This window comes from Dermochelys coriacea, chromosome 22 (assembly GCF_009764565.3).
Source record: "Dermochelys coriacea isolate rDerCor1 chromosome 22, rDerCor1.pri.v4, whole genome shotgun sequence".
NCBI classification, from domain to species: domain Eukaryota; kingdom Metazoa; phylum Chordata; order Testudines; family Dermochelyidae; genus Dermochelys; species Dermochelys coriacea.
Genome location: NC_050089.1, coordinates 2,089,550 through 2,152,264, shown reverse-complemented (window position 1 = coordinate 2,152,264; position 62,715 = coordinate 2,089,550). Strand labels below are relative to the sequence as shown.

Genomic DNA, 62,715 nt, shown 5'->3' with positions numbered 1-62,715 from the left:
GTTTGTTTCAGTAGCAGTGCCGTGTGTTATACAGGAGCACCTTGAAGGCAGGTGGTAACAAGATGACTCTCAGTCCTGAGCACATAACCTAGCTAATTTTAAGGTGGAGCTTGGTAAATTTAGGAAGAGAACTATGAGTGGGCTGCCTGCAATACATGGGGCTGGACGTGAGGAGCCAGAAGGTCCATTTCAGTCCAATGTTCCTAAGGTGGAGGCTTACACAAAGGGCTCCAACTTTTGCCCATCCCACCTGGAGATGCTGTGCATGCAATTTCTCCTTAGTGACTGACACATAGTGTACGTAGCTCCAAGGTGTGAGCAGCTGTCCTCACACCAGCCTCGCATTCCCACCTCATTTGCAGACACACTGCTTGGAGCTGTGTTCTCAGTCTGACAAGTTTTACTCTAAATTAAAAACAAAACAAAAACAACCCTGAGACTAAACTCAACAGCACAGAGAAGGGGAAACAGCTAAATAGAGCCAGCCAGAACAAAGCTTAGTGCTTCTGCAGTGCCTCCCCGCAGGACCTACGAGCACTTCAGAGTCTGGCACAGCTTCCCCTTAACACTGACCTACTCAGCACACAGGGATCTGCCTCTCTCATAAAACACTACAACTTTAGCACGAAAAAGCAAATCAAGTAACGTCTCCACTGGGGATCAGGGACACCTTCTGCATCTATGGCAACTCCTCCAGCTGCAGCCAAAGCAGAAACATGCCTTGATCCAAAAGTTACAATAGTGATCTCAACTGCATGCAGTGTTGTTGTAGCCATGTTGGTCCCAGGATATTAGAAAGACAAGGTGGAGGAGGTAATAGCTTTTACTGAACCCACTTCTGTTGGTGAGAGAAGTTTTCGAGCTCCACAGAGCTCATCTTCAGGGCTGGAACAGGTACTTCAAACTGCAAGGTGGAACAGATTGTCTTATGACTGCAGAGGTATTAAAAGGCCCCTCTGCCTTGAATGATCCCTTACAAGATGTGCTAACAGCTTATGCTAAATAATCTGTTCCACTCTTAAGAAGAGCTCTGTGTAGTTCAAAAGCTTGTGTCTCTCACCAACAGAAGTTGGTCCAATACAAGATGTTACCTCTCCCACCTTGTCTCCCTAATGAGCTGAACTGGTATGTTCACATACCTCTCCCAGCTATCATAGACTTTCATAGACTTTAAGGTCAGAAGGGACCATTATGATCATCCAGTATGACCTGCACAATGCAGGCCACAGAATCTCACCCACCAAATCCTGTAACAAACCCCTAACTTATGTCTGAGCTACTGAAGTCCTCAAATCGTGATTTAAAGACTTCAAGGTGCAGAGAATCCTCCAACAAGTGACCTGTGCCCCATGCTACAGAGGAAGGCGAAACCCCCCCAGGGCCTCTGCCAATGGAGGAAAATTCCTTCCTGACCCCAAATATGGTGATCAGGTAAACCCTGAGCATGTGGGCAAGACTCACAGCCAGACACCCAGGAAAGAATTCTCTGTAGTAACTCAGATCCCTCCCCATCTAAAATCCCATCACAGGCCATTGGGCATATCTACCGCTAGTAGTTGAAGATCAATTCATTGCCAAAATTAGGCTATCCCATCATATCATCCCCTCCATAAACTTATCAAGCTTTGTTCTGAAGCCAGATATGTCGTTTACCCCCACTGCTTCCCTTGGAAGGCTGTTCCAGAACTTCACGCCTCTGATGGTTAGAAACCTTCGGCTAATTGCAAATCTAAACTTCCTGATGGCCAGTTTATACCCATTTGTTTTTGCATCCACATTGTATCGTTTCAGGCTGCCTCAGACTCCAGCACTGGTTACACTCGATCACACAAGTTACTGTATAGCCACACGAGGATTAGAAGTGTACTTTTTAAAAATATAAAATGGTAGATTCTATGGCAAGTTCCAGGCTGTGGAATCAAGGACTATGGGAGCTCCAGGTGCAGGCAGGCTTCTTCTCCCACCCACAGGGCATTTTTCTTCATTTCACCAGCAATAGTGAGGAGTGCAGCATAACCCCGCTCATCTTCCAGGTGGTCTCCTTTGGGGCCCAATCCTGCACTTGTAGCCACACAAGCACACTCCATTGATTTCAGTCAGACTCCATACAGGCACAAAGGTTTGCAAGTGTGGATTCAATACCAGAAGCGGGGCCTATCTTTGCATCAGCTGCACAGACTGGACTCAGCGGGCAGAGCTTTGCAGTCAGTGATTCATTTTGCCATGCAAGATGGGGCAGGGGTTATGGTGACAAACACATTCTTGCACCATGCATCCCCTTCTCAGGGATAGAAAGCAGCATCATTGGCAGGAAATCCATCGGCTGGCTCCTCCCAGCAACTGTGTCAGTATCCAGAGTCCTGAAGCCACTTCTGTCGCCCACCCTTCCAAGGACCTCTCTGACTCTGATGGTGATGGGAGTGGTGACCTGTATCCCCTCCACCTCAGGCCTTTGGCTCCCCCATCCCTGGCTTCATGGCAACTCAGCACTCTTCTGTCCAGGGTCCTTGACTGAGACCTTGTCCACACAGGGGGCTTAGTTGGTTGGTGTGCAATACTGTGTGCATGGGGTAGCTGTGCCCTCTTTCAATGCCCATCCATGTGTACTTATGGTTCAGGCTACGTTTTAGTCACGGGTATTTTTAGTAAAAGCCATGGACAGGTCATGGGAAGTAAACAAAAATTCACAACCCCAGTGATCTGCCAATGACTTTTATTATATATCCCTAACAAACTTGGGCTGGGGGGCTGAGGTGCTCTGCGGGAGCGGTCCAGGACCCCCACTGGTGCTGGGAGGGAGGGATGGTGGGGCTGACAGGCTCCCTATCTGGCTCCAACTGGTATGTCCCTGCAGCTCCTGGCGGAAGGGGCAGCCGGGGGGCTCCGCATGCTGCTCCCGCCACAAGCGCCTGCTTCATGGCTCCCATTGGTCAGGAACGCAGCCCATGGGAGCTGTGGGGGCAACGCCTTTGGTCATGGGCAGCGTGCAGAGACCCCTAGGAGCAGCAGGGACATGCCGATGGGAGCCAGAGAGCCCCCCCCCAGGTAAGCACTGCCCCGCACCCCAACCTCTTTCCCTGAGCCCCCTCCCATACGCAAACTGTGGCTGCCCCACGGGCTGGCTGACTTGGGCAGCCCAAATCAGCTGCTGCAGAAGTCACGGAGGTCAGGGGAAGTCACGGAATGTGTAACTTCCATGACAGACACGCAGCCTTATTCATGCTAAACACAGCACCCTAAGGAATTACATTGTGTGCACACAGGCATTTTCACACCGACTAACTAGAGTTAGTGCGGACAATGCCCCTGGGTAGACAAGCCCTGAAATGGACAGAGGGTGTAGCTTACAAAGACTCTCCGCCTTTCAGCACCTCTCCTAAAGGCTGCAGGGTTCTCTTCTCCTTGGGGATGTCTGTGCAAAGTTATCCAGACAAAAGAAATCTTAACAAAAACAAGAGCTATTACAAACAGACAATGGAATTAAAAAAAAGAGAAGAAACCATTTGCTTAATGTACCCAAGACAACAGGGGATTGAACCTGGGACCTTTGGATCGCCAAGTGTGAATTTCTGCTGCCTGAGCAGAGACCCAGCTCGTGTGGCTCACACCCACTCACAGGCTGAGTGTTTGAGCCATGGGACGGGGGAGCGTGCCACACTGTGGAAGCCTGGGTTATATTAACATGTGTAGATTTACGCACCTCGGACTAAACTAGAGAAGGCGCTCTCCGTTGAGCTACAGAGGAAAAAGGATACATTTCTCTGACTGCTCTGGGAGTCTCCCTCGCTGTCTAGATACCGACTGCCCCAAGCCACGTTTTGCCAAGAAATATGACTGGTGGGCAGGACCCCCAGATCCCACCCCCATCACCGTTGGGGTTTAACACCCACATCCAGAGCACATGTGCTAGCTCGAGATGAGCAAACATCCATCTGTGCCCAGGGCTAGCAAAAGGCCTAGACACGGATGGGTGAATTTCACCCCATGTGAACTGGTCTAGGGAGCTCTCTGAAGTAATCGCTTTGCAGCTTCCCTACCACTAGGACAATGAATATGCCCCAAATAATTACTAGTTAGGAAAATAAACCTCCAGATGAACATGGGCAATGTTAGCTTGATGCTTAATCAGATTAGAACTGCAGAGTAACAACTTTAACATGTTCTTAAATCAAATCAGGACTTAACCAAAGCCCTAAATATGAACAAACCGATTAGATTTGTGTGGGGGCCCCAGCAGTAGATTAATCTATTTTATACCTGCAGAGAAATCTATTTCTATCCTCCTGCACCCATCCATGTCTCTGGCCCCAGTTAGCCAGAGATCATTCCAGCTGAACCAGAGAACCCAGGGGAAGGTGGAGTCAGACAGCCCACCTTGGTCTGGGCGATTTCAGGTCACGCCCCCACCCCGTTTCTGCACAGCCAAGTAACTCAGCAAACTCACTGCAGCTTTATGCCAGACATCATGGGCACTGCCTGCCTTGCAGCCTTCATGGCCCTGGGCCTTCCTTCAGCAGGAGGCACGATGCTCCCCCATCAGTTCCTGGATCGGTCTGATAAATGCCGGGGCAATAGAAGAAACCAGGTAATCGAGTGTTCTAGCGAGATGGGGTGTTTGGGCACACCCTGGAAGGGACCCCACCCCAGCACTGTCCACAGGAAGTGGCTCCACCAAGCCAGCCAGTGGCCTGGGTTTTGGAGGGTTTTCATCTGGAACTCAGGGAAGCACTGCCAGTTGGGAGGGATTTAGTGCAGCTGAGGGTATTTAGGAGCCAACACCCTGAAGAAGGGTGCCCCGCCAAGGGAGCTGTACTCCCCAGGGCTGGAGCATCAAGGCACTGGAGCAGCTACTCTGCGGGGAGTTGTATGGAGAGGACAGGCTGCTGCTGGGACAGACATGTGCACGCATGCAGGCGCAGGGATAGGGGATGGGACATGGGAACCAACTTCCTTAGAGCCATAGGCCTTTCCCCAACTGGTGTGATTTACACCCGCACAGACAAACCAGAGCCTCTGCTGACCTCATTCCACACTGGCTCTGTGATAACTAGGTACAAAACACCAGATGAACAAGTTGTCCTGGAATATCTGAAACAGACAAAATTCCCACTCCATTCGGTGCTAGGACATGAGAACTAGGTGCAGCGCTAGCTGGATACTGCTCCATGGTGCTTGAATTAAAGTGTGTTTTTTAGTGGTTGCCAGCCATCTCACTAAAGTGCATAACTTGTGCAGTGCCCCCCATGCTGCTGGCCTCCAGTTGATGAGCTGCACAGGCTGGAGTCTAGCCTGGTCCACGGATGTGAATCCAGATTAACTCCTGAAGTCAATGGATTTATTCTGGTGCAGCTGAGACCAGGCTCTGGCCCAACATAAGCCTGTAGCACAGCTGGGTGCTTGTTTAAACCTGAACGAGATACGGCACTGGCTCCCCTAGGCTTTGTGAGCGGCAGAGACAGGTCATTCTTTGCAGCCGGGCTCCCTCTGCTGGAGTCAGCACAAATCAAGCAGGATCCAGTCTGGCTACCTACACCTTCCATTGAGCTCAGCAGGAGTGGAGGTTGCCAGGCAGAGGCCCCAAGCACCTCCGAGGCCCAGTAGAAAACCTTGTATAGTGATGAGCTGGAAGAGCCGGTGAGTTTAAAGCTGGGTGGGGACTACTTGAACATCAGCTCCTATCAGCTGTTTTTCCTTGCTACACTCATCTCTTCTGACTCCTATGGTTGGATGGAATTCTCTGGCCTGTGTGGTGCAGGTCAGACTAAATGATCAGTGTGATCGTTTCTGGCCTTAAAATCTAGATTTATGGCTTAGGTGGTCAGAAGAGACCATTAGGATCATCTAGTCTGATCTCCTCTAAAACAGAGGCCAAAGGATTTTCCTCAATTGTTTATTTGAGCTAGAACAGATCATTTAGGGGAAAAAAAAACGAGTCTTGATTTTAAAATTGCCCAGGATGGAGAATCCACCCCAGCTCTTGGTGAGTTGTTCCAATGGCTAATTACCCTCACATAAAGATGTGCATCTTATTTGCAGGCTGAATTTGTCTGGCTTCCACCTCCAGCCACCCGATCTTGGTATATCTTTATCTGCTAGTTTGAAGAACCTATTATCAAATATCTGTTCCCCATGTAGATAATTACAGACTGATCAAGTCACCCCTTAACAAAGAGAAGGTTAAGCTAAACAGATTGAGCTCCTTTATTCTAAATGCCTCAAGGGGGAATGTGACTAGACATAAAATCATGCAAATGTATATAAATATATTTCAGAGTTGTGACACTAAGACTCCTGACAAGTTGCCATTTCAACCCTCAGTGTTAAAGTTTTACGCACCACTGCTCTAGGTGGCTTGTCAGGCATGCTGGGATCTTTTGAGTTAAATGGGCTATAGCCATTTTAAATATGAGTGTAATAACTGCAGAATATTAATGAGGCCACACTGGTGAGTGACACATGGAATAGCTGATTTCCAAGCAGCAGCCCATCGATGGAGCAATGACTTGGTCTCAGAATTTTGGGAGTGACTCCTCCCACTGGCTAGTTCCCAAATTGGAGACATTTTCATGATAGAGAAGCAGGAGAATGCGCTCACCCACATCCTGGCTGCATAAACGAGCCAAGCCAGATACGTGTGGAAGGTGCAGGTAGAGGCCGCTGGCTGGAGTGGTGAATCTTGGGGCCCTGAGAGGTCACTCGGTGGCTGCTGTAGCTTTTCTCAAAGCTCATGGAGAGGTTGACTGTAAATCTTGGTGCCTGGGGAGGAGTCACCGATGTGACAGCCTCTTGGTGCACACACAGGAGGTCAGTGTGTATTGCTCGTTGCAAGGTGGACCAGTCGCGTGATGCACACACTGATCCAAGTCTGTGTACACTGAACGCACTGGGTGCACATGGATGAGGCTTGTGTGCTAGGTGGATTCTCAAGGTGCTAGTTTGAACTTCTGTTTACTTTATAATATGGAAACCCCCCATTAAGGTCTCTGCAAACCAAGGGCCCAGTCCTGCTGTCTGTGAAATGAAAATGGGACATTAGAGCAGCTTGATCTTAGATGATTTCTCTCCCCCTCCCTGGTACACATCACCTCTGCATGTGGCCCAGAACATCCACTCCTACACAAACACTAGTGCAGTTCAGAGAAGTAACAGCCTTCTGGCATTCAGTGCCTCTGACTTTGGCAGGGGATGAGGGTGGAGTAAGGGAGGAGCAATGAACTACGAGATGCAGGTTGCATACATTGATAATACAGACAGTACTGTGGGGGGACGATTTAGCCAAAGATACTAGGTCGAACCCTGACCTACAAGAAGCAATACGGCATCTTTTCTGTCCTTAGAGAGCAGACAGGACCTTTCATTTATGATCCCATCCAACAGATGCAGAGAGAGGGTAAACTGCACCGGGTTCAGTGCATCATCTTCAGCAGGACTAAGGTCAGGAGTGAATCTCTGCAGAACTCCAAGCCCTGAGGTATTTCCCCACTTATGAAGCAAATGGTTATTTTGTACAGAACATCATGAGTCTCCTTTCTGCTTGCCTAACTTAAATGCCACTCGCTGAAGGCATGTTCCATTCTTTGTTCTCCTCCAAACACGTCCTGTTCCGATTGCAACAATGGTTAGACACTTCTCCACCCCAATCAGAAGCACTTCTGTGGTACTACGTTATGTAACTGATTAGTTTAAAGAGCAAAGCAAACAATCCAAAAACCCTCGTGAGGACAAGTTGTACAGCAAGCGAGATGTGAACAGACATGGTCCAAACTTCTCCCAAAACAAAACCAGGCCACATTGTGTTGGTAATTGTGACCTGCAAGAGCTTTTCAGAAAGTTGTGCCTTGCTTGGCGTTTTAGTGTCTGGTGCCTGTAACAGATACAATACAGAGAATAAATGCTTTCCCACAGTACCTGTAGAGGACATATCATGGGATGCTGGCCAGAAGACGCGGGCAGTTTTGAGTAACTGGTGGTGATCTTACCCCAGGAGGCTGGAGGAGGAGGGTGCCCTTGGGGAAGCACAGAGGTTTGGGGTCATTCAGCTCATTGCTCGTACAGACACAATGGCCAGAAACACGCTCCCTTGAGAAGATTGATCTTCCATGGGGATACTGGCACCTCCCTGCTCCAAGCTGTCTTCTGCAACAGCAGAGCCTTGGGTTAGCTGGGCAGGGCACGAGGAAACAGCTGGGTGAACACCCTGCAGCTGCCTTTTGGCCTGGCAGGAGCACATGGCACCATTTCTTTGCCCTCATTCCATATCAGATACTGCACCAGTCTCAGGGTGCTTTCAAACCCTAAAGACAAGGGCTGGTGTGAGATAGTTTGTCTCTCCCTCCCCAGGCCAATACGATAGTTGCAACCAGTCGGAACACTGTGGCTGGCAGACCTTAGGCAGAACAAACATTGGGTCTCCAGGTGCAAGAACTTTGCCGAATTGAGCCCTTAAATTCTCAGTGCCTCATTGAAGAGACTGAGGGACTAAGGGCAACACCACAAGTGATTGTGGGGGGAAGGATGAGGAAACGTAAGAACTAAATCAGTGTGGATTGGACATGAGCTAGCCAAGGATGGGGAGGGGAAAGGGCAAAGGCCAAGGAGGAGAGGAAGGGAAAGAGTTTGAACTAGGGTAATGAGAGGCAGAGAAAAGGGACTGTTCAGGTTGGACATTAGGAAAAGCTCAGGGAAAGAATGGGAGCCCAATCACCTGCAACACCGAACATGAGCTGAACAAATTGCTGGTAACTGACAATACTCACATCACTTGTCCTTGCAGAGACGGATAGTGCAAGCGTCTCCGGTACACTCTGCTCTTCTCATCACATCTAGCCAGGCTCCCAGGAGGCCAGATTTTATGCTGTTCTTTATCTACGTCAGATCTCTCAGGTCAGCTTCCCCATCCATGCAGGAGGCGCCGCTTAGGATCACTGACAGTGGCTCCGCTGTTCTGTGACTGCCTCTTCGGTTTGGCTACTTACCACCGCCACCCCTGCCCCCACTTGGGCCTCTCTCTGTCCACCTCTATTCTGGCAAGGTCAGACTAGCTCTTGCAGGGCTGTATAGCTTCACTTTCCCCTTCGGCTCTTAGCTGGCCAAGCTTGTAAGGCCTTATGCACAACTTGTGGCCCGTCTGTCATGCCATCACTTTTCAAACACTTAACTCCATCAATTCCAGAATTTCAGGGAATGTTCTAGGCATCAGTGGGCAGACCCCTATTGATTTGGGAGGAAATCTGAAAATGGAAAGGGGAAAATGGGGTACACGGCACCTCGGCTTCTGTTTAACATGGTCAGAGCTTCAAACAGCTCTGCAATTGTCTATAGATTAAAGAGCAGTTGATGGCACCCTTTACTGCCTTCCAGCATAAAAATTAGCCCCACCCCACCCCACTCTCAGTTCTGTCCAGCCTCCCAAGAGTTATTATACATGGACACGCTGAGTGTCTGATCTCTTAAAGAGAAGGGAGACATGTGCCCTACCCCTGGCAGGCCGGGGGTGGGAGAGAGGAGGAGGGAAGGGGAAATTGAGGGACCCTGGTATGGGTGCACACAGTCTTTGGCACATGGGGGAGGAGAATGGATGACTTATGGGAGGAAGGGGGAATAGGGGGCACACAGAACCCCTGGCAAGGGGCGATTGGGGGACCCTGGCATGTGACAGTGAGAAGAGTGGAGGGCACAGCGAGACTCTGCCATGGCAGGGGAAGGGAGAATGGGGAGACAGCCCCAGGCATGAGGGAGGAAGAGAGAGTCCCTACAGCAGAGGGGGGATGGAGGGTGGGACCCAGGGAGGCAGGAATGGAGGGTTGCGTGCGCATGTCCCCTGGTGGGTGCAATGAGATCAGCCAACACAAGCTGTGATGTGTATGACCCCCTAGTCTTTCTAGTCTTCATTGTCACATTCTTTCTCCTCCACATCAACCTCATCTGCAGTCTCAGCCTGCCTCCCCCTCCCCCCATGCCCTTATCCAATTTGGTTTCTCAGCCTTGTCTCTAAAGCTTTGGCTGTAATTCCAGTGCCTACAACTGGTCCGCAACTAGGACCAGTGCCCTACTATCCATGCTCCAGCCCAGCCTCTGCGTTTTCCTTCAAGGATGTTTCTTCCTGTTGGAACCTGCCAGCATCAAACCACGTGGCTTCCTCAAGAATGTCTGTCTGCAGAATCCACCTAGTAGAGGCTGGAGGACTGAACCTTTCCAGGCTTAAGCATTGAAACTGCAGCTTTCTATTGGTGGACTGTACTAATGAAGACGACAGAGGGATATGAAGTGCTTGGCAAGCTGGGGCAATTCAAACAAATGTATTTTAATACAGCCAAAAGCAAAGTTGTACATCTAGGAACAAGGAACACAGGCCATGCCCACAGAATGGGGGCCGGGGGCGTAACCTAGAAAGCAGCGACTCTGAAAAGGATTTAAGGGACACAGGGGACAAGGAACTCAATGTGAGTGCCCAGTGCAATGCCATGCCACAAAGGGCAGATAAGACCCTTGCACACACAAAGAGGGTGAGTAGCCATATGGAGGCGATTTTCATCTCGGTACATAGTATTGGTGAGAAAGACTGGAACCCTGAGCTCAGTTCTGGTGTCCACATTTTAAAAAAGGACGTTGAAAAACTGGAGAGGGTGCAGCAGAGAGCCACAAAAATGATTTCAGGGCTGGGGAAAATACCTTACAGTGAGACACCAAGGCCTGGTCTACATCAGAAAATTAGGTTAACTACATCACTCAGGGGCTTAAAAAAAATCCACATCCTGGAGCGGCGTAGCTAAGCCAACATAAGACCCTGTGTAGACAGTGCTAGGTCGACGGAAGAATTCTTCCATAAGCTATTGCCTCTCGGGGAGGTGGATTACCTATCATGACAGGAGAACCCCTCCCATTGGCATAGGTAGTGTAAGCTCAAGCTGTTTATCAAAAAAGTTTGAGAGGTGATTTGATTAAATACAGAAACTCCTCACTTAAAGTCATCCCAGTTAACATTGTTTTGTTATTAGATTGCTGATTTATTAGAGAACGTACTCATTTAAAGTCATGCAACGATCTGTTATAAAGTTGTTTGGCTTGCCCCGCTCCACTCATTGCTCCTGCCAGGGAGTAGGGTCAGGGCATGGGGGCTTGTCCCGCTCTGCCCACTGGCATTCCAGCTGGGGAGCGGGCAAGCCCCCAACCCTGCTCCCTGACAAGAGTGCTGGATGGGCAGAGTAGGGCAAGGCCCCGCGCCCCGACCCCACTACACCCCGCATCAACCAAGCTTCACAATCATTGGTGAGTACAGTATTAAATAGTTTGTTTAAAATTTTAAAAACTTATACTGTATATGTATATAATGTTTTCTGTCTGGCGAAAAAAGTTTCCCTGGAACCTAACCCCCCATTTACATCAATTCTTATGGGGAAATTGGATTCACCTAACATCATTTTGCTTAAAGTAGCATTTTTCAGGAACATAACTACAACGTTAAGCAAGGAGTTACTGTACCGGATACTAATGGGCTCTTTAATCTTTCAGAGAAAGGCAGAATAAGAACCAATGGCTGGGAGCTGAAGTCCCAGACAAATGCAAATTAGAAATTAGGCCCATTTTTAACAGCGAGGGTGATTAACTGCTGAACCAAGCTGTTGGTGGTGCCGTCACCATCTCCGGAAGTCTTCAGACAGAGCTTGGCAGCCCTGCTGGAAGAGTCTTTAGCTAAAACACAAGTTATGCAAATTACTGGTCTCAACACAGGGATAACTGGTGAAATTCAGGTTTCAGAGTAGCAGCCGTGTTAGTCTGTATTCACAAAAAGAAAAGGAGTACTTGTGGCACCTTAGAGACTAACAAATTTATTAGAGCATAAGCTTTCGTGAGCTACAGCTCACTTCATCGGATGCATCCGATGAAGTGAGCTGTAGCTCACGAAAGCTTATGCTCTAATAAATTTGTTAGTCTCTAAGGTGCCACAAGTACTCCTTTTCTTTTTGGTGAAATTCAGTGGTCTGTGCTATACAGGGGGCCAACCAGCTGATCTAATAGCACCTACTGACCTTGAAAGCTGTGAGCATAGAACACGGTACATGGATGCTTCTATTCTATCCCCACAAAGCTCCCCTGAAAAGGTGCGCAGATGGCAAGCCTATAACACACATCTTTTAATCCCATATTTAAAATACATTGTATTGTAGTCCCAATGGTTTAGGCCAGTGGTTCCCACAGAGGTCCAGAGAGCTTGCTGGTCACAGGGTGCTAACTCACCTCATTTCCATGTCCTGAAGTGCACTAAAAGGAGCTAAAACCACCATAATTCCCTAACATTACCTTTCCATGTAAGCAAGTGATTTAGTTGCCACAGGGATGTTATTCTGTTGCCTTTGGGGGGTGGAGCTGGGTCTGTACGGTGCTGAGTGGGAGGACAGGTGTCAATGAGACACTCAGAAGTGTGTCACACAAATGATCAAGTCTGGGAACCCTGGTTTAGTGAACTGATTTGTTGTGGCCTGAGAACTTGCTCGTAAATCCAAGGTGCTATGCGCTCACATGCCAACAGCGTGATGGCAGGGATCCCTATGGGTATATTTCCAACTCTGGGCCTCACATGCAGGAATCTACCTCCATAAACTGGAGGAGGGGCATGCAAATGAATTGTTAGGTAGTTCACATTCTTTTCCCCCTTAAGACTTTACCCATTTTCACATTGCACGGCTTTCTACTCATGTGTTTCCTCCCCAATTCCTAGACTAGGGATTGAAGTAAGCAGGTCCAGATGAGCAACTCTCTGCCCCCGTCAACATCCTCAGCTGCCAACGACAACTGCAGCTTTACCACTCCTGCACATGTGGGAGACATATTAGTGGCTGGAAAGCCACGATTGATAAACCTAGTTTGAGGTTTCAAATTTACTGGGGTGTGACTTTGGTTACCTGGTGCTTCAGTGAAGCCTGCTACTGTTATCTGACATCTCTGTGGCATCTGGCACTTTGCAGATTCTTCTGCCAGCTGCAACACCAACCCTGCACTGCGGTAAGATAAGATTTTTTTTTCTTCCGTCAGTCAGATGCAGTGGAAAGGCCCACTCCTAAGAGATGCTCAGCATATGGGCCAAATGCAAGTTTACGTGATTTCCACACGGCTGATGTATACATACCTAAACACACAGGGCAGGAGAATCAGTCAACAAAAAGGTTACTAAAAACAGTTGGTTACAAGCTCTCTAGCTACACAAACATTTCATAGCAAGCGTCATATTATTTTAAAACTAAAATATATTGAATAAATACATTTTGCTTATTGTTCACAAGGGGCAACGCTGGAGGAAGGAGAGGCCATGCAAACACACAACCTCTTGTATTAGCTGGACTGCTGCAACGGGGCTAGGAGGGTTGCAGGCGACAGGGCAGCAAGGTAGGATTTGAGTGGAACTTAAGAGCACCCGAGTACTGCTTAGGGACACTGATTGAAGGGGCCAGGTAGAGAGCTAGGCCTCAGTGCTGCCATTAGCTTTTCTCCAGTCTGCCAGAACAGTCTGAATTGAAGTGATGTGGGCAGAGGCATCTCCAAGATTAGCACTGAGATGGTGCAGTAGCACCAGTACTTGGAATATCTGTGCAATGCTTGATGCACCAAGTGCCGTACAATGTTCCACATGCCTGGACCAGGATGGGGACCACCAATATTCTAATGCAGACAGGGCTTCAGAAGTTGACCAGGCCTCTTACCATACTGTCTGATTTCATCTTAGCTCCTCCAGCATCTGAATTCACACCTCAAACCCCAGTGACCTCAAGATTAATGAAAAATGCACTCAAACTCACAGTAACTGGTGAATGTACTTATTACAGACTCACTATTCGCGTAATAGTGCTGAATAAAATAATCAGCCCTGCTTACCCACACACACTGCTATGTTGTTGCCTTCATGGGCTCTGGCCTACTAGAAGCAAAGTAAATTCCCTCCTACACACACATTTGAAAGAGAACGAGTAGTAATTCTGAATCAAGATCCAGTAGCTAAATGGACCATTATGGTCCAAATTAGATTTAGCAGTTCAACTACACAATTGCAAGTGCCCTGCTGGCGTACACAAGATTTACACATGCCCAGCTTTCTACAGCATCACGTACAGACAGATTTATAATCTGAACTCCTCCTCCCCACAAATAAAATAAAACCAGCACCCAGGATGGAAGGACCGCTCCAGCCCATGGAACGAAGCCCAGATGCAAGTTTCCACAGGTAAGATTTGTAACCTCAAATGAACTAAACATGCACATCTCTACTATAAACCTGTCCAGGGAAATCAGGTTTAGTAAGAGAAACACATTTCTAGAAGTCCATAGGTGTTTGGTTTTTTTTATTAGGACTGACACATTCATTGTATGTCACAACTTCCACTGATCAATGAGTTTTAGAAAAATCAAAATGCCAGCACCAGCCAGCAGGAGGATGGGGCTTATATAGTAACAGTTTTGAAAAAGGCATTAAATGTTTACTCCCCTCCATCCATAACCCTCCCCTCCCCTCATCCCTCCCCTCCCTCCCCAAAAAAATTCTCACAGCTTTGATTGTATTGATAAGCATGGTTTGACAAAATGTTTCCCAGCTGTCAGGTTATTCTCACTGCCACAAAAAGGCTAACTAGAACTCAAAAAGGCCAGGAATTACTTTAATGGTAAAAAAAGAGCTGATATGGCAACACTACTAGTAAAGTGGGATACATCACAGAAACAAAAGTCTTTGCAGGCAACACTGGTTGGAAAGAGTAAAACACTTGATGGGTGAAAAAAGTGAAACTCTAAATTATATACAATAGTAGCTAAGGGTGGCATTGAAAAACAAACAGTCTCATTTAATGTGACCCAAGGTTTAACTTGCCATTATCTATTGCTTATTTATTCAGATCGGTAATAACACTTTATATAGAGACAGATGTGTAAAAATGAAACATTGTGGAAAAAACAGCTTTTCATATGAAATGCAAAGTATAAGCTCTGTCCAATGTGGAATGTACCTACAGTCATTTTTACAAGGCTCGCCTTCTTCTCTTTATAAAACCAGTTGACCTGCCAAGCAAGTTAGCTGTACATTTCACTTGCTCAGGACAAGTTGTTTTGAATCATTTGCAAGCATCTTTCACTCTGAAGTTCATTTTCACTCTGAAAGTCTTACTTGCCCCACTGTGAACAGACAGGATCTGTAAGCGTCTGCTAGCAACATGAAAAGGAGGCAGAAGCCCTAATCCTTATGAAGGACGAGATTCAGTTGTTAAACTTCAATGGGTATCCAATGGCTTTTTCCAGGCACTCTACCAAAGAGCCAGCAGAAAGAAAATCCCTCTCCACTTCCACAAATTTGATGTAGATGGATTTAGGTGACACCCCTGGTTCTACGATGCAGTTCTGAGATAAAAACCCATTGATTCCAACCCACTCTTTGCTGAAGGTTTTGGTGTTGGCCTGAAAATGTAAAAACAAGCACTGCTGGAGAGTTCTAACCTCAGCAATGCCAAGGTAACAATAGATAATTCTGGCAGACTCCATCTCCACCCTGAGAGAGGCCTGTGGTGAAGGGACATCTACCTCCCCCTGAGTCTCTTTCCCAGGATCTGAGCCTCTGCGGTCTGCATGAGGTGAGTGGGGTTTCTCCTGGCAATCTTCATAACCAATGGCATACAGGCCAGGGCTTTTGGGAATCCCCCCTGGTAATAAATACTGAACAACATTTCCTCCAGTTGGCTTAGAATGAGCTATAGGTATCCAGTCAACTTCCATATGCAGCTCCAGGCATCTTGCTTCACTAATAGTAATCTCTAGGAATTTATAGTAAACATTTTTCCAGTTCATTTTCTGTACTCGCGTCATGATGATCCTGCCCTCTGGCTTCTCCGAATTGAAATATTCCCTAAGCCGTTTGCCAAGAGGCACCTGGGAACTGATCTCAGCGTAGTGGTAGCGAATATCCTCCTTCCAGCGTGTGTTATAACCAATGCCAAAAATGGCTAGTTTGTTAGAAAGATGTAGCCTGGAGAAATCTGTCCAGCTCTGAAACAGCTCCCATTTTAACTGGACGGATTCCAAGATTTGCACAATGTTCTGCATGACGTCTTGCTTCCTAGAAAAATTAACACAAATGTAAACCATAAGATGGAGCTCAGCTCAGACTGGAGATTTTTTTTTTTTTTAAAGTTTTGCTTAAGTTTGAAAGAGCACATCAACTTTCAAAAAACATTAACCAAAGCAAGAGCATCTATGATCTGAGATACTGGTAGCCAACTGAGAAAAGGTAGCCATCAAAAATGTCATAGTTAGCCATAATTTATAGAATTCATCATTAGCATTTAACTCTTTCAAAATGCTTTAGAAATGTCTTCAAGAGCTTTGTGAAGCAGATAAGTATTATTCCATGTTAATACAAGGACAAGAATGGGCATTTAGTTTCCTAAAATTCAGAAGCCTACAGGAACATTTAACCTACATATATTACACACAACATACGTGTGTTCTAGAATGCTCTTTCATCAGTTAGACACCTAACTCCCATTAAAATCTTCTTCTATAAGATCTGCTCTAGGATTGGTTAGGGATTGGTCCTGCTTTGAGCAGGGGGTTGGACTAGATGACCTCCTGAGGTCCCTTCCAACCCTAATAGTCTATGATTCGATTAATTATTTGGGGGAAGTTCTCTGGCTTGTGTCATACAGGAGCTCAGACTAGATGATCATAAGGGCCCCAGCTGGCTTTGGAATATATGGAAAAAAAAACAAAAAACCCAATCCAATGGGAGATAGGCACCTTTAAAAATGTAGCCCCATGACACATTATATACACATTCTGTGCAAAGAGCCAAGTTAATGTTGCAGTATGAATATTACTTTTGTATCTGTTTAATCTTAACACTGCAGTAATTTTTTTTTCATCATTTAATGCGTCTTTCCTTTCCCCCAAAACACAAACCAAAACACACAAGCCAAGACACCAGTTTTTGTTTTTTGTTTTGTTTTTTTTTGTTTTTTGTTTTTTTAAAGCCAACTAGAGTCTCTGCTGACAAGCATAATTTTCTGCAAAAGCTGAACGATAGTTAAATCGGTAGAGAAAAAAGTGCATTTTTCCCTTACTGATGTATTTCAAGTTCCACTTTTGCGCAAAACTTCATCAATCCCCACCTCCCATCATATTCTCATGATGACAACGCAAATGGGCAGTGCAAGAACAAAACAGTTTAACTTTACTGACTAACAGCGCTTTTGAGCAAACGTTCCTCTGCTGCTATGGACCAGGAGTTATGCACTCAACACTGCAATCTACAAAGATATTACTTATTTGCGCATGCTCAGTTATGTAATTTTAAACAGTAATTTCAAAGGTACAAAGCTTTCCCCAAATTTAGCCTTCTAACTTCTTCACTGAGGTCCATATGTACGGAATTGTGAAGGTTCAACAATTTGACTTCATCTTATAAAAGCAAACAGAACTTTTTCTTAAACCAAAAGATTTTTTTCATGCTCCCATAATTCAAAAGGAACAATGAATTTTGCACAAGTGTTCCAAAGAGCGTTTACTTCTGGGCCAAGACTAAGCATGTGGGACATTTCAGCCAAAATGGAAAGCTTGAGAATATTCCAAACCACCAGAATTAAAGAAAAAAGAAAAAAGAAAAAAGTTTCAAATGCCTGTCTTACCATAAATACACCGCCTTTCCTATTATCTTAGGTTCTTACTTCTCAGTGATTGTACTTTGATATATTTTTCTATTAATCATTTCTAAAAAGAACCAATATCTTTCTACTTCTGCAACTCCCAGTTGGTTTCTTGACTTTGAATGAACTAGTCACTGAACTGAACTAGATGAATAAACTGAAATGAAGAAAATATTTTCTCTGCCCTGTAGAAGAGGCTACTGTTTTGTCAAAAGCTGCTTTAACGCTTCAACAAACTCTGGTTCAGTGGTTTGACTTTCTTAGTACATATTTGCTACCAATTTTCAATTTTTTTTATTGAATATATATGATTTAAATATGAAATCTTCATTTCAGTTTATTCAACTAGTTCAATTCAGTGACTACTTCATTCAGTTAAGAAACCAGTTGGAATCCTTAAAAGCAGGATAGCTAGTTTTCCTCTTCCTCTCCCACATAAAACTTAGATGCAAGAAGATGCTCTACTAGTACTAAAATCTTAAACGACATGGTGACTAGAAGTAATCAGTTAAATTTTGCTACAGATAACTCCTTTGTTTAATTAACATTAGTTTTAAATACAAAACATGTTTTGAAACACTTTTATAAACTTTTTTCTTAGGTTTCCAGCACACTTAAGGTAATTTTATATGCGGTTTCTGTGGATTGTTTTTGAATTTCCAAATAGTCTCTCACAAATTGTAAGTAAAAGAGTAATCTATTAAAGAAATGCATCATTTACCATCCTCTAAAAAATAAAAATTAACCATCTAAATCAATGTAAATTAAATTATATAACTGCTTAAATAAATGTGTATATAGATATACCGTGTCCTCCTTGTTAGTAAAAAGAAACACCAAATTTACCATAAAGACTATATTTAGTTGGAAATCATCATGTTTTAATGGTTATCAACCTTTCTGTAGGAAAAAAAAACCTACAAAATACAAATGCAAAACATGATTAAAATCAATGTTTCCTGCTTACTGATCAAAATCATGGTTACAATTGGTGATTTAAATCAATTTGATTAAAATCAATCCACTCTGTTAGCTAACAATGTCAAATCAAATACCAATAAGAGAATTTGTACTTTTATAACTAATTAGCCAAGTCTATTTGCACACATCTGATGCAAGCGTAAGCAGCTTCACACAGGGTAGGCACTCTATTTGTATCAGCAGTAAAGAACAAGCTAACATATCAGAGCCACAAGCAGGTACTACAGCTCTTTTAGTAATTGAGAAATCCGTCTCAGTCCACTAAATTCCATTTGTAAAACACATGCCATTTTAACTCTTCTCATGCTTTCATCAACTGTAGTGAATTTGTATTTGGTCCCCTACAATTGGGTACAAGCAGGGGAGAGAGTGTTTTGGATCTAGTGGCCATCTCCTTTCTCCACCACCATGGGCAAATTCTCTTCTGAATCTTCAAACATGCAGAGAATAAGTGCTCTTTCTGGAGGGCCCAAGAGTGCTCACCCAGAAGTGCTCTCCCTTCTCCTACAAAGCACGGAATCTCTGCCCCACCTCCTACGGAGAAGAGAGGCACTGCACCAATGCGTTCTGGTGTGCAGGCCTTGCACACGTGTCCCTTAGTTACTACAGAGCTGGGGATAAGGGGAAGGGACCTCTTGGAAACAGGTGCAGAGAAAAGTGAGACAATAAGAAACGAAGGGGAGAAACGAAACAAAGTAGCATTAGAAGGGAAGGAGACAGCAAAGTCTGATAAGAAAAAATCTTAGACCGACTGGCTAAGCAGCAGTTCTGCAGAAAAGGACCTGAGGATTTCAGTGGACGAGAAGCTGGATATGAGTCAGCAGCGTGCCCTCGTTGCCAAGAAGGCCAATGGCATATTGGGCTGTATTAGTAGGAGCATTGCCAGCAGATCGAGGGAAGTGATTATTCCCCTCTATTCGACACTGGTGAGGCCACACCTGGAGTACTGCATCCAGTTTTGATCCCCCCTCACTACAGAAGGGATGTGGACAAATTGGAGAGAGTCTAGCTGAGGGCAACAAAAGTGATTAGGGGGCTAGGGCATGACTTATGAAGAGAGGCTGAGGCAACAGGTTATTTAGTCTGCAGAAGAAGAGAGTGGGGGGAGGGAGGGGGGATACGATAGCAGCCTTCACCTATCTGAAGGGGGTTCCAAAGAGGATGCAGCTGGGCTGTTCTCACTGATGGCAGAGGACAGAACAAGGAGCAGTGGTCTCAAGTTGCAGTGGGAGAGGTCTAGATTGGATATCAGGAAACGCTATTTCACTAGGAGGGTGGTGAAGCACTGGAATGGGTTACCTAGGGAGGTGGTGGAATCTCCATCCTTAGAGGTTTTTAATGCCTGGCTTGACAAAGCCTTGGCTGGAATGATTTAGCTGGGGTTGGTCCTGCTTTGAGCAGGGGGTTGGACTAGATACCTCCTGAGGTCTCTTCCAACCCTGATACTCTATGAAACTATGTCCCTGCATCTGAGAGAAGCAGCACCGACTCTGGAAAAGCCAACCTGGTGCTGTGAAGTGTCATGGAGAGGAATTAGCAAGGGAGACTCTTGAGAAGCCAGTGGCTAGAGCACAAGGCTACACCCTAGCAGCTCTGGGTTCAATTCCCCTGCTGCTACAGATTCCCTGTACCAGCTTGGGTGATGGAGGAGCTATGGTGAAATGAGACAGCCTCAGCTCCATATCTATAAAATGGGGGTAAGAGCATTTCTCTATAAAGACACTGAAAATTGTGGGGCATCCAGATATTACAACAACAGGGCCAAGTAAGTGCCTGAGATAGACAGAGTAAGGGGACATGGGGAGGAAACCTAAATCCTCGCCTTAGGCAGTCCTTTGGACATGCGTTATGCAATTGTATTTTTTCATTTAAAAAAAAATCTGAGAATTTAAACACAAAGAATCTTTTGAATTTAGATAACTCGCTAACCTCTTGATTTTGAATTTCAAACTCAGCGTGTACACCTAGTAACATACTCTGTACTCCGTCCTCACACAGGCTGTCTCTGACTACCGACATTCCCTATTGCATAGACTAACAGGACTAGGATGTGTTTTCTGGCTGCAGATCAATAATGTTTCTATAGCTGAAACTGGTATTTCAGTAGTGGAAAAGGGCTACACTGAGCTCAGGAGAGCTCTCAAAAGGAGACGGCAGAGTCCCTGATCAATCATTTCCTCCAGCAATACATTTTAAAATGTTGCCATTTTCCACATTTGGCCACTAGTTACATAAAAACCAGAAAACTCATTTATTTTGCAGAGATTCTTCCTCGTGTATCCCACAGATTTCAGAATTTAAAGAGCTACTGCTGCCTCCCCGAAAGCTTCATACATATTCTGTTGAAAAAGGAAAATACCATATATGCAGACTGTGACCACCAAAGTAACTGGCATGGAAATTCAGGGTTAGAGTACAGCTGTCAGAAACCACAGCATAGCTCCAGTGAAATCAGTGGTGCTATGCCAATTTACACTAATTGCGGAGCTGGTCCCGGCTCTTTATTCTGAGCCTGGGCCAGCTCCACAATGATTTATTATTTGCTTCTCCAAGATGGAGATCACTCCACTGAAGGCTACACGCCTCAAGATCAGAATCTCGTAAAATCTGTAATTTGGGGCTGTTTCAAGGTTGCTTAGAAGCTGAAATGAAGGCGACAAGCAGCAGCCTGTGTATTAAGTAGGCCGACATGCCAAGAGAGCATCACTCCACAAGCCGCAGACAAGTGCAGCTGGGTGAAACTCAAGGTGGTGCTTCTAACATTTAAAGCCCTACATGGACTGGGCCCAGGTTACTTGAGGCTCCCCTTTTCACCCAATGGCACACTGCCACAGCTGAATCAGCAGTGGTGCTTGACCTATAGCCCGCCTTATACAATCAAGAGGAAGCCAATCTCCATGGAATCTTGCAGCTCTGGAATTCTTCTCTTCTGCACCACCAGAGCCCAGATTTGCCAACGTCTGCCCAAGCTACAGAGGCCATATTTTTCTTCAGACATTTGGGGACAGGATGGATCGCAGACTGAAGGGGTAGCACAATGCCCAAGATGAAGGGTAGTGGGAACCCAATTCACCACTGGCTTACACCTTGTGTCATTTACACAAGTGCAATGCTCGGGTTATACACAGGAAAGACATTATATAACCACTGTTCACTGATTTCATAGTAAGCATTTGTAAATGTGAGCCTTAAAGCTGCACAAGTCAGCCAGGACTCCTTCCACAGTGGATGTAAGCTGGGAATGGGTGCAACAGCTGATGCTGCCACTTGCACTTCTAGAATAGTGAATGGTGCCTGGCCGATAGCCCTGGAGGTCAAGCATTAATTCACACTCTAGTGAATGGGAGTGGCACTTTCCCCACAGTATCCACCCCTGACCTATGGGGGGCCAATTCCAGGTGAGAGGGTAGTGTGTGCCCAGCCTTGGAGCCTTGACAAGACTATGAACAAGGGGGTGATGGTGCAATTTTGGTGGAGGATTTAATGATGCAACAGCTCTATTAAGAGTAGTCAGATCACTCACTTCACAGAGCACTTAATAGCCAGCACAGCAGTGGCTTTAGGTCATTAACATCCAGTGCGTCTCAGCCACACATCAAGAGTAATTATACCATAAACGCACTATGATTTCTGGACAGTTTTTTAAATCAACATTTTACTCAGCTGCACTTAATTACTAGAAAGCCATTGAAAGAACCTGCTGAAAAACCACAGGAGCAGAGTTATGACTCAGCCAGCCATTTGCTAAGAACACTTGTTGTGCTAGAAGCACTGTTAATGGTAGCTTCTTATTTAAACAGTCTGGGGGAGTACCTGGAACTGCTCAGGTTTAGCAGCATGAAACAGGAGGATAAAGATATGCACCTTTACAATATTCCTAAGTATTTATACAAGATACACATTTACATTTACACATGAAAGACTATAGCATACAAGCCTGTACTTTTTCAATGGATAAAGATGGAAAGACAGCCTTCTATATATGGCTTTGCTGTTGGTTCTTCAGATTCCAAGCCTCAGAGATGCTGAGCAGCACTGTGTCACTTACAGCTTGGAATATGCCATCTCAAACTTTCACTTTAGACATTTGGGACTGTAAGTTCATCATCTTCTAGGGACAAGACAGACAAGGTGACATTATAATTGGCTGTCTTATTAAGTACATTGCTGTCTGAGTACAGAGTTATGCTGGCAGCAGCATTTATACATTTATTTGTTAAAAGGCAGCGGACAGCCTCAATTTTCTCTTAGAGAAACACTTCTGTTCAAAACCTGATAAACCAGAACTTATAATTTTCAATTGAACGGTGGAAGAGACAGCTTAGAATAAAGTCTCTTGTAAAATAGTACTACACAAGGTGATTAATAAATTAACTTCAGATGAATTCAAACTGAGACTCCTGGTGAAAAAAACAACAACATCTCTTGTAATAGGCCAGTGCTGGCAGGAAGAGGCGTGACTTCACTTAGGGCAGTGATAGGTAAAGAGGAGCTTTAGAGAAGACGCAAGGATTGCCAAGGACAGAATCACCAACCCAAGCACTCTGAAAGCTACAAGGATGATGGAAACTACTTTGACATCTAAAGTTTGACATCTCCCTGAGGCTCAGATGGTTCAGCAGCGGTTCCTTCTAACTCAGGGTTTCTACGATTATATCCAGCATCTCAGTCTGACTTGAAGTCTTCAAACCAATAGGGAAGTTATAAATAGGGATCATGCAATTTAAAAGGCTGTACTGTACCAACTACCTGTGAATTTCAGATAATGTAATAGTGACCACATGTGCACACAAAACAGAGAAAAGTGTGCTACACTGCAACTGCTTCCCCAACCACTTTATAACCATGAATTAACCCTCCGACAGCCAGTGAGGTAGGCCATTCAGTGACAGATAGGAGTTCAGTAACTTTCCCAAAGGCCACGCAGCAAGTTACCGGTAGAGCTGGAATTCCCAACTGCATGGCTGCAGCTAGGACACTGACCACTGATGGTGGAATGGCTCCCTTTGTCTTGCTGAAATCTTACATGATTCAAATGAGTGGTGATTCAAAGCTTGGTGGGAATTTTAAACCATTTCTGTACAAATCAGACTCCAAGCAGCAGAGGCTAGCAAAACTGTTTCAGTGAAGGAGCCAACATGTTTCAAAGTTCTTTATTTTGTCTCACAAGTGAATAAAAATAGCAGAACAAATTCTTAAATATTTCCCCCCTTCATTTTATTCCGAGACAGTAGCTCATGGAGTTAATAAGTTCCAATTCCTATGATGGTTGGGCCCATATCAACTAAGAAAGGGTCCCACTGCACATCAGACTTTACATACAGGGTTCCAAATAGCACAGCAGAAAGCTAACACTGCACGATCACATGTGCACTTCCTACCCCGTGATCCTGTTGCAGGTACTGCAGAAAAATTTAGGAAGCCAGTCCTAGGCACTATACTGGTCTAGCCAGAGAAGCACAAGCACGCTATGCCATAAATTCAGTACATTTTGGGGTAAAGATATTATAGGCCCAACTGTCAAAGCTAAGTTTGGAAGAGACAGAAAATGACTTAATGACAGAGCAAGGGACTACGGGAGGACTCCTGAATTCTATCACAGATGTTCTTAACTTAGCTGTGTAACCTTGGACAAGCCACTTCACTTCTGTTCCTTACTTCTCACCTCTATAAAAGGGGGAAAATTATAATTACCTATCTCACATAAGAGCTTGGAGGCATTTACTGTTTGACATCCTAACATATCAAAAGATGGTCTAAATTAGCTGCTTCCACTAAAGAAAGATCTTGGAGTAGATAGTTCTCTGAAAACATCCATTCAATGTGCATTGGCAGTCAAAAAAGCAAACAATGTTGGGAATCATTAAGAAAGGGATAGACAATAATACAGAAAATATATTGTCTCTATATAAATCCCTAGTACACCCACATCTTGAATACTGCGTGCAGATGTGGTCATGCCATCTCAAAAGATATTGGAATTGGAAAAGGTTCAGAAAAGGGCAACAAAAATGATGAGGGGTCTGGAACGGCTGTGGAGATTAGTAAAACTGAGACTTTCAGCTTGGAAAAGAGACGACTCAGGGGGGATATGATAGGGGTCTATAAAATCATGACTGATGTGGAGAATGTAAATAAGTGTCATTTACTCCTTCTCATAACACAAGAACTAGGGGTCACCCAATGAAATTAATAGGCAGCAGGTTTAAAATAAATAAAAGAATGCATTTTTTCCATACAACACAGACAACCTGTGGAACACTTTGCCAGAGGATGTTGTCACGGCTGACTATAACAGTTCAAAAAAGAACTAGATAAATTCATGGAGGACCAGGTCCATCAATGGCTATTCGCCAGGATGGGCAGGGATGGTGTCCCTAGCCTTTGTTTGCCAGAAGCTGGGAACGGGTGACAGGGGATGGATCATTTGATCCTGTTCTGTTCATTCCTTCTGGGGCACCTGGTATTGGCACTGTCGACAGACAGGATACTGGGCTAGATGGACCTGTGGTCTGACCCAGTCTGGCCGTTCTTAAGTCAAGAGAGGCAGCAGAGTCAGTGTGATGAGCCATGTATTTACACAAGCGGCTTAGTGGAGAGAGACTATGTATTAAACCTATGCACTGGGTCCCTCTACTGGAACAGTGCCCAAAGTGGAGCTGTTCCATTAATTCACAGAACAGGGTGGAAGCGATGTGCCACTTTCCTTGCTTCTGCAGGTGGTTGATGGGAATGGTTTTCATGTATGTACGTGTGCAGCCACAAAGGCTTAGTCAGAACCACCAGTGTCCAGATAGTGCCATACTAATTCCAATGTATGGTTCAGTGACAAGTCTCTTAGAAAGTTGCCCCTCGCTAGCTGCATTGATTTCCTCCACTTCAAAGGGCCATTGTCAGGGAAAAACCCCCACCACATGTGTTATGGTGTGTCCTTTCACTGTAGGACTGCAGAAGGGGTATAAAGGCCTTAGGACACCACACAAGGTATACCCTGTGGAATTTTCCCCCAAGCTTCCCTAAAGGAGAAGTGCATAGGTATGGCACATCCCTCTAGATCTGCAGAGCAAAGAATCAGCTCCTCCACGCTACTCTTACAGCTGCCTTTGGCCATGGACGTATGCTACTGCTGGATGCCTACCCTGTCCCACCTGTCTCTGATAAAAGCAGCAGTAATAGAATTAACATCTACCTGAAATTCAAGCTCAACCTCCGGGGTCTGCAGGGAAACATCCCCCCAGTCCCACTTTCCTAAAATCAGGGCAATCCCAGAGAAGCGAGTAGACGCAGGTCTTCTCTGAGCTAGGGGGGAAAAGGAGCATACCACACTGGCTTTGCTCCCTTCCTTACCTGAGTACTTTAAGCTGACCTGTGGAATGGAAGAGAGGCTAGGGCCAAGAATTAGGCTCCTAAACATATACTTAGGTACTAAGTAAGTGGCCCAAGGACCCTATTTCACCCATTTTTTTAAAAAAGGTTTGACCTATGCCCTGATTCAGCAAAGTACAGAAGTATGTGCCCATCTTTAAACATGTGATTAAGTCCAATGATTTCAATGGAATTACTCCTGCTTAAATTAGACATGTGCCTAAGTACCTTGCTGACTCAGGGCCCCAATGCTCTATCAACCATACAGCTTAAGAACACTGGCTATTCCTAATACGTGATTAAAAATAACATTCTCTAGTTTTCTATTTATGTCACTTGTTTTGTGCAATCTCATTTTGGACCATGCAAATAAAACGATTAATCTCATTTGTGTTTCTAGTCAGTTTCAAATTCTCATGCATTAGCACTGCATTGCTAACATTGCAGAGAAGTGTTTAACACACTGTACACTTTAATATTATACAAGTTTTTAGATAAGTGTCAGGCATTTCTACATGTTAGGCCAAATTTGCCCAGACTCTGCTCTAACCATTCCAACTGGAAAGCTTATCTTATTGCCTTATTTCCAAAAAGAAAGCAGACACACTGTTTGGTACATAGCAAATACAAAAAAGTGTGAGATATCATGAGAAAGCCATGCAACAGTTACAATGGAAACTGCAGATATGCAATTTAACTTTGTTAGCTAGTAGCTTCACAAGTAGCCAAGCTATCACACAGTTCTGCATTATTTTATATGAAATATGTTTGAACTGCTAATGCTGTAAAATTAGAACATAAGAATGGCCATATCGGGTCCATCTAGCCCAATATCCTTTCTTCTGACAATGCCCAATGCCAGGTGGTTCAGAGGAAATGAACAGAACAGGCAACCAAGTGGATCCATCCCCTGTTGTCCACTCCCAGCTTCGGCAGTCAGAGGCTGAGGCACCCAGAGCATAGGGTTGCATTCCAGACCCTCTTGGCTAATAGCCATTGATGGACCTAGCCTCCATTAATTTATCCAATTCTTTTTTGAACACCAGTGTAATTTGGCCTTCACAACAAGGCAACAAGTTCCACATGTTGGTTTTGCATTGTGTGAAGTACTACCTTATGTTTATTTTAAATCTGCTGTCTATTAATTTCATTGGATACTCTGGTTCATGTGTTATGTGAAGGGATAAACAAACACTTTCTCTTAGTCGTCATTTTCTCCACATCAGTCATGATTTTATAGACCTTTATCATATTCCCTTTAGTTGTCTCTTTTCCAAGCCGAGAAGTCCCAGTCTTAAATCTCCCCTCATACGGAAGCTGTTCTATTCTCTTATTTTTGTTGCCCTTCTATGAACCTTTTCTAATTCTAATATAGCACTAATTAGCCCTCAGGAGAAAAGGAATGTGGAAGTTAAGGATAAATGTACAGTGTATGTTCTGCCCTATTGTGGCTGTGAGCATTATGCTACAGCCTCTAGTTCAGACCCTGTTTTTCTACAACTCTACATACACACCCATTTATGATAATCTCTAGCAATCCAATTACAGCCTACATCATATTCATACGTACAAAGGACAGAGCGAAGGATGTTCATTCAGATTTTGATTGCTTAATGCAATGCTATCAAAATTCTAGCAAAGATTGCAAATCCTGTTACTCTGTATTTAATTAAACCTGTTTTAAATAAAGAATTAAAGCATAATTAAAAGGCTCCTTGGCGAGAGGAAAAAAAACAAAAACTCCCCCACAATCTCAGGAAAAGTCTGGCTACGGAAGATGCTTTACACCTCTCAGTTGTGGAGCTCCTGAAGTGCTTCAGTGCAGGTCTACTTCCTATGCACTTTGCAAAGTGTGCAGGGGTTCAGAGAAAGCTCCTCTGCTTTTTATAAAAAGGTATCTTAAGATATGAAGGATGTAAAGCCACTGTGTAATTTAGCCATGCATCTGTGAACAAATCAAATCTTCCCAGCCTTGTATGAACAGTGTCAAGTATCCTGTAAACAAGCAGAACATGTCCTTCAAAGTCTGAGCATAGTAAAATGAAAGTCCATTTTCTAAGGAATACCCTCGTCCCCTACAGACTTCTTGGGACTATTTAAATATAAATTTTGACCTCCCGCTGTAGAGCGACTCAAAAAGAGGCCACAAATGTTTACATGGGGGAAAATGAAAATTCCTAATTCATGCTCAATCTGCTAAAATGATTTTGATCAGATTTGAAGTTCACTTTGAGGCATAGACCAAGCCTGGAAAATCCCAGCCTGAAAGCTTGAAAAATAGAGACTGAAAACAGGGTAGTAAAATGGAAATCATGGTGCTTACTTTAATAGAAGGGGCACTGACCTCTACAGTTAAGTGTGTAGAGAAATATGTAAGGCAGTTATCACTTAGTCACCGTGCCATTACATAAAAATGCAGCCCCAAAATAAGATTAAACTATTATTCCACACTGGCTCATTCTCCAGCAAAGAATATCCATACATAGCATGTGCGCCCTGCCCCCCAAAATAGGGGCTGGTGGAGAAAGAGATTCATGTGTTTCCCACAAGAGCAAAGACGCATTAAACTCCCCACCATTTGCCAGGTTAAACCAATGCAGCAAAAGATTACAATCTAGCTTTGCAAAATTGCAGAAAAAGTTACCATCTAGGCACAGAGTAAAACTTGCCCATCCCTTATAATGCTAAATGTTTTACTTGCCTGTTCTCAAGTATAAGGCAAGTAAGGCTCACGGCCGACAAATGTACATTGCTCAACTAGCAATACCCCTCTCCTCCTTTTCTTGATTTTTCCATCTCCTTTAAGCTACTTTCTGTATTCTCCAGTGTTATGCCAGTATTAGATAGATGTCTGTGTACTAATTTTAAGCTACTATAGTTATATTCATTAGTGGGAATACCCATACACTTTAATGAATATCTACATTTAAAATAAAAAGAAAAGGAGAACTTGTGGCACCTTAGAGACTAACAAATTTATTTGAGCTTATGCTTAAGATCATAAACTTAATCTTATGCTCAAATAAATTTGTTAGTCTCTAAGGTGTCACAAGTACTCCTTTTCTTTTTGTGAATACAGACTAACACGGCTGCTACTCTGAAACCTACATTTAAAATGCTCCTTTTCCTGCATGCCCAAAGAGACAAAAAAAAACTTTAGGCAGATGGAAACCAAATTACAAATAGATCCAAGAGTCACGATTTTTGCCAGCGCACCCCAAGACCTGCCCACCCACATCCCCAAAGGTTATGATGTGTATTTTACACAGTTTAAATTTTTGCATTCATGTAAAGAGAGTTCTCTTTCATGTGCTGTATAACGGAGCCAAAAGAGACTTGAGTTGTGAAGCTTTCCACATGTTTTGAGGTAACTGGAATGATACAAAAAGCAGATTTTTCAATAGTCTTGCACAACGTATTTATAATTATAGTCAGAAGTTTCAAACATCTCTCTTCCCGCGCAGTACCCCTAGGGAAATGCACTCAATAGTAAAGCATTCATAAGTTACTTACTGTGCTTCTTCTGAAGATTCCTGTTTTATCTTTAATGTTCTCTTTGTGGCAGGCATTTCATCTGAAAAGCAAAGTTCAGACAGAGTTATATATTTAAAACTTTCCTGAAGCTTTTTACTTTGAAAGGTAATAAGTTGTTCACTTCGTGCTTTCCAGTAAAATTCTGATGTCACACTCTGAGGACACTGCTTCAGCTCTTAAAACCAGCTACTATGTAAGCTACATCACCATCACTGAATTTTAGCTACAGGATCAAAACCTGGCTTCACATGTGCAAGATTGTTCAAGGACAAGAGTAATTCCTGCTATTAAATCACAAGTTGATTTCATTGTAAACTACATTCTGAAAAAGGCCATTCTGTTTTCAATAGCACATCTGAAGAGCAAGCACCAGAACAAATGTATCTGTATTCCATTTAGACTGTGCACGCTAAATACTTTTCTCATAACCATTCACTGAACATAAAGAATATTGTGAGCCCCAACTGCATGTAAATGTTGCTGTAATTCTTTTGAAGGATAATGGTGACAAGCCATCAGAACAAAGCCTGAGTCACCAGAACCCCATATGGAATTACAGTCCTCATTTTTGTACATTTTAAAACACATGGTTTATGAAACTCCTTCCCCTCTCTTTTATCTCAAGTAGCTCCCTTTTATGCTTTATTTTCCCCAAGTCCCCCATACATTCTGATCCTCTTAAAATAAACAAACATTCCTAGTTTTCTCATACTTCAGTTATTTTGAGGAGGCTTGCTATTTTCATTTGAAAATACAATTTAATCCATATCTTGGTGAAAGTCAGAATTTACCAGTCCCCTGAATACAGCTACAGATGGAGGTATATTTGTGTGCCTTTCCCCTCGTCCCCCAATTTAACCTACAAATAGGATAGAAAAAGCAAGAACAGTGCCTTTATTCATCTTCCCTTGTAAACGTTGCCTCATTCTTACAATCCCATTGGAATCTTTTAAATTAACTTTGATAAGTTCCATAGACTCAGTCAATACATAAACCTTTTTCCCTCCTATTTATGGTAGGCAAGAATGTACCTCTATACAAAATACTTACTCAGTTAAATGTAAGCATATTTTCAGGAAAGTGGATCTTTCTGTAATATCTATCTACTTGTTAGAATTCACTAGCAGCAAGAACTAGCAGTTAATCAGTTCAGTCCACAATTTATAGTTACACAGAGAAGGTGTTTGACAGCTTTAGGGAGTCCTGCAAATTATGCACCTTAGATTTATACAAGTTATAGGAATTCGTTTCCCCTACTTCCCAATAACAGTTCTGGCTTGTGACAAGTCTTAAGCCTGCAAGTATAAGAAATACACAGAAGTAGGTATAGCAGCATTATGGCATAGGATGGATTAGGATTATGGAGTAGGATTAGCACTAGAGTGGCTACAAGCACAGCCAAAACCAAAACATACAGAAGGATCAATAATCAATTTCTTACCCAATTCCGGGTCTCCTCCCTGGTAGCAGTGAAGATCCTGACTGTGGTTCCCCCAATCCTCCTGTGAATATTCCTCCATAGTGCTGCCATCCGATTCCAGCTCCTGGTACAAGCCGCTACTATTAATGAGTACAGGTTGGCAGGGCTGCGAGTCCCATCCTCCCTGACCAAACACCTGTTCCAATTGTTCAAATGTGTAACTGCTTTTCCTTTTCCCAACACCATGTTCTTTCACTCGACTGTAACACCTGCGAAGGGTCTAAGACACAAAACCTTGTGTTACTCAATTGCTAGCTTTCCAGAATGGCACACACTCACGTGCAGATAGAATAAGAATGCTAGACAATCTGTTTATTTTTTTACTTATACTGCTCAATCTTTGTCACATGTGTTCAAGTACTATAATCCAATCACCAAACTGCCAAATTAACCTTTGTAAGACAGGAAGCATCACAACTTTGATGTTCCTGACACATGATGCTTTAGGTTGAATATCAAATACAAAGAACAAAGTTGTATAGCATCTACAGGTTCACCAGTTTCAAAGTTGGGGATTTTGAGGGCAGGGGAGAGAACACATAAATCTGCTACATATTACAGGAAAACAAACAAATCCCATCCAATATACCAGCCAGCCCGTAGAATGCACACCTTCTACAGGAAGGAGAGAGTACAGCCGTTGTTGTGCCCACAGTTTGGAGAAGGTGGGGGAGGGGGAGAAAGAAAGAAGAGTCCCCAAAAGCAAAGACAGTCCAACCTTCCTTATTCTAGTAAGAAGATACAAGGTAAAAAATGGTTTGCCTAAACTATTTAGCTAGTAAAATTTATTACTTACATATTTTGCATTCCTTACTAACTCACTCTGTCTCTTGGGAAGCTGCTGAAATTTAAAAGAGGTCAAATCAATAATGCTCCAAATTCCCAGACTCAAACATCAAATCAAGAAACAATACTAAGATGGCCACATCTAATAATCAATTACAACAGAGTCCAGTCTAGATTTTGAAGCCTCCAATAAAGACATATCACCAAGCTTAGACCAGGTTTTTTGTAGCTATTTGATTTCTTATTCTAGTGGCTAAGTACTATGCATTATAATAAGATACAGTATGAAATCTAACTCTTCTGCATCTGCTTCCAATTTTCCAAGTCAAGGAGGAGCTGTTTAGAAAGTCTTTATTCATTTCCCTTAATGTTTTTAATTCAAAGTGTGGTTCTACTTTGAAAAGTGACTAAAAATTGCTTTGTAGGACTCCATATTTACTGTGTTTCAAGGACTTCCTATCAGATGTACTCAATTTACAAAACATTTTTCTTGTAACTGCCATCACTTCAAACTGAACCTTGAATAAGAAAATCAAGCTGCGTTCTCTCTCACAAAAGCAACCATTAGGGCTTGAAAGATGCACTCCTGGGCAGAGGACAGGCCCTACTATGTCACCTTCTACAGAACCACCAAGTTTCTAGCACCTTTGGTTGCAAAAACAACCTTCCAAGCCAAGAATATAAACTGATGTCTCTTCCTGATTCTCAAGACAGCTCCAGCATGGCTCTTAGCTTGCTCTAGCTACAGCAGTGGGAAACGGACAACTCTAATCAGTTCCAGGGCTGATATTCAGAAACCTGGAGGGCAGGAGTGCAGCTATCAAAAACTCATGCTAGTTTCATGCTGCTGCTTGGGAAAGCTATAAACAGCACCAACAGCAGGCACACCACTATTCAATGGTGAAGAGTCAAAAAATGAAAACTGGGACAGTGCAGAGTAGCAGAGATCTCATCCCACCCAAGATGCAACAGCCAGGAGACCCAAGAGGAAGAGAAACTCCTTTTCTTCCATAAATGGAAAGAGGTGCTTTAAAGTGTCAGAGCTACAACCCCCCTCTCTCCCAAGCAAGGCTGTAGGACAATATTCTAGTTGAAATACGAGCAAAGGTGGCAGGGGCATTGGGCCTCTCAATGGGGTGTTGATCACAGGGCTACTGTCCCCCTTCCACCTGTGTCTTTCGTATCTAGTACTGGTTACTAGGCAGAGTCCTCCATTTCATAAAGTTTTCAAGTGTTGATCATCACTTTCTACCTGTCCAACAACTCTGTGTTCAATGGGGGTGGATGAGTAATTGTGGGTAGAACTAGACTCTGCATTTGATGCTTAAATCTGTTGATGATCCATGAGAGAACTGCATCCCTCTTTTTTCTTTTCTTTTGAGGGGCAGGGCAGGGTGAGAAGGCACTGCAAGGCTAAAGAAGTAAACACTAAACAGGTAAGTGATTAGACCAAGCAGGTAATACCCAGGTACAAGGAGAATACATGTGAGTAGGAAGTACCAGTTTTAAACAGTCACTTTGCAGAGTAGAAGTACACTTTCAGATAGATGCTTTGTCTCACTCTAGACTAATGTTCCACGTCATTTATTACAGTTTCACAGGGTAAAATGTAAACTACTATATAATTTGTAACTTGAAGAAGAGTTCTGTGTAAGATCAAAAGCTTGTCCTTTTCACCAATAGAAGTTGGTCCAAAAATGGATGTTACCTCACCCACCTTGTCTCTCTAAGATCCTACAACTGACAACTATACCACCACTGCATTTCATTCTTAGAAATCAGTGTATTCAAATTTTAAAACAGTTTTTCTAACAATTTTATGTTCTTACAAGCCTTACAATATTTCCTTATTCAACTGAGCAACAATGTTACAGCTGTCTCAATTTTAAGGCCCAAGAGATTCTAACTTCCAAGCTAAATAAACACAGTGTTGTCTCCAGCAAAGTTAACTGAGAAGCGTCAATATTCTCTGATTAGGTCCTTTGGGAGTCCTCAACATCTGCAAACATTGGCTCAAATGCTTAAAACTCAATTTTATGTTTCAAAAGAGTTCTTCCTTGCACGGATGTTACCAAATTATCCATTTAAGACTTGAGCAGAGGCAATCTTATTAGCAGCCATTTATTTCATTCAGCCCTCAACACTAATGCTATTTTGCTAAGACCATGGCAGAAGTTTACCAGCACCTACTCAGCAGAGACCAATGCAAAAGACAAAGGAGGCAGTGCCCTGGTCAGAACACATCTCCAGATACTTTGGTAGGATGGAAAGCATATGCTGAGATTACTGCCAAAAGGACCTAGGACCTTGCTTGGATGATTCCATCTTTCATATCCACCTCTGGTTAGTAGAGATCTGATAAATTCAAAGCTTTCTACAACCCCCCTAGGTTCTGAAAGAAAAGGTTCCCTCCTCCTGCCAACAACCCATAGCTAAAAACGGTTGGTGGGACGTCTATTTTCTTTCCCTGGAGAAAGGGGTCTTCCACTATTTTCTACTCCACACAGACATTTTCCATTCTCTCCATCATGGATATCTCTATGCCTCTACAGCACACGGCTTTAACAGCACTGAACTAAAACTGGCATATTCTGGTCTGGTTCACTGCTGCCCCACGATTTTGCATGACCACCTTGACGCTAACAAGAGTTATTCATTTCACTCTGCAGGTGTTTGCAGGCTCTAGAAAGCAGCACGGCATCTAGACATTATGCAGATTTTCTGCATAATTATTATAACTAGGAGCGGGGGGGGAGTGGTTGTTTTTGAAAATGAAGCCTTAATTCTCCCTACATCTATAAGAATTCCTGTGTTATCACTGAAGAGTGGCCTTTTCAAGCGTTGTAGTCCCTCTGTCCCTCCCAGAATGCAACTGGACTCCTGCTCAAGGGCATTAACAACGCATCTCCATATAGTGTCCTATCAGCACCTTTATATCATCATAAGTCTTTTCAGAAGGGGAAAAATGTCTATTTTTAATATAACTATTCAATGTGTGATGCTAACCATCAGATGCCTTCTCAAATTTTATTACTAAACAAATACTGGGTGCTCTATGCTCAGAAAATAAAGACCATCTCCGCTCAACATTTATAACTTAAAAGCCATACATATAGAAAATGTGACACTAGGAAATCCAGAGACACTTGCACTACATGCTCAGCCACACTGGAAACAGGTCACTTCTCGCCACTGCAGCAGCATACAGGTACCTCCAGTAGTTTACCCACCAATGCTGGAACCAAGTCTTCCTCAGCAGCTACAGTTTCCAACCAGTCAATATGGGCACTGATGTCCTTATCCCCACCAATCAGTTTCCCACTGCAGCTATGTTTTCTGAAGCTGTATACCTGACTCACCTGATCTAGTTATGAATCACCAGCGTAGCTAAGCAAAAGTAACAAGTTCCATGGAAACGACTGAAAAGGGCTGAGGAGCTGCCACACATGCTCAAAGTGTTAACAGATAAAATCTTGTACAAGTCAGTGATCCTCAGCTTCTTGTTTATTTCTCCAAGAGCAAACAGTTTCCAATTAAAGGGAAAAAATTCAAAGGGAAGGTCTTTTGTAGTGCTTACTAAAAGTCTATGTATGACCAGGTAATGGTCTTACAAATCTTTGCTGTAAAATACTCCAGATCTTGATCAAGAATAGATTTATGACCCTTTGTTTTCAGTTTATTGATTTTTACTGAAAATTTCCCAGATTTTACCAGAGCTATTATTCAGTTTTTACTGATTTTCACCCATATTTTGGAAGTGCCAGAACTCTCTGAACACAGCTTCCCACTTTGGAAGGAGAGATGGTAGCTCGTTAACTGGTCTCTCCTCTTCTGGAGTCAGGAGCCAGTCCAGGCTTTGGGGGAGCCAATTCAGAAGTATCAGAATGACTTGAGCACTGGTGTATGTACTGTTTTCAATCCAATGTCCAGCACATACATGTTACCACTGTTGGAGATAGTTATCCATGCTATCAGCATTCAGAGCAAATGAAATGCTAGTGAACTACTTTTCATGCTAAAATGGATTCAAAATGAAAAGCTATCCAATTACATTTCAGAACATGGAAGTATAAAAAACAAAACTTCAAACAAAAGATACAGGAGAAGAATATTTATCCAGAAAACTCCCTTTAATTTTGTAATAAGACACTAAAATTACCAGGAAGTTTTAAACAAAAAACCCAACTGAAAACAAAGGGCTGTTGATATGTTCTAGCCCAAGCAGAAATTACAGGCTTGATGCAAGAATTTCTGGGTGAAATTCTCTGGCTTCCGTTAAGCAGGTGGTTAGTCTTGATGATCAAAATGGTCCCTTTAGGCCTGAAAAAAATCTACATACTGGATGAAAAACATGGGTGATCTGAATTTTTGTTCTGCTCAGGCGGGTTGTGCAAGCAGGTTTTTATTTATTTATTTTTTTTAATAAAAAAAGACAGTTTGGTTGAAAGAATGAAATTGTATTCTGAGACCAGTAAACTCTCCTTCTGGGATGAAGTTCGGAATGGTGGGTAGAGCCCATCCAATGAATGGTACATTAAACATCTTTATATTACTAAAGTTCCCATCTCAGAAGTCCTCTTGCCATGGTAGCAGATACAAAAAAACCAACACAGAGGGGACTGAAAGGGTTTGGAGTTTAACATCTCTTACTAGAAATGCTTTCAGTAACTAGTGCCTTGAAGAACTTTTAAATGAGAGGATGATTCAAGAGACTGGAATTAGTGTCAGAGTCCAACATGCTTACTCAAAACTGTCACTAGAGCCTATAGGGAGCAAATACCAAAATCCAGTTGAAAACCATCCTGGCAGAACAAGAAGTTGTAACACTGATTCTTCAAATTGTTCATCTAGATCTTCATTCTTGATAGAAGTGTGCGCTCATCTCAGAAGCTTCAAGCAAGCAGTGTCTATTGGGGCTACTTGCCTCCTCCCCATTGCTCTGGAGTTATAAGGCACAAAAGGGACAGAGGTCAAAACCACCATCAGTTCCATCTATTAATTCAGAAATCCTTACTGACCCTTTGAGAGCTAGCCATATGACCCTCTCTTGGCAGATAAATAAGCAGTAGCCAACCTTCTGCAGGCAAGCAGGGCTTAGTTAAGAGTATCCTGAATTTGCCATAAGATAAGACCACCAAGTCCAAGTTATAAAGCTGAGTAAAGGACCAGAGTTCCAAAGTCAGAGCAGCCTTGCATAGTTCAGCAAGGAAGATTTTGAAAAAGCAAGTAACAGAGGCTGCCTTAAACCTATTTGAATGTGATCCAACCCCCAGAGGTGGCTGAACATGTGCCAAGTCGGAACAGTCAAGTATACGCAGACTGTGAAAATAAATCACACTGTGGGTTGAGCAGGACTGACCCTATCTCTTATCCCTATGAGCCAGAGTGACCAGGGATGTTTGGATTGTTTTGGTCTCATTTAAATAGCTAAGAGTCTTCTGTCCACACTAGGGACCCTGATGTGAAAAAACACTTCCCTCGATGCTACTAAGGCTTGGAGAACAAAACCAGCAGGTTGATGTCCAGCACCAGAGATCACTTGAGACAGGAATTTGGGGTGAGGAAACGGGACCACTCTATCCAATGTAACCGTATAAGGGATGTCCGCTATCTACTGCGATAGCTGAGAGGATGCTGTCTTTACAGAGATAGAAGAGAAGGGGAAAGTGACCTCATGAGCTCCATTTGCCTCTGTCCTGAGATCTGAATGCAATCCCTGAGACCTTATGCAGTCCATGGGAACACAACTCAAACCCATCAAAAATTGTCATTTGTATGGTAAGTTAAGACTTACAACCCGCACACAAGAAGATAGAAAGCTGAGACAGCTCTGACTTATTTTGGACCATCTCAGATCCACCACTTCTTGATTTGCTCTTAGGACTTATTTGGTCACCAGCTAGCCCTCAGACATGCTGAACTTTTCTTCCATCCTCAGTTCATTTAACTAAAGCAGTAGTTTGTTAGTGATTCTCATCTGCAATGGCTGAGGCACATGCTTTAGACCCCAAGGAGATCCAATTGGCTTGATTTTTTCCATTAGTGGCAGCAGCAGTAGCCAGAGACGCTGCGGAGTAAAACCATTCCTATCCTCTGAGGGACTTGATATTATTAGTACAGACATTGTCAGCTAAGGAGCAATGAGAAGTCCACAGTAATTCCTGAAAAAAAATTAGAATGACAGGAAGTTTTGAAGTGTCTACTTACTAACCTGTCATATCTGAGATGACAGCTCCGGGGAAGCCAAATTGGAAGCAGCAGAACAGCAGCTAGACCTCATCTCCTTTGAGGATGGAGATCTACAGAGATCTCTGTCTAGTCCATTTCCACAAAAGTTGAGGACCCATGGCTCCATAAGGACGAGGCAGTTCGGAAGATCTCCACAAGTACAGAAGGCTTTAGGGAAAAAAATGGCAAAGATGGGGCAGATGCATATTCAGGGAAGAGACCCTTGCTTGTTATCCAGCCCAGTGGAGCAAGCAGAATAAGTCCCAACTTAGTCAAGGCACCAAGGAAGTCTGGCATGGACTGCTAGTGCCACCCCTCATGGCAACACAACCGTCAGGGTTCCTAGGTGCTAAGGCTCTGGTGGCAAAGCCTGAAGTGGAGTAACAGGGGAAGGATTCCTGCTACAGTTAAAGACAGACAACAGAAAGTCTTACTGGTACTGATGGAGGCATTAATGAGTACAAATGCTTCAAATTTGATATGAGGAACCCATCTAGGCACCAATATCATGGTAACAAGCACTAGACAGATCTAGATCTGAGCATGTGACTGGTAAAAGGAAGGGAAAAAACTAGACTCCATATCAATGAATTACTTGAACTTCAACACAGCTACCATTAAAAGCAGTCCTTCCTTGTGTCAAGATCTCAAGATACAGCTCCTTGAGCAAAAACAAAGCCATGGTGCATTAGCTCATGCATTTGGGGCGAGCTGGAGGGGACAATTATTTTCTTCACCAGATCTTTGCTACCACACTCTCACCTGCTGACCAAGACATTTTGCAGATTACTTTATAACAGTCCTTATTCATTAAAGATCACCATTAGTGCTTTTTAAGAACATCCCAGAGTGGATTTGCTTGCCTTCAAGGAAAACACCCTCCATACTGTTCAAAGGCCATCAAGGATTACTTTTCAGATGCATTCCTCATCCTAGACTGTATTAGGGCTTCCTTTATACCTTCCTATCAAATTCCTTCGGTCTGGTCATGCAGGCAGATTTCAAGGGCAGCTCCCAGTACAGAAGTGACAAAAAGCACTGCTGATAGGTCAAGCGTCTTGGCTAGCAGCAGAATATATGGCAGTAAGGGCCAGCATCATCTAAGAATTGAGAAGTGGTGGATCAAATAGAATCATGAGAGCAGAAGCCACTTTGGCAAAAAGCTGAAATCCTCTGTAGATGTTGCTTCCACCCTTTCCTCTAAGTGCTTCTCCCCGAGATCAGTTGTTTCTGACCTGGGTTGAATCACAGCTGGTTCATCATCCAGATCACAGTCCATGAAGCACTGGAGAGCAAAGAGACTGCTGAGAGCAGGAATGATGGAGAGGTGACATTGTTCAATATTAATGCCTAGATGACACTACATCTTGTTGTGTCTCACTTGTAGCTTCACAGGAAGCCAAAGAGAGCAGATGTGACAGAACCCATGCATTTCATGGCTCTTGGAAATAAGTAGACCAGCATTAACCTCTGAAAGAAGGCCTTACTCCAGCATAAGGCTCTTTCATCCACCCTTAGAAGAACCTAGAATTTAGTCAACACCATCAAGAGCTGCTGACATACTAGGATGAGCACTGACACTTTGACCTTAGGCACCACTAGAGAGATATTAGCCTCCATTGAGAATATATACATCTGAAACCAGATTGTCTGAGATCATGGAAATGTGTGGAATTCAGTTAATGAAAGAAATTACACCAATACCACCTTCTCAATCTTGCCCAAAACCAAAAAGTTAGACAGGAAAAGGTAACAGGCAAGACCATAGTCTTAGTCATCCTTGCTCAAGAAACTAATGTAGATGTACATTTAGCCATATAAACAGAAACCCACAATTCCAGTGCACCGCAGTTAACTTTGCTCTGAATTTATGGGTTTCATTAGTTTCAGGTACATCCAGTAAATTCTGAAACACTTAACAGAATGTAGAAGACGACAAAACAAACATTCAATCATTCAGCAGCAACTATTGCATCTTGGCCATTCAGATTTTTACCTACCAACAAAGTAATCCAGAACATCATTGTCAAAGACAGGAGGCCCAAATAATAGTCTGCCTTAATCAGTTAAGGACACAATTTAAAAAGTGAACTAAGTGCCACTAGACCAACACTTATGGAATTACTCATGTGACTTTTGCCACCTGGGACAGACTATACTATCCACATACTATCCACTATACTATCCACAGTGACTAGTGCAGATTACCTTGTATATTTCAATACTCTTGTAGTTAATTTCCAGAAGAAAGATTCCTCCATTGTATATTTGGGTAAACAGACACAGCTCAGTCACCTTGGAGAAATTTTTACTTTGAAAACCTTAATATTAAGAGTTCTGAAAAACAGGATCTACTCAGTTTGAGGACATACAACAATTATCAGCAATAGCCCACTGCAATCTCCAGGAGCTGCTCCTCCAACATAGTTCAAAAAGATGTCCATAAGGAAGTTCCAAAACTCATCCCTATCATTGCTGTATTTGTCTACTGTAATTTCCCCCCACCTTACAGCTGCCACCAGAAAGAGCTATTCTCATATATTCAGAGATACAGGAGGTTTAGAAATTGGTGATTATTCAGAGGAGAGCTACAAGAACAATCAAGTCCTGGAAAACATGCCTCATACTGAGAGACTTAAGGCATTTAAATCTATTCAGCTTATTGAAGAAAAGGTTAAGAGGTAACTTGAACATGGTCTATTAGTATCAGCCCAGGGAGGATACGATACAGGGCTCTAATCTATCAGACAAAAGGGGTAAGAGCCAGTGACTGGAAGTTGAAGACAGAAAAACAGAAAACAAATTTCAAATTTTTAAAAGTGAATAACTCACCACTGGAACAGCTCAATAGTAGATGTGCAGGATCATGATTTGAAATCTTTAATTTAAAATGGGATGCCCAAGAGATGTGTTCTAGAGTTAGTGTTGGTCACTTTAAGTTAATATTCAAATACAGATTGTTGTTTCCCCCTTACTTTTATCTCTCCGTCATCTAGCAGAAGACTTTCCAATTAGAATCTTCTGGGTGTTTTTTTCTTCTGATTTAAACCACATCTGGAGATTAAATGGATCAATCATAGGAAAACTATTTAAAAGTATTTTATTTTTTAATTGTAAGAAAGTCTGCTGAGAATATCTGAAGACCAGCAGAAATCTACCAAACACTTTTGAGTGAGGGGTATGATTGCTATACACAAGTATTCAGCTAAGATCATGGGAATCATGTGGAAAGATCAGTGGAAGTAGTTACTCTGTAATATAACCTAATCATCACTTGAGTTGTAAGTTCTCTTTCTTCAGATCAGCATTATACAGATAGAGATCAACACTAGGCTGGCCACGTAGGGCTCAGTCACAACAGTGGATATAGCATCAATATTTTATAATTGATTCACATCCTAGCTGAAGCCAAACAGTGTGAAGTAACATCTTATTGGACCAACTTCTGTTGGTGAGAGAGAGAGAGAGAAGTTTTTGAGTTTTCTTCTGACCTGAAGAAGAGCTCTGTGTAGCTCAAAAGCTTGTCTTTCTCACCAACAGAAGTTGGTCCAATAAAAGATGTTACCTCATGTACCATGTCTCTCTAATACAGAGGTAGGCCACATCTGGCCCGCAGGACCATCCTGCCCAGCCCTTGAGCTCCCAGCCAGGGAGACTGTCCTCCTGCCCCTCCCCTGCTATCCCTCCTTCCCTGCAGCCTCAGCTCGCCATGCGCCAGCGCAGGAGTGGGCTGCATTGCGGGGGCAGGGAAGAGCAGGAAGGGAGGCTCACCTGCAGCCACAGGGGAGCAGGCAGGCGGCGCAGGTGGTAGGAGTGCAGCGAACATGGGCGGAGGACTCAGGAGGAGCATCAGGCGGCTGCACAGCCGGCCGGAGAGAAGCGGAGCTTTGAAGGGGAAGCCACCACTTCTCTCCGGCTGCGCAGCTGCCCCTGCTCCTCCCGAGTCCTCCACCCATGTTCGCAGGGCTGCATTCTGAAAGGGGCGGGGGGGGGGTTGGATAGGGAGTGGGATCATGGGAGGCCTGTCAGGGGGCAGGCGTGTGGATAGGGGCTGGGTGAGTCAGGGAGCAGGGGGATTGGATAGGGGACGGGGGTCACAGGAGGGGGTGGTCAGGGGACAAGGAGTAGAGGGGATTGGATGGGTCAGGAGTTCTAAGGGGGGGCAGTCAGGGGGCAGGAAGTGGAAGGGGGTGGATAGGGTTAGGGGAGGCACAGCCTTCCCTACCCAGCCCTCTATACAGTTTTGGAACTCCAATGTGGCCCTGAGGCCAAAAAATTTGCCCACCCTTGCTCTAATATCCAGGACCAACATGGCAACACTGAATACAACAATGGAAGATAAATAGTCCATTTATTAAAAAACTGAGTCAAATTCAAAACACATTACCAGCATCAATACAATGTTAAGTTGCAACTCTGAAGGGTACTGTCCACCTGGAAAGGCACACTAATCTGAAAGATGGTGACAGTTGTCGCTGCAGTAGATACAGATAAACTGACACAAGTTAACATGAAATTTCTGTCTGTGAGTCAAACTTATAAACACAGTGCTGTCAAATGCACAAGATAAACAATTTTTCCTTTGCTGAAGAAGACTGTAAATGTTATTGGAGGAGAAATTGTTTAAAAAGGATTTTAAATTGTATAAGATTACTGCAAAGTATTTTTTTTTAAATGATATAGGTATACTATTTAACAGTACTCTTTTTCCCTTCTAAAAAAGCCTAAAAGCAGAACCTTTGAACATTTCTGCTGTTTTGGCCAGAGGAGATTGACTGATCTAAGATTTCACACACTGTGCCCACTGTCACAGTGCATCTATATGTATTGTTTTCAGTGATGCATTTAAATGTTAGGACTGGGATGAGACCACATAACCTAAGTATTGTAACTAACCCTGAGGAACACCACTTTCACGAACACATCAGCTTTTGATCTTCATATTATTGTACATACATCAGTCTGACAATGCAAAGCACTATATAAAAGCTCAGTTTTTAATGTAGTTAATCTCTGCGCTTTGCGATTCAGGTTAAGAACTAAGCTCTTGTTCACTCTTTAAAGCAGAGAGTGTTTTAGGTGAAGGGAAGATACATTGTCTTAAAAAATAAATTTGTACTTCATGCAGGATGTTGGATGTTTTGTGATAGCTATATTCTGGAGAAAGTTTTTTTTTAAATTCTGAATCAAAGTCAAACAATAGAGACTCTCTCTTCACCTTACTGCACCGGGGTAGCTAGGCCAACGCCATGTAAATCACTTTGCCTGGTTTCTCTACTGAATAATTTTTGTTCACATACAAGTGAAGAGTAACAGCAGTACAGGGCAACAACCACATTTATTTTAGCAAATAGTTCTTCTGTTAACATGAACTATGAGACCAAAGGCAATTTGAATTGAACAATCAGTAGAAAGTATCAATGACCAAGAAATGATAAAATTAAGGATATCATTTAAAATGTATAGAATAAGGAAAATACATGCTCAAAAAAAATCTTTTGGGATATCATTGATCTGGAAACTAAGATCTGAATTTTCTGTGCTTCATGGTTACCAAGCTGATTGGTCCAGAGAATTCCTAGATTGCAGGCCAGATGTGCGTATGTGGAGAAAAGTATATGCAGATGTTAAAAGACAGGCGATTTGAACTGTGATCATGCTTTGCATTTTACCCTAATTCAAACATGATGCATGTATTTGATACAACTGAAAAATGGAAAACACTATTCTTCAGAAGAGTGGGCTAAATGAGTTCGTAGGTGGAGGTGGATCAAGATTCTATAGATTCCATGGAATGTAAGTGTTTGAGGAAAACCAAAATAAAGTTATTGTTTAAAAACACTAAGCATAAATCTTGACTTAAGAAAAGTGGCATTTATGTTTATACACTATAGTTGCAATATCATTAATTTTAGTTTTTTTGTTTAATGCATGTCAAGGGATATCACTCAAAATAGATTATAAAAATCAATGTGGAGGTTCAGCTATAACTTTATTTAATTAAGTAATTTAGGCCAACATTTCCAAAGGAGCCACGCATCCACATCTCACTGAAATTCCATGGGAGTTGGTATTTTAAAGCCAGAAAGTACAATTGTGATAGTCGGGGATCCTAGAAATCCAAATGCCCGGGGGGAGGGGGGCACCACGGACGAAACGTAGACTGCGTGTTTTTACGGAGAATCTTTAGTTTTTACATTTTTGGAAAAAAAAATCCATACAGTAGAACCCTGTCTATCTGAGCCTCCATTATTCAGCTCTCTGTATTAAGCCAAGAGCCCGAGTCCCGTCACCTTGGTCTTAGCTCTCCGTGTTATCCGAATTTTTGATTGTCTGAGGGGGGCCTGGTTCCAATTAGATCAGATAAATGGGGTTCCACCATATCAATAAAACATTATGTTCAACTAATATAGCGTGGCTAGGAAAACTGAAGTTCAGACTGTTTTTTCCATCATAGAATTTTTTTTTAATATTATATCATGGAAAAATAGAATCTCTGTGATCATCTAGCCTGGTGTTGTGCATAAACAGTCCAGAGAATTTCACTCAGTAATTTCTGCATCAAGACCAACACTTGGCTCCTTTGAAAAAAAAAAAAAAAAAAAAGCGCCAGCCATGGCTGATGCTAGATAATTAGTGAGAAAATTCTGGTTTTGAGCACCCCAGCACTATCCTGAATGGTCCTCTGAACAGGTTTTCCATACGATACTCTCATCCTCCCAGATGACTGTACTGAAGAGCATCGTAACAGCAGGGTTCCAGGATATGCAAAAGATTAGGTATCAGCATGAACTCACTGTAACACATTAAGCACCGTTATGGAATGTGTTCAAGATGTAATAAGAATGCACCAAAAAAAGGCAACTTCACTAAGTAAGTGGCAGCAGCTGAGTCACATTATTGGACAGCGCTAACATTTAACTGCTGTTCTTCACCTGTCCATTTTGGCAGCAAGCCTTAGGTTTAGCCTCTCACAGAAAGTGCATCAATGGGAACCATTCACACACAAAAAAAGTAAATCAAATAGTTTTAACAGATACTAAGGGTATGTCTTCACTGCCAACATGAAAGTGCTGCCACGGCAGCTCTTTAAGGTGGCTGTGTAGTCGCGACACCAGCGGTGGGAGAGAGGTTTCCCAGCGCTGTAAAAAAAAAAAAAAAACAACAACCCTCCCACATGAGGGGAGTAGCTCCCAGCGCTGGTGCACTGTCTACACTGCCACTTTATAGAGCTGAAACTTGCCTCACTCAGGGAAGTGTTTTTTCACACCCCTGAGCAAGAAAGTTTCAGTACTGTAAAGTGATACTTTCTAATGCTTAGAATAGCCTACCCAGTTCATTATCAGATTGATTCAGAAGGGTCTGTAGACAAGTATCTGACAAAAATGCTAAGTGATGCTGCTGGAGATATCGCTACATGACAAGTCCAAGCCTGATAACAGAAAACCTTCAGTTTTCCTCAACCGCTTATCATTGTGATACGTAAGCATGAAATAATGTAGTTAATTCATTGACTTTACCAACCTTGATCATTTCAGGCTAGCAAAGTTCTGTTCAAAACTTTCAGTCTAATTGGAAGGGGCTGGGGAGACTCTTCCTAGAAATAAGCTTAGAACAGTCTACGTGAATGGACTTAATCATTAAAACGTTCACTTTGGTATACAGACACTTTTTTTGGGCCAATCTTTTGACTTGTTCAAACCAACAGGCTCACCCAAACCAAGTGCTCCAAATGCCACTAAATGTAACAGCCATCACCACAGAACCTACTATGAAATGCTCTTGGGAAACATTAAATTTACTCCAGAGTGTGTAACAAGTACAGCTGAATTAATCCAACAGTCTTCCGCAGTCACTGCATAAAGGTTCCCTCCACATCCTGTAGCAACCAAGGCCTGGTCTACATTGAAAAATTACATCGACATAGCTATGTCTTGTAGGGATCTGAAAAATCCACACCTCACAGACGTATTTAAGACAATCTAACGCCTGTGTAGACAGTGCTAGGTTGACTGAAGAATTCTTGTTTCGACCTAGCTACTGCCTCTCAAGTAGGTGGACTACCTACAGCAATGGGAGAATCCCTCCCATTGCTATAGGAAGTGTTTACACTTAATGCTACAGCAGCACCGCTGTAGCGTTTTAAGTGTAGACACAGCGGAAGACAGTCATGAAAGAAAACTGGACAAACAATGCAGTCCTAGTGAGGAGTAGTTTTAATTAATTTTTCACCAGGTCTAGTACCTGTAGTAAAACTAGAAATGCACACGTTTCATGGAAGTCCAATTGATTTACACAGCAAATCCTTGGAAGATGCCCAAGAACAAGGGACTCAAAGAAGTTTTACAGTGCATCAAATGACCAAGTAGAAGCATAAAACCAGCACCTGCTTCAAGAATAAGTATTTTGTGCATTTCAAGTGTAAATGGAAATGATTAAGCTGAGCAACAGTGCAGACCTGTGGCCTGCAAAGAGATGGTATGTCAAGAAGCAGGAGAGAGAGACACAACCACTTGGAAGGTAAGACGAGTAACCAAGTCCACATGTAGAGTGGGACAGCACACACAGTACTTTTCTCTCCGAAGATGAAGATTACATTCCTATTAATGCATGGAAATGTAATGTGAGTGAATCTTACCGCTGAGATGCACAAAAAACCCACCCAAAACCCACAGTAGTATGGTACAAACATTCCTGCCTAATCTACAATTAAGTGGACTATAGAAATACAGCAGCTGTTTAAGAAATTATATCCAGGGCCACACCTCACCAGGTTCAAAGCTCAATATCCCAAGAGATGGATACCCATCTGGCTTCTGTTGTGCCCTGCAAAAGGCAACTTTTCAGAGACAAGTCTGTCTTCAGAATCCAGGGTTGAGGGTAAAACAGGAATCTGATTAGCACTGTCTCTCGGCAAAGTATTCCACACAGAAGAATCGCAGCTGAGATGTCTTCTACCAGACTCTCAAAAACTTACTTGGAAATGTTGCAAGGCCAAAATGCCGGGGGTACTTAAGAATACTAGATTTTAGATTACTCAGAAATACTATATTGGGAACACAGAAAACTTCACTGACTGCATAGCAATAAGACATGTGAGCAAGAGGTAATGCCAAGATGTTACTGAAAATGCTGATCAAAGAATGATGATTTAATTGTCAGTATCACGGAATAGAAAAGAAAACATTAAGACTTGGGAAATTTAAACAGATCATTTTGAATGAAACTTTACAAAAGTGAATTATTTTATAAAAACAAAAGCACCTTAGACATTCACATGCATCAATCACTGGAAACCCTGATTTTTTTTTATTTTATTGTGGTCAAAATCCTAGACCATGAGTGCTTGTCTTCCGCTGACCAGCATTAAAACATATCTTAACAAGTTAGAAAATTAACATTTCAAACAATAATTGTCCCTCTCTCCGCCTTTTAAAAACAAACTCACAAAAAAAAGTGTGGAATGGTTAACCTTACAAAGGTTAAAACGTCTGATAAGGAAGACTAAGATTACCCAAATGGTGAATCTGGATTTGGTGAAAAGCTCCACTACCTTCTCAGCATCACATTCTATATACGCGAAGAAAACCTATTTGTCCACTTCTGATAAGCACATCTGCTACACTCAAAGCACCTCAATTAAACAGGCTTTCACTACTCATCTCACGCCCTAGCAAGACAAGGTGAAAGATGTTCTTTCTTGCTGCTCCAGAAGGCATATTCTAACCTGGAACAAAGGAGGAGCAAGCTCATTCAGCTAGTAAGAACTACACCGAATGTTTGCTCCGAAGGCAGACTAAAAATCTGACTGAAGTTTGTGCCCCTCCACACTGCCTGGTTTCCACTGGCACTGGAAGTGGAAACAGCTATTTTCACCATATTTAGGACCTGACAAAGTCTTGCAAGCAAACTGGCTTGCAAGAGGTTTCCCACCCAATGAGAACGGGATGGTTATCTGAAGTTCAGGATGCTCTGAAGCAAGCCACCCAGCCTGCCTCTGGAGTCTCGCTCATCACTACATGCACATGCCCGTTCCCCAATCTGCCCCAGAGTCCCAGACCAGGGGAGAAAAGCCCTGAGGAGGGAACGCTGCCTCCCCGCCAAGCAAAAAAACCATCCATCCATCCATCCATCCATCCGAGGACCATGAACCAGGCACAGCTCCGGTATCCGGCAACGGCCGGTTCGCAGCCCGGCCTAACCCCACTGACCCCAGGGCAGGGCGGATTCGCCGGGGTGCCCAGCCACCCACCCGCGGGAAGCAGCCGTTTGCTGGACGGCGCCGCCTGACTGATCCTCCTCTGAGCGGCCGGCGCTGTCCCCGGGAGCTGTCCACGGGGTCCGGCCGGATGCGCCAGCGAGCCCCGAGGGAGGGCGCGGGTCTCTCTGCCCCAGCGGGCGCGGCCCCCTGCCCCGGCCGGCGGAGCGGGCAGAGGCCTCGCTGCCTAGCCCCGCCCGGCCGCGGGGCGCCCCCCTGCCCGCCCGGCGGGTACCTTGATGCGCTCGCGGCACTGGGACGGGGTCCGCTCGTAGCCCAGCTCGGCCAGGGCCCGGGAGACGCGCTCGTACATGGCGGGCCCGGGGGCCTTGCTGCCGAAGACGGTGCCGGCGCCCTCCAGCTGCTGGTACCGCGCCTCCACCAGCCGCTCGTTGCCCCACACCGCGATCAGCGCGTTGGTCTCGGCCGGCGTCCACGACATGCCCCGGCAAGCGGCAGCGGCCGCGGCCGCCGCGGCGCCCCCGGGGGAGAAGGAGACGGAGGGCGAGGCGCCGCCGCGGCCCCCCGCCCCGCCGCCCCCCGCCCCGGCCCCCGCGGCGCTGGCAGAGCCCGGCCCGCCCGGCCCCAGCGGGGAGGCGCCGCTGGGCGTGGAGGGGTCGGAGAGGCTGGGGTTGCCGTCGCTGAGCGCCCCCGGCGAGCCCGGCGACAGGACCTCCATCTTGGGGATCTTCAGCGGCGACTCGGCGGCCGGGAGCTGCGAGGAGCCACAGGGCGCCGCCATATTGGAGCTGCGGAGCCGAGCGGGCGGAGATGACGCGCGCCTGGGGGAGGGGCTTCCGGCCGAGGGGCGGAAGGCGGGGGGAGCGCGCCCGCGCGGGAAGCACGTGCCGTGGGCGCGGGGGGAGGGGGGCTCGCGCGCGCGCGCGCTGGAGGACAGGGTGGGGCGTGGCCTGGGCCGGGGCGTGGCTGCCTGTCCGCGGGGCTCGAGGGGGCGCGTGGCCGGCGGGAGGGGCCGTTCTTTGGGCTTGGCGGCGCCCGCCTGGTGCGCCAGTGCGAAACCGAACTGAAACCGGTGTCACCCCAAAACCGAGTGACCCCCCCCCCAGTGCAACGCCCCTTAACAGTGCCTGGCTGCTCTGCCCGCCACCCACTGCGGTGCCGTGGTGCAAGAACACAGCCCGCCCCTTTGGGCCAGGAAACTCTCCTAGCAGCTGAGCCCACCTGTGCACCCCCAGAGGGTGCCCAACTTTCTGTCGGCAAAAAGAAGAGGAGGACTCATAGACTATCAGGGTGGGAAGGGACCTCAGGAGAGCATCTAGTCCAAGCCCCTGCTCAAAGCAGGACCAATCCCCAATGTTTGCCCCAAATCCCTCGTGGCACCTTAGAGTCGCACCAATTTATTTGAGCGCAAGCTTTCGTGAGCTACAGCTCACTTCATCGGATGCATCTGCTCACATAAATTGGTGCCTCTCTAAGGTGCCACGAGTCCTCCTTTTCCTTTTGCGGATACACACTAAGGCGGTTCTAGTTGCAGAAAATCAAACAGCCTCGCTCGGTCCAGCCCCTCTCTGAGGCCTCGCCCCACCCCGCCCCTTCTCTGAGGCCCCGCCCCGCCCCCTCTCGGAGGCCCCGCCCCTTCTCTGAGGCCCCACCCCTGCCCCGCCCCTTCTCTGAGGCCCTGCCCTGCCCCCTCTCGGAGGCCCCGCCCCTTCTCTGAGGCCCCGCCCCTGCCCCGCCCCTTCTCTGAGGCCCTGCCCCGCCCCCTCTCGGAGGCCCCGCCCCTGGTCACTCCATTCCCCTTGCAGGGGGTGCGGCCAGGGATGAGGGGTTTGGGGTGCAGGAAGGGGCTGGGGATGAGAGTTTCAGAGGGCAGGAGGTGGCTCAGGGCTGGGGCAGGGGCTTGAGGTGCGGGAGTGGGTGGGGAGCGTGGGCTCCGGGAGGGAGTTTGGGTGCGGGAGGAGGCTCAGGGCAGGGGGTTCAGGTTGCGGGCATTGGATGTCTTGACTCCCTGCGCTGCCCCTGCCTGCAGGCGCCGCCCCTGCAGTTCCCATTGAGCCCGGTTCCTGGGCAATGGGAGCTGCAGAGCCAGCACTTGGGGAGGGGAGCCCCCGTTACGGCCCCTGTTCCTAGGAGCCAGAGGGACATGCCAGCCACTTTCAAGAGCCATGCAGAGCGTGGTAGGGAGCCTGCCTGCCCCACTGCGGGTGGCAAACCAGACTTTCAATGACTGTCAGCGGTGCTGACCAGAGCTGCCAGGTCCCTTTTCTACGAGGCGTTCTGGTCAAAAACCAGACTGAGTGGCAACCATACCCCTGACCTCAGGATTGGGGCCTTCTGCAGCTGCTAGCTAATGTCCTGCAATTCAAGAGGTAATAGTCTATGCTGCACTGCTGACATTCAGGGTTGAAGCCCTGTTGATAATGTGGGGAAGTTGTTGCATATCATAGAATTTGTTTTTAATCTTTTTTTTCAGGGGGGGATAAACATTCCATTGAAACACTAACAAAATTATTTAAGTTTGCAAGGTGAAGCACTCAAAAGTTAGGTAATACCAGAGTTTAGGTTGCCTGAGCAATGCCAGACCTGCTCCCTGGTGCCTATGCATTGTGATACAATCATTAATTACATGATCAGATCCCCAGTCGCATTCAGGGTGGACACGTAAGGGGTAGAACTAACATTGCACTGGCAACTATAAATCTGGCATTTCCTACCTTTCAAGGGCTTGACTTGCAACCTAATACCATTCTTTTAATGCAGCTTTTTGGGTGTAATATTTTACATACATGGAGTGAAGGGCTCTGCAGATGGGTATATTGTTGCAAAGGTCAGGTGACTTTTTTTTCTTGCCACACTCATCCGTTAGCATCTGTCTTTGTAAATCCCACTAATTCTTTAAAAACAACAACAGCAATTTTTCATCTATCTTTTATTTCTCCTTGAAATTTGCCTTTGGCCTCAGTAGCTTATGTAGCTTTGTTTTCTGTGTAGGGAAGAAACCTCACAAACTCTATGGACATGTTAATCAGGGCAGTAATGTGAATTCCTCGTAATCTGGGCATTTCCTCCCTCCTCACACACACTATACTAGAAAGCAGCAATCTAGCAATGTGTGAGAATATGACAGAGAGAGAGAGAGTGGAATTTTATTTGTATCTGCTTGGCATACAAATAGAGGTGACATCACTAAATCTCAGGTTTCAGAGTAGCAGCCGTGTTAGTCTGTATTCGCAAAAAGAAAAGGAGTACTTGTGGCACTTTAGAGACTAACAAATTTATTAGAGCATAAGCTTTCGTGAGCTACAGCTCACTTGCATCCGATGAAGTGAGCTGTAGCTCACGAAAGCTTATGCTCTAATAAATTGTTAGTCTCTAAGGTGCCACAAGTACTCCTTTTCTTATCACTAAATCTCTTTCACTTTCTTTTTGGGCAGGGAAGAGGCTGTCAGAGCCACTATTTTAAATTTAAAAAATCATGAAAATATAGGTTTTGACAAAAGTAAAGCAAACAGAAATGGATCTTCATGGACCAGGAGGAGACTCATAAGATTGTTCATCTCTCACCCTGCCCCAAACTTAAAAAGGGCACCTTTAAAGAGCAAGTGGAGTTGGCCAAGCAAAGTGTGACTGCAAACCTACATCTGTGTACCGCGGCAACCTTGAAATTATTGTGAAAATAGCTGATCCTTGACAATACACTGGATACAATCAGGGTTTCACTCAGTCTCTTTGCTTTGGTTGTTGGAAGAATTCACAGATGACGGGGGCCTCCACTGGCTTTATTATTTCTCCTTAGCTTGAATGATGGAGAATCAGGTCCAGTTTTCAAATGATGTCAATTTAAAAAAAAATTACTGTCCTGCCCTTCAAAACTGCCTCTTGTGTCACCTGTTGTCAAATTCCAGGTGTGATTCAAATGCTGTGCTGTAATACGATTTCATTGGGTAAGCAGCAGGGCACGAAGAAAGTTAGACATTTGGCTCCTTTCTGAAACTTTTTCAATGTTGAAATCCTTTTAATCTCAAAAAGTAATTAATGTGTTCAGCAGAGGTGGTGCTAACCCACTGGGGGCCCTACGCAGGAATATTCCCCCCACGTCCACAACACAAGTTCTTGTGAAAATAATAATCATAATAAAAATCGACTGATGAGCTGCTCAGGGCCTAAGCAATTGCTTAGTCTGCTTTCAGAGTAGCAGCCGTATTAGTCTGTATTCGCAAAAAGAAAAGGAGGACTTGTGGCACCTTAGAGACTAACAAATTTATTTGAGCATCCACTGAATGCATCCGATGAAGTGAGCTGTAGCTCACGAAAGCTTATGCTCAAATACATTTGTTAGTCTCTAAGGTTCCACAAGTACTCCTCTTCTTCAGTCTGCTTATGACTAGCACCAGCTCTGATTCAACATTATGAGACCATGACCAGTTGCCAATGAGCCTTAACCCTGGACATCTGAAAATGTGAGGAACAGGTTTTCTGAATTGAGTTATGAAAGGTATCAAAATCAGTGTTCGCTACAGAGTTCCTACCGCCTCTTTCCCAGACCCAGGGCGAGTGGCTGGTCCTGTGACTCCAGAATTAATACATTCATGGAGTTTAAGGCCTTAACAGAGCATTGTGTTCACCAAGTTTGATCTCCTGGCTAAATATAGGCCTTAAAATGTTACCCAGTGATTCCTGCATTAAGCCCATAATTTCTGGCCGGGCTAAAACAGATCTTTTAGAAACATTCCCAGTTTAGATTTAAAGCCTTCAAGTGGGGCAAAATCCACTGCAACCCTTGGTAAGTTGTTCCACAAGTTATTTCCCATCAGTGTTAAACCTCTGCACCTTATTCTCAGCTGAATCTGTCTGGCTTCAGCTTCCAGCCACTGGATCGTGTTATGCATTTGTCTGTAGAGATCTTAGAATATAGAATATCGGGGTTGGAAGGGACCTCTGGAGATCATCTAGTCCAATCTCCTGCTCAAAGCAGGACCAATCCCCAACTAAATCATCCCAGCCAGGGCTTTGTCAAGCCTGACCTTAAAATCTTCTTCCCATGGAGGTATTTATCTACCACGATCACTTCCCTCTTAACCTTGTCTATGATAAACTAAATAGACTGAGCTTTTTAAAGTCTCCCATTACAATACAGGTTTTCCAGGCCTCAGATCATTCTTGTAGGCCTTCTCTGAGACCCTATCAATTTTTCAACATCCTTTTGGAATTGTGGATACCAGAACTGGACACAGTATTCCAGTAATCCAATTAATCCAATTTAATAGGTGCGTCACTGGTTTTTTTATAGTGCTAGTTATATTATTGCAGTCATCTATCACTTGAGCTAAAAGAAGAGCTCAGAAAAATGTGATAAGTATGATTTGAAGTCTGGAAAATCTGCATTACAGTGGGAGACTTAAGAATCTCAGTCTATTTAGCTTATTGTAGAAAAGGGTGAGAGGCAATTTGATCATGGTCTATAAGGATCTATCATTATTATTTGTATTACTGTAAAACTCAGACCTCCACTTAGGATCAGGCCCTGACTGTGATAGGCCCTGTCCAAACACTTTATAAAATTCAGTCCCTGTCCCAAAGAACTTACCATGTAATGGAGACAAGATGTAGCAAGTGGATGAAGCAAACAGAAGGAATGGAGAAGGGAGGGCTAGGGTGACCGTAATAGGAAACAGTTGCTGTGTCAAGTAATTCAACTGTGGTATAAAATTTTTTTTTAATCCAATCAATAAAATCCATCTCTGCTATTCCAGATGGCAACCTGGTCATTACAGGAAGCATCATGGCTGAGGTGGGTCTTAATGTGGAAGGAAGATAGGGCTTCATGGACTGATGTTTTGTGGTTTTATGGATTAGCTCTGAGAAAGAATCCCATGCACAAGGGCTAGCAGAAAAGAAAGTGGAAAATGTGCTTACAAAGCTTGCAGGACAAAGTGGACAAATGGGGGTTTGCACTGGCCCCCTCGCAAGAGGCTGTCAGACATTCTTCTAAAATACAGAAGCCAATACATAGAGAGAGGCTGAGTTGTGAAGGGTCTTAAAGGTAAGGACAGAAGCTTGAAGCTGATCTGCTGAAGGAAGGGAGCTACAGGGGGATGCAGGGCATGTGGTCAGAATGAAGAGCAACAAAGATAATCTTTTATAGATGCCAAGAAGCAGGGGTCAGCAATGTGTCCGTACACAGACACAAGTAGGTCTGTGGTAATTTTTCAAAAAATTGAATGACTGAATGACATAACACCCCCCACGCCCAATGTCCGTCACTAAGTACAGTAATTTTGTCAACATGGTGGTGCTGACCCCTGCCAAGAAGGCAACTGGTTGACGCAAACATACAACATTCGATCCCATTCCCTCAAGGAAGTCAATAGCAAAAAGAGTCCCATTCACATCAAGTGGAGCGGGACTAGGCCGCAGATGATCCACACAAAATCCATTAATAACTTTGCTTAATTATAACCGATTTCCCTAAAATATAGCTAACACATGAGTTTTCAAAGAGATTTAACTAGATATAAAGTTTGAGCTGGAGAGAGGCAGATTTGACTTCTGTTTCAAGTCAGGTTAATTTTTAATACCCTGTAGCCAAAAATAGCTTGATAAATCTTTTCCAAAATTTTTCAGAATGTTCTCCTTTGGTTTCAGAGAAATCTGGCCATTTTCAGGCCAAATCAAGGCTAAAATTTACGGCGTAGGGGGCACTAAAATAAACTTCTATAACAGAAAGGCTCGTTGCAATCTTAATTAAAAAGAGGGTGTTCCCTCTCCATAATGATGACCATTGTGACATGACTGATCAAGCTCAGAGGAGATTTCTACCAGTGACGTTCTAGCCTCCCTCATCTTCCTTTGTCTTTCACAGTCCATCTGAATACTAAGGAAAGGGGATGAGCATGGCATGGGGGGGACTAGTTATCTGACATATAATTGGACTCATAGAAATATAGCCCTGGACAGGACCTCAGGAGGTCCATTAGTCCATCCTCCTGCACTAAGGCAGGACCAAGTAAACTTAGACCATCCCTGACAGGTGTTTGTCTAATGTGGTCTTAAAAACCTCCCTTGATGAGGATTCCACAACCTCCCTTGGTAACCTGTCCCAGGGTTTAACTATCTTTATAGGTGGGAAGTTTTTACCAGGCTACAGACAGTGCAATCCATCAGCTGGGCAGCATTCTCCCACTGAAAGCTTACTGGTTCCATTAACTTCCATCACCACCCTGACAGGAGCAGAGGTGGGATCTGACTATGGCAAAGGTGTGACCCCAGTCCCTAGCTGTCACGACATCCATGTGCTCACGGGTCAGTCTAGAAAAGCCATTGCCTATATTTCACAGTTTCAGGGTTAATTGTCCCTCTGCCCCCCTGGTGATTTACTCACGGGCACCACTTAAGGTCTCAGCTGTCACCTATCTATAGGTGGGAACTTGTGTCCCCCTCCCTCCAGACCAGAGACCCTGCAGTTCACCGTGATTACTCCAATAGGTCTGAACCTAGTCCTGCACCTGTAGTTTGCTCTCTCCCAGGGGCCATGACAGTGCTTACCAGTGACCAGCCAGTTCTCCCAAAGCACAGGACATTCATTTTAGAACAAAAGCATTACAGAGAAAACACCATAAAACAATGACTAGGCTCCACGCAAGTTAGTTTCCCAGACATCTCCGATCTTCCGCTAGGAGACCCTGGCAGGGTCCAGTCCTTCCAACCCTTCCCACAGGGTTTACCCTCTGGATCCAGTCTGTGTCTGTCTGAGGATCTGATGAGAGTCTGGGAGTCAGTTCAGCCTCCTCTTTATAATAAAAGCCTGTTCTTCGTGTGCAGGGCCACCAGGACCTCTTGAACCTGGTTTGAACCAGTCTATGGGGCTTGCTCCACGGGTGGGACTTCTCAGGAGTTGTTTATCTGTCCTGGGATCTGCAGGAATTACCCCCATTCTGGGGGGATGCTCGGTAATCCTGCCCCTGGAGCTAAAGCCCACTCCTTGGCTCACAAAGAAAGCCTTGTAGGCTTCCACACTATCACTCTGACATAGACATTAAAGTTACCCCGTGAAATAAGCTTCAGCAATATCAAAACCAAGCTGGAGGAGAATGGAGTGAGGCAACCTGTCCACCAGCATTTAAAATTGTCCCAGGGCATTCACAGTGGAGGTGAGAGGCTAACATTTCAGTCAGACTGAAGGGACTTCTAAGAAAAGCAGGGTATTAACTAACAATGAGAAACACCTGCCAAAGCATCACAGTGCTGATCCTGCTGGGATCAACCTGGCTGTGTTCTCTGTCAGCGGGTGAGAGGGCACTGCACAGTGTCCTGCAGGGCACGGGGCATTTTTAAACCTCCCCCGAAGCATGGCTCTGTCGCTCACACCTACCCTCACAATGCTTCTTCTAAATCCTATGGCTGCACAAATGCTAACAATACAGTGATTCAACTTACCACCATCTTTTGTGGTATTGGTACAGTACCAACACAACAGGCCTTATCCAGTCTTACTTGATGGGAATCTTCTGGATTTACTCTAAAACAGCTTGAGGCGTGTCTGCTGCTTCCCACATCTGTTCCAGCTCTTTCACATAGGCCCAAACATGCCCTTTTGCTCTTCCAGTGCATCTGCTCTCACTTCCCCCTCTCTGCTAGCTGCTCATTTTCTTTCTCAGCCCCATTCTCAGTTGTTTCTGTTTCCTTCGTAAACTGTGTCTGGTCACCGAATGTCACTGAATAGGAGGAACGAGGCGGCATTCCTTATCCGGTGTAGCTTGTTCTTGCCAGCCATGCTCTGACCATATTATAACAGTGGGGTCTTTTGTTCTTGTGTTTTACTGTGTTAAGGTCTTGTATCTCTGGTATAATGTTGTATCTGTTTGATTTGGCTAATCTCTTTGCCAAATTACAGTTATTTGTCACTCTTTGGTGATTTCATATCAGTGAATTTCCACATTGCAGTGGTGTTCTGTAACTGAGCTAAATATTACTTTTCCTTTGCATCAATTGGGTTTTTTTAAGCAAGACGGGGCCTTCAGCCCCAGCCATCCCTGTCTCTCCCTGTGGTGAATGCAGCACAGCCAGATTCTTGTTTTGGGCCCCTCCAGGGTACAGTGCTCTCACTGAGTATTTACAGGCAGCCTTTTCCAAACAAGGGGACCGTTCCTTAGTCACCTGGCTATAGACTCTGAACATCCTGAGGTTAGCATAGAAAGGCAGAGTTAAGCCAGAGATCATCCTGGTCAAGCCAGTGTCATGAGGAGCCAGCCAAGCTGTGATGGACTCCGTCTCTGGCTCTCTCTCCATCCCCTCCATCTCTCTCCCCAGGGCCCCGGGCTCCTGAGATCCTCCAGATGGGCAGTCCTCATTCCAGTCCCCTGACACCTTGTTTTTCCGCTTGGTACCCAAGTCCTGCTTGCAGTCTTTATGTGCTGATTGTTCAGTCATTGGGGGTCCCTTGGTCTTGCTGGACCTTCTGGTTGGTTTGGGTTGGTTTCAGCCAGTTATTTAATACTCTGTTCTTTCCACCCAGACAGCGTGGTCTCACACACACATACACACCTCTCTGTCTCTAGTGCTGGTCCAGGAGCAGTGTTAACACTTTTGCACCCACTGGGTAACAATGCAATGTACAGAGGGAAACTGAGGCAAGCCAAGGATTTATAAAAATATCTCAGAAAATTCCCACTTCATCAGAGCAGGACACCACGCTTCCCTTCAGTGCCTGTCTTTGGACAAACAGTCCCAGTCAGTCTCCCTGAGCCCAGTTTCTCGGGCCCGAGGGGAGTGTGTCTAGCTGGCAAGTGAACTTAAGTTCCTGGCTGTAATCAGGCAGAGATATGTTCTGTTCTCCTTCCTGTCTGACCTACATGTATGGCAGATGTAGCAGGGCAGGGTTAATAGGGCCCACAGACCTTTGTTACCGCCTTCTGGCCAGTACACCCCCATCACAACCCCTTAAATCACTGAAAGCTCACTATTGTAGTGGGATTGGGCAGATGGGAAGTGTACGTCACTTAGAGCCTGCTTATTGCTTTAGCATTTCATTCATACCTATTTATCATCGCCTATTCCTCGCAATGTGGCACATGATGCCTTTATCATGCTCACCTTTATTGTCACTGCTTGTTCCAGATCCTCGGGTTGGGTTTCATCAAGTGGAGCACATCACATTTTTGATACTGCACCTGCAATTCCTAGCTAACATCCTATCTGCAGCTGTAAGTCATCTCACGCTTGTGTGCTTCCAGAAGTAATCGCTGTATGCTTGCTGGTGCTTACCCAAGTTCTTTCTTGTGTATTGTAATTGGTTATCATAATTTTATTTATTCTTCGTGTCGTGCTTGAAATATTCTTGAAATGAGTGTGGGAGGCAGAGTATCAACCCCTCCTGCCTTAGACAAAGGAATGTGTATTTACCTGTCTGACTGGCATGGCTGCAGGTAGAAGACAATGAAAGTACATTTACATATAAGGTAAACAAAGCCATAAGGCTGAATTGAGTGTGAGAGAAGACTGTTTAAACAATCACACCGGAGGACAGAATCTGCACCCCAGGAAGGCCTCCTGTCTCTTGAGGCAAGAGACAATGGACTTTGGGTAATAAAAAGGGAGCAAAAACCCCTTTAGTTATCCATCAGCAGGGCCACACAGGGTAAGCACCTTCTGAGCCTGTGAAAGTTGGATCCCCTAGTCTGGCAGTCTAGGGATGCTGGTAACTTGATGTCAGTAAGGAAACTGGTTAGGCAAAGATTGTAACTTGCTAAAATTATGTTTCACTTGCTAGAAAGCATTTGTTTTGTTTGAAACCAGGCATGCCTTTTTTGTTCTTGCGTTTGTATTCGCTTAAATCTCTGTTCTTCATTAATAAACATTTTCTTAGTTTTACTGTAAACCATCTCAGTGCTGCAGTACTGAAGTGGAGTGCAAGTTTTCAGTTACCCTAAACAGGCTGAGGAGTGCTCTGTCTCTTTGGAGGCAGTGAACTTGATCATTCCTGTGAGTGCTGCAGGGAGAGGGGCTGGACACTGCAGGGAGACATCTCAGGGGAACTCAGGAACTGGGGTTCACTGATTTGTCACTTGCCAGGCAAGGTTTAGATGGGCAGTTGTCCCAAGGAGTTGGCTGGCAAAGCAGACAGGCTGGTGTGTAAGGGAGCTGATATGCAGCTTAGAACTAAGGTAGAATGGTAACCATGGGCATAGTTTGGAGGGTGTTAGGTGGGTGTTGTCCCCCCAAACTGCAAGCCTCAGGCAGGTGCGGAATTCCTCCCCTCCCCCCCCGCAACAGCCCTGACTGGAGCTGTCTCCGCAGAAGTCAAACTACACCTATGACTGTAACATGGTGACTCTTGGTTCTGGGTGCCCTGAGCATGATGACACAGTGGCATAGTCAGCAGGATTTACACACAGCTTGCTGGTCAAGGGAGGTTCACACTTCAAGCACTGCTAAACTAAATCCTTACGTAATTCAGAGTGATGGGCTGGAAACAGAAAAGGTTACAGTTTGTGGTTGTCTGGTTATTTCAGGTGAAGAAACAGAACAAACAAACCTATAAAATGAGCAACAGCGAAGCACCACAAAGTTAGAACTGGCCAGATTAGAGGCTGATCGAAAAGATACAGCACAAGAAGCCAAGCAAACGGCCGAGCTGGGAAACTGCACATAGAGAAAAAGAACGTGAACACCAAAAACGGGAAGCTGACTCGGACGGACAGAGAGGGGCAGAAAAACAGGAGGAAGCACACCACCAAACCGTGGAACTGAAAGAGAAGGATGCCCAAGGAAAAGAGGAGGAAAGGCAGCACAACCTGAGCTAGTGGGGAAAGGGTCCCTGTGAGAGCCCAGCGAGTCCCCAGAAAACCAGGGAGCCCCAAACTCGGCATTCCTGATATGTCTAAGGGTTAAAACAAGCGAGATTTTTTAACAAAGCCTTTCAGGTCATCTTTATGGGGAAAAACAAGGGCCCATCTCTGACTCTGGAGGACTCTGCAGAGGAAGAAGAAAAGATTGTCTTTTGGGTCCTCTGCAAGTGCAGTCCCAGCCCATAGGCCTGAGAGCCACAGTTTATGCCAAGGCTGCTGATGGAACTACTAGATTTAGCATGGATACAGAATCCGCCCCCGGCGCTGCCAGAGGGGTAGGGTGGGCTTGTGGTTAAAGATGTGGCCTAGAACTCAGGAGAGGCCCATTCAAGTCCCTGCTCTGAGACAGCCTCCCTGCCTGTCCTCAAACATATGGGCATAAACCCCTTAGCCGTCAGCTCCTGAACTGAGACCAAACTCCTGGGGCCTGTCACTGCAGGGCGAGCATGCCAATCCTGCAGTCATCCTCGTGGCTCATCTCTGAGCCCTCTCCGTTTATCAGCATCCTCACTGCACTGTGGACACTACAAGATGGGCTGGCCAAGGGGGGCTGCCCCTACCCCAGCATGACTCCAGGGTGCTGACTGCCCTGGATTCTCAGGTCAGCTGGTGAGACTGAAATATGTTATTTGTTCCCCCAAAAGAAAGCCAAGGAGACTTCCACGGACCTCCTAGAGGGTGGCACTTTGCCTGGATAAAGCCATGAGGAGGTGTCCCTTGCCCAGTCATCACATGGAGACAGATTGACTGAGAACAGAGAACCTCATGACATGCATGTATGTCGATGAGTATCCCTTGGTGGAGACAGAACAGCTCCCTTTCCTGAGTTGCCGCTGGCCTGGTTTTCAGACAGTCAGGCCCAAGTCTGTCATAAGCGGGGAACCCAAAAACTGGGGCACTGCCCACTTCTGAAAACGTGGGCTGGAGTATTTCCTTCAGTCAGAACATGGGCGCATGGTCCTGACCCTGACTGCTTCCCTGGCCTTTGCTCCTCTGCCATTAGACCCCAGCTGTTGGAGGAGCTGTTGCACCATGCATAGTTCCCAGGGTCTTAATTCATAGAGTGTAAGGTCAGGAGGGACCTGTGTGATCATCTACTCTTGAGTCCTGCGTTGCACATGCCAGAGAGCCCCACCCAATGAGCCTGGCATGAAGCCCATGTCTGGCTGAGCTGGAGCCTATCTTGGAGAGCCCTCCAATCTTGATTCACTTCCCAAAGAGCTGGTATGTCCAGGCTGGGGTTGGGGATGAGCTCCCAACCCCTATGAAGTCTGGAAGATGCCCCAGCCTTGGACACAGGCCCTGATGATTCCTGTTTACAAAGAGGGGGAGCTCGCTGTTTGTGACAATTACCAAACAGTCTTGTTATTGCCACTCCCTAGCATCACAGCGCTGTGCGTCAGCTGGAAAGAATTGCACCCACAAGAGAGAACTTCCTGGCTGAAGGGCAAGCTGGGGTTAGACCCAAAAGCAGTATGGCAGAGCAAATATTCCATCTGCATGCGCAGTGAGAAAACATTGGGGAATGATGGGAAGGCTGTTTGGGGGAATTTTGCTAAGGCGTTTGACAGCATATGGCACAAACCTGGTGGGGCAATCCTGTGGCTGGGTGGAGCTGGTCTAATGTAATAAGGCATATACAAAATCTTTATGGAACATGATGGCTTCATTGTTTGTGGGGTGTGAGCTGTGTAGTCGGTTGGAATCGAGGGCAGGTGTCAGACAGGAGAGCTGCAGATGGAAACCTGCAGAAGGGTGTAACCCAAAATTAGTCACCTATGCATGACATTAGTCATTAGGTGCAAAAACTGCTAGAAGGATTAGCAGTGGAAGCAGAGAAGTTAGGTCTAGAGATATCCCACAAACAGACAAAGACAATGGTCACATCTAAGGCGAAGATATTCTTACCCAAATCTGAGGAGGGACTAGAGTGTGCTGAGCACTTGGAATATTTCGGTAGCGTGACTACAAGGGATGCTGAACGTCACTTAGAAAGTGACTGAAATGCTGCAGGTGATTGCTGCGCGTTAGCTCTATCTCACACACACAATTGCCCAATTTTACAGCATACCCAGAAGGAACCAGACATCATCAGGACGAGTGGACGAAGGAAAATTGAGTTTGTGGGCCAGGCGGGTGGATGAGCGGAGGAAGTTTGCTGAAGATAGTTTTGCAGGGACTGGTGCCACATGCCAGGAGCAGGGGACACTCGCAATGAGCATGGGTCCAGGAGGTGGCTGACTGGACAGGATGCTCTACAGGGCTTCTTGAGGCTGCGTGAAGACCACGAAACGTGGAGGAAGATTGCCGGCCAAAGGCTCCCATGTTCTGGGTCACTCTTCTAGGGGACAATGCTGCCACCTAGTGGCAATGAATTAAAGTGTTAAATAACCATATGTTGTGTTAATAAATAAGCTCATCTTAATTAATTAGTCTCTTACAGTTTGTATGGCAACTTCCACCTTCTCTGTATGTGTATATATATATATATATATATATATAAATATATATATATATATCTTCTTACTATATGTTCCATTCTATGCATCCGATGAAGTGGGCTGTAGCCCACGAAAGCTTATGCTCTAATAAATTCGTTAG

General features: G+C 44.7%; 1 protein-coding gene and 1 long non-coding RNA gene across 7 annotated transcripts; both read right to left on the bottom strand.

The window, feature by feature from the left end:
* Window positions 1-5,263: 5,263 nt before the first annotated feature.
* Window positions 5,264-11,262, bottom strand: LOC122457214. Its single transcript, XR_006276654.1, has 3 exons — window positions 8,757-11,262; window positions 7,980-8,136; window positions 5,264-7,864 (listed from the first exon to the last, which is right to left on the bottom strand). It is a non-coding gene; the product is annotated as an uncharacterized LOC122457214 (long non-coding RNA).
* A 727-nt stretch (window positions 11,263-11,989) lies between these two features.
* MSANTD2 (Myb/SANT DNA binding domain containing 2) lies at window positions 11,990-49,096 on the bottom strand. Of its 6 annotated transcripts, none has more exons than XR_006276653.1 (6): window positions 48,543-49,096; window positions 31,832-31,876; window positions 30,997-31,255; window positions 29,535-29,595; window positions 12,903-13,126; window positions 11,990-12,809 (listed from the first exon to the last, which is right to left on the bottom strand). XR_006276653.1 is itself a non-coding variant. In XM_038380906.2 (5 exons), the coding sequence occupies exons 1-5, from the start codon at window positions 49,047-49,049 to the stop codon at window positions 13,093-13,095; spliced, it is 906 nt and encodes a 301-aa protein (XP_038236834.1). In that variant the 5' UTR covers window positions 49,050-49,096; the 3' UTR covers window positions 11,990-13,092. The 6 variants fall into 6 exon arrangements, 4 of the variants coding, with proteins under 4 accessions (XP_038236834.1, XP_038236830.1, XP_038236831.1 ...); XR_005289988.2 differs by lacking the exons at window positions 11,990-12,809; window positions 12,903-13,126 and adding exons at window positions 15,952-16,090; window positions 22,600-22,767; XM_038380906.2 differs by having other exon boundaries at window positions 11,990-13,126.
* Window positions 49,097-62,715: the final 13,619 nt, after the last annotated feature.

What these genes read in the sequence shown, in the direction of transcription:
- MSANTD2 (XM_038380902.2), bottom strand. Translation starts at nt 49,049, where the DNA reads ATGGCGGCGCCCTGTGGCTCCTCGCAGCTCCCGGCCGCCGAGTCGCCG. An exon ending in TAGTAAGGAATGCAAAATAT is followed by an intron (nt 31,256 to 31,831) that starts GTAAGTAATAAA and finishes TTTGTGTCTTAG; the next exon opens with ACCCTTCGCAGGTGTTACAG. An exon ending in GGGAGGAGACCCGGAATTGG is followed by an intron (nt 29,596 to 30,996) that starts GTAAGAAATTGA and finishes TTTGCTTTTCAG; the next exon opens with ATGAAATGCCTGCCACAAAG.